We start from the raw sequence: 72,089 nt of genomic DNA, 5'->3' as shown, positions 1-72,089 counted from the left end.
ATTCAAATTTGGAGCCCAAATTTGAATCCTCTTGGGGCCTATAAATACCCCTCAATTCTCAGCAAAGAATACAACTTTTGAAAAGCAAGAGATTAAGATAAAAGCCTTAGCAAAGTCTTTAGCAAGTTATGTTTTCAATAGCTTGAGTGTTCACCTCCCTCTTTCTCTTTGAAAATTTGTAAGAGTGTGAACCACTTATAAAAGGTTGTAAGAGGGGTATTTGTCCTTCCCCTTCAAAGTGATTTGCTAGTGGAAGTTAGGAGTCTCATTGAAGAAGGCTTCGCAAGTGGATGTATGTCATTTTGACCGAACCACTTTAAATTAGTGTGTTCCTTGAATGTGTGAGTATTTACTTTTCTGAAACCGTTATTTACATAGCAGCAAGCTTTCGGTTTTCATCTTCTCACTTTACTCGAGCTACTTTCTCCAAGTCATCGACGAATTGAAATCTCTACACATTTACGAAATCGTTTTCAAATTTACAAGTTTTAATCTGCTGCACTAATTCACCCCCCCCCTCTTAGTGCCGCTCCGATCCTAACACATCATACTTCTCCCCCTTTGTCATCAACAAAAAGGAGAATGCATCTAGCTAGTTTTATAGATATGTAAGTTTTACAACATACAAGCTAGCAAATTTTTTCATTACTTTACAACATGCATAATCACCAAATCATCATTAATTTTAAAGATGTGCAATATTGTAAAGTTTACACTTTTGCTTCTTAAGATAGGCAAGCTAGCAATTTTTAGTGATAGCAAGTTCTTTCTTCTCTTTTGTGAAGTGCAAACTAACCATTTTGCTTCTACTTGAGATGTGCAAGCTAGTAATTCTTGCTTCTTTTTTTATTTGGGTAAGCTAGCAAGTTTTAGATATGCAAGCTAGTAAGATAGAAAGTTTTACATCAAGCAAGTTAACAAATTTTGCACCATGCAAGTTAGCAAATTTTACATCATTTTAGAACATGCAAGCTAGTTCTTTCTCCCCCTTTGTCATTGTCAAAAAGAAGGGAAGAAAATAATTTTGTAATTCTTTTTCCCTTTATAATAATTTTCAAATCATGACTAAGGTAAAGTATCAACATTATTTCAATATATTTGTGCATCATTATAGTTTCAAATTAAAATATGCATAGTTTCAAAATCTTACATTTCATCCTTACTTCATGCATGATACCAAAAATAAATTATCACTATGTGCATATCATACATGATACTCAAGCATTCATGATACATCATTTTAGCAACAATTCATAATATTGCATGCATCATTCCAAATCATAAATAATTCAAATCATGATGGTATCAAAATGTCAAATTATATTAAATCTTACCATGCATGATCATAACTTCTCATTTGTATGCATCAACATAAATTCATGAGTATTTCATGTATAATTTCATATCATCATATGAAGAATATCAAGAAAATTTTGGTAATGAGATATACTTCATGAATACAATAAATTATAAAAATCATATCATGAAAGAAGATCATGCGAATACCAAAAGACATGATTCATATATAAAATTTTCTCAAAATGTAAGAATCATATGAAAATAAAGAGTAAGAAATCTTGATTCATAAAAGAAAATCTCAAGTTAAGAAATCAAGAGAAGGATTATGATTCGATTGGAAAAATCTCATTTAGATTCAAATCATCAAATCATCACAATCATAAGAGATTCAAAATGACATTAATTGATTTATCAATCTCTTGAGATGCTAGCGATTTTCTTTCACCCTTTTGTCATTGTAAACAAGAACGAAGAAGGGAAGAAATGTATAACAAAACTCAAATCATAAATTTTCAAGATGTCAAGTAGCATATCATGGTTTGTTAGAATAAGTCTCCTTTTTCGGTGGATAGCAAAAAGAACAAGGAGAAAATGATCTTAATTCATAGAAATATTTCAAGTATCAAATATCGAGAAATCAAGATCATGAATTGGATTATTTTCCTTTTTAGTAAATCGCAAAGAGAAACATAAGAGATCAAATAAGAGATCTTGATTCATAAAAGATTTCATATTATAAATCTCGAGAAATTATGATCTCGATAAAAGTCATAGTTGAAGAGATTCACAAAAGCATAATATACATGGATTCATTAATCTTTTATCGAAAAATCAATAAGATAGAAATGATAAATGTATTCTTTTTTTATGTGTTTTATTTTAAGTTGTTTGTTTCATACAAGCATGCCATGCTTTATCTTTTTATGCCAAATAAAAAACACGCATTAACGTTTAGGATCAAAAGATAAATTTTGTCATAAAAACCATCAAGACCAAAAATGTATAACACATTAAATATAAGGCTTCTTCAAACAAGAGATTTGATTCATCATTTTAATTCCAATGATAATTCATTTTCCTTTTTGTGAGTTTCATTTTATGTGATTGATTTCATATAAATATACTCAAATTTTTTATATAAAAACTATCCATCTTGTTTAAAACCGAAAAAGCAACTTTCATTGCGACAAAGATCAATAAGCTATGAATCACAAAAATCATCAACCATAACTTCAAAATCTCATTCATAGTATAAAATCATCAAGCATGGTATCAAAACTTTAATATTTTCATTACATCTTACATCATTATGTCATTAAAACATCAAGCATGATTTAATTGAGCATTTTCAATCAAAGTCGGAAATCATTAATTTAGAAACATATTATTTTTTCTTAAAAACATACATAGGATTAATCGTTAGATTTAAATCTAACATTTTATTCCTTTATCATAAAATATATAATTTTCATGATCATTTTTTAAAATAAAAAGAAGCATGATATACTTTTTTATAATTTTTATTTTTATTTTTTACTAACTAATTTAAAAACAACTCATAAAAAATCATCAAGTAATTTCAAAATAATGTCTCCTAGTAGCAGTGGTGGCTCGGGTGGGAGGCGACGGGCAACGGTGGACTCCGGCCAGGAAGCGGGGCAATGTCGGTCACTAGCCGGAGAGCAACAACGGCGGGTGGGCTGGCCGGAAGCATGGGACGCAAGGGTGCGTGGCTGCAGCTTCTTCTTCCTCTCTTTGTGTTTTTTTTTTTTTTTTGATAACTACGGCAACACTATAGGATCACCACTCTGATACCAAATGATAAGACCTTAAGGTCTTATCATAAAAGAAAGAAGATAAAATCGATGATCACTTCGAGGGGATCAACCTCCTTGATCACTTCGAGGGGATCGACCTCCTAGGGTTTATCTACAAACTTGAATAATATTTCATTGTTTGTCCAATAGAAACGATTATATCACTATTTATAGAGTTCTACCTAGAGTCCACCAGGACTTAGACTCTAATAATAAATAAATATTAAATAAACCTCTACCCGACTCTAACTGAACTAAAAAGACTCAATAAACATTATTCAAAAGCTTAGAAATTAAAATGGTCATAATAGTATGACTCATAGTTAGCTCAATATTGTTAGGATCGGAGCAGCACTAAGAGGGGGGGGGGGGGGGGTGAATTAGTGCAGCGGATTAAAACTTCGATTTTGATAAATCTTTCATACGATGAAAAGCAATATCAATGGAAACCGATTTTAGAAGCTTGATAACTTAGAAACGTATGAAAGCATAGTAACTAAGTAGAGAAGTTTGCAGTTGTAAATGGCAAGAGTAGGATGCAAACCAGATAACGCAGCAGTTTTTAAAGTGATTCGGTCAAAATGACCTACATCCACTTACGAAGCCTTCTTCGAAGAGGCTTCCAACTTCCACTAGCAAATTTCTTGTAGGGGAAGGACTAATACCCCTCTTATAACCTTTACAAGTGGTTCACACTCTTACAATTCTTTTCAACAAGATGGGAGGAGGTGAACACTTAAGCAATATGAAAAACAAGGCTTGCAAAGACTATTCTAAGGCTCTTAACTCAAACTATTGCTTTTCAAAAGATTATTCTCTCAGCTGAGATTTGAGAGGTATTTATAGGCCTCAAGAGGATTTAAATTTGGGCTCCAAATTTGAATTCCCTTTGATTCCCGATGCTGGCGGTGTCACCGCTTGTCAGTTTCTAACACTAACAGTGGACTAGCGGTGCCACCGCCCAGCTCTCAGGTGCTGGGCGGTGCCACCGCCTGACTCTCGGGTGCTAGGCGGTGCAACCGCCCAGTCTGGCGGTGCCACCGCCAGACTCTCCGGTTCACTAGTTGGGCTTTAAATTTAGCCCAAACCAAGTCTAATTTTGGGCCTAGTTGGCCCCTACTTGGGTTATAGGATTAACACCTAATCCTAACCTTAATTAACGTGCTAACTATGAACTTAAAGACATTTCCTAAGCTATTACAAAGTCCATAAGTCAAGACTTCTTCCGGCGAGCTTCTGACGAACTTCCGATGGTCTTCCGATAAACTCTCGGAAACCATTCTGCGGACTCCCAACAAGCTCCTTGACTTCACAATTTGATCTTGGCGAGTTCCAACGAGCTTCTTCGGCAAGCTCCGATCTTTCTCGGTGAGCTCCGCAAACTGTTAGGATCGAGAGCACTAAGAGGGGGGGGGGTGAATTAGTGCAGCGAAAATCTTTCAGCGATTAAAAACGAAAGCTGCGTTTGTTTGATAGAAACTATTTTAATGCAAAAGCCGATTCTAAGATTACTTATGATTGAGTACAGTTTACATCTAAACACAGTTTGCGTCTAAGCGCAGTTTACGCAGTTTGCATCTAAATTGAGCATCCACTATCAAGGTACCATCTCTTGCTTCTAGCTTGCGATGGTATAGGTTTCTACAAGAAAGGATGATCTTTAGGTACCCATTTGCTTTTGGGTGCCTCAAAAATAGATCTATATTTTTTTATCATGTTGCATAGAATTTATTATGGTTCCTTTAGGAACCCAAATTAATCTGTTCGGACTAATTTTCTTAAATGGACAATAATGCGTTTTGTGTCCAAGTTTGCAACAAATGTTGCATTTGCTTTGGTGTCGAACATGTAAGATGGGGCCTTTTATGAAGGTGGTTGGATTTTGGTGAGGACTTCTCGCAAATCCGATTCCACTTCTTTTGGGAACGTGACCCTTATTTGCAAGGATCATGTTCAAAGACTTGCTACCAACCTCGAATTTCTTCAAGGTGTCTTTAAGTAGCAAGTTTTCCTTTTGGAGAGTTTCTAGATCATGGCATTTTATGCATAAACCTACACTATCATGATATTTAGTTTTTAACTTATCGAAATTACAAGTAAGACTATCATGCTCCTTTTTTAGCAATTTGTATTTTCTACTAATAATCTTACATTCATCAAATAAGTCATGGAATGCATTTAATAATTCATCAAATGATAAATCTACATCCATTAAATTCATTACCTCCTCTCCGATGGCCATTAAGGCGTAATGAGCAACTTGCTCGGTGTTGGACTCCTCTTTTTCGGACGCACTCGAGTCATCCCACGTTGCTTTGAGCGCCTTCTTCTTTGATGTTCTCTTTTTGACTTGGGGACAATCACTTTTGTAGTGTCCCGGCTTTTTGCACTCGTAGCAAATAACTTGGTCCTTCTTGGGTTCAAGTTTATTTTTTGTGTCATTCTTAAACTTGTTTCTTTTAATGAATTTTTTAAATTTTCTTGTTAGAAGTGTCAAGTCATCGTCACAGTCCTCATCACTTGAGTTTTCTCTCAAGTAGTCTTCTAAAGTTCTGAGTGTCATATCCTTCCTGTTCTTTGGAAGGATGTCTTCTTGCTCTTCATGAGCTTTGCAAGTTATCTCGTAGGTCATTAATGACCCGATTAGTTCTTCAAGAGGGAAGTTGTTTAGATCTTTCGCCTCTTGAATAGCAATGACTTTAGGATCCCAACTTTTAGGAAGGGATCTTAGAATCTTATTTACGAGCTCAAAATTCGAAAAACTTTTTCCGAGTCCTTCTAGACCGTTGACGACATCCGTGAAACGGGTAAACATGTCGCCAATAGTCTTACTCGGTTTCATCCGGAAAAGTTCGAAAGAATGTATCAAAAGATTGATTTTTGACTCTTTCACTCTACTTGTGCCTTCATGAGTCACTTCGAGTGTGTGCCAAATATCAAATGCGGTTTCACAAACCGAAACACGGTTGAACTCGTTTTTATCAAGTGCACAAAATAAGGCATTCATAGCCTTTGCATTAAGAGCGAAAGCCTTCTTCTCCAATTCATTTCAATCGATCATTGGAAGAAAAGACTTCGAAAATCCATTTTCGACAAGATTCCAAAGTTCAAAATCCATAGAAATAAGAAAGATCCTCATTCGGGTCTTCCAATAGGTATAGTCTGGCCCATTGAACATGGGTGGACGTGCAATAGAATGGCCCTCTTGGTTTCCGACGTATGCCATCTCTCTTGGGTTTTAATCCGTTTAAGAGTTAACCCCACTCTGATACCAATTGTTAGGATCAAGAGCACTAAGAGGGGAGGGGTGAATTAGTGCAGCGGAAAACCTTTTACGATTACAAAAAAAAATGTGTTTGTTCGATAAAAGTGATTTCAGTAAGAAAGTCGATTCGTAAATCACTTTAACTTTTGATTAAGCGAGATGCAGCAAAGATATAAATGCAGTTTGCGGTTATGGTTCAAATCAGATAGTAGGCGCAAACTGAAATATGATATTCATACGAAAAAATAGATTTACGTCTAAATGCTAATTCGTAAATCATTTGATTAAGCGAGATGCAGTTAAAGCAAAGATATAAAGGCAGTTTGCAATTATGATAGAAATCAAAACGTAAACACAAACTGAAATATGATGATCGTACGATAAAACTGATTTACGTCTAAATGCCGATTCGGAAAGTACAAAGCTTGAAACCCAATCGTATATGCACAGAAAGCAGTAAGCTTTTGAGGAGGTTTGCATTAAAGATAAGATGCTCAAAGTAAATGCAAACCGAGATTTAGAGTGGTTCAGTTAATCTTGACCTACTCCACTTTTGGCTTCCTCCACCGACGAGGTCACCGACGTCAACTAGAGGCCTTCCTTCAATAGGCGAAGGCCAACCACCCTTTTACAGTTTCACTTCTTTTGATGGGCTTTGGAGACAATCCTTACAGAATTTCCTTTCCTCTCTTAACAGATTAGGACTTGGAAGAAAAGAGGAAGAAGAACTTTCAACTCATACAACACTTTTGAGCTCACAAAATCACAATGTAAAATCAGAATTTCGGTGGTTTCTAGGTGCACTATCAGGACTGAAAGGGTGGGGTATTTATAGGCCCCAACCCAGTTTCAATTTGGAGCTCAAAACTATCAATTCCCGGAATTCTGGGATCTGGCGGTTGCACCGCCTGGCAGAGCTCGAAGACTGAGCCTCTGGGCAGTGCCACCTCCTATCAGGGGCGGTTGCACCTCCTACCAGAGCTCGAAGACCAAGCTCAGGTGGTGCCACCTCCTGTCAGGGGCGGTTGCACCGCCCAGTCTCGCTCGAAGACTGAGCCCAGGTAGTGTCATTGCCTGGCTGGGGCGGTTGAACCGCCTGGCAGAAATCAGGGTCCGAATGGGTTGATCCATTCTGCCCAATTTGAGTTTTTCAAGGGTCCAATTGCCCCAAGATTAAGTTAATGGGATCACCTCCCATTTTCAACTTAATCATTGTGCTAACTACGATATTTCCTAAGACATTTACTGTAACTTGCTCCCGTGCGTCAATCGCTTCTTTCGGTGAACTTCCGTCGATCATCCGATGAACCCTCGGTGATGCTCCTACGGACTTCCGGCAAACTCCTGGACTTGCGACGATCCACTTGGCGAGTTCCGACGAGCTTCTTTGGCAAGCTCATGGACTTCTCGGATTTGTTCCCGTAGAACTTCCGACGACTGTCCGAACTTCCGTCGAACTCTCGAACTCCCAACGTGATCATTGTCTTGACTCCGGCGCAACTCCTGCTGCATATCTTACTTTCATCGTAGTTAATCCTGCACACTTATCTCAACATATAGATTAGATAACAAATGACAATTGACTTCATCATCAAAATTTGAGATTCAACAGTTATCTCCTAAACCCGTAAAAAGGATAAAGCACTGTAAATAGATGGTTGGTCTTCTCCTATTGAAGGAAGATCATTAGTGGATGTCGATGACCTCGACGGAGGAGGAATTAGAAGTGGATGTAGGTCACAATGACCAAACCACTCTAAATTCTGGTTTGCTTTTCAATTTATGTAATTTACATTACTATAAACTTCCTTAACCTTCTCTTTACACTTTTATGAAAGCTTTCAAGTTCTATTTCTTTTCGAAACTTACTGATTTACTTATTAATTATTTTTATACATGTTGCAAGTTAAACATCTTTTCGATACAGGGTTGATCATACAAGATTTTTTTAAATCAACGTAATTTTACGAAAGCACTAATTCACCCCCCACCCCACCCCCCCCCCCCCCTCTCTTAGTTCTGAAACGGTCCTAATAAAATGTTTCACCCGAAGATAATATCGCATATCCACTAACAAAGTGGTTATCTCAAATTGTCTTTGAGCATCACAAGGTTCTAATAGGGATCAGACACATAAGTGATTAGTTTAGGTCAAGTGGGAGATTGCTAGTCATAGGTGTCCTACAAGCCAATCACGCGAGTGTTGGCACGTGTGACATGATACACATTCTTTTTGCTTATTTGATATTTTATTACATTATATTGCTTGTTGGATATATATTGTGATGTCCTTATATCTGTACAATAAGAATCAGATCATCATGAGATCATGATAATGAGATCGATTCACCTTTAAACACAGACGATAAATAATCTTGATTATAGGTTACTCGAGAGAGACATCGAGATAACCGTATTAGGACCGAATCGGCACTAAGAAGAGGGGGGGGGTGAATTAGTACTTTCGATAAAAACATCGATTTGAAGATTTTCATTTGATAAAGCTCGTATTGGAAAGATGTTTAACTTGAAAACGTTCGTAAGAGTACAAGAAAAAGTAATAGACAGTTAAATAAGAAAGCAATGAAGGTAAACACTAAGAGAAAAGGGCACATCGGATTTATAGTGGTTCGGTCTTCATGACCTATGTCCACTACCGATTCCTCCTCCATAGAGGCCATTGGCTTCTGTATCGATTTTCTTTCAATGAGCAAAGATCAACTATCCTCTTACAACCCTTTTCTTCTTTTTTAGGTTTAGGAGATAACCTTTACAAGCCACTCACCCCTCTCTTAAACAAAAATCGAAACTTAGAACTAGAGGGGAATTCTCAAGGAATTATAGTAGAGTTTTCACACTATTTTTGTTCAAGATCTTGTGTTAATCGAGTAGGGATGAGTGAAATATTTAAAGGTCCTAAATGGATTCAAATTTAGAGCCAAAATAGTCTCATCCTAGGTTTTCAGGGTACTGACGACACCACCGTCATTACTAGGAGGTACGACCACTTGTAGACTAACACTAGGTAGTACCATCACCCAGTCTGACAGTACCACCGCTTGACACTAGGATATTGGGCTCTTAGAGACTGAACCTCTAGTAGTTCCACCGCTTGACCCAACTTTTGGGTCGCTGAATGGGACTCCCAATGGGCCCAAATCAGCCCTAGATTAGGCTCAATGGCCCCTTAATAGAGTTAGCCTAATTACATTCAAAACCAACTCAATTACAACCTAGACTACTTCAATCATGACATAATTAATTATAAGCATGAATCACATGTTATCTGATATGTCATTGGTTCATCTGATCCTTCGTCCGACCCTTCGGTGCTTCATCTGACATTTCGACGCATCATCCTCTCCTTCAACATATTGTTCAATCGGCATATTAACCTTTGCAACATCCGATCTCCTTGGCATAATTTTTGATCCTTTTGACCCGATGCACGAACTCATGGCACGAAACCTTCTGCCAACACGTCGACCAATCCTCCGGCCTGATGTTCAATCTTCTGATATGTTCCATTCCTGCCCAACCTCTAATTCTACTACGTTAATCGATTCGTCTTTCCTTGATTGATGCTAGTCCTGCGTTACTCAAATGCATATTGGATCATAATTTTATCAATTGGTTTCATCATCAAAATTTGAGATTCAACAATCTCCCCCTTTTTTATGATGACAACCAATTGATGATGGAATTTATCTAAACTACCCTTATCAATATGTCATATTGACAGAACCTTTGAATTCATGAGTATCATGAGTGTTTAATCATTGCATGCATTATAAATATTAAAATAACTAATTGATCACATTATTGCATGCATAATAAAATCATGCATAATAATTTTAAAATATAAAATTTTATTATACAATGCATGATCATCATCATAACTAGTCCTCCTTTGTTATCAACAAAAAAGAGAAAAGTACAATTAGTAATATTTTGAAACATGCAAGCTAGCAATAATTTTGAGTTGTGCAAGTTAACAATTTTTGCTATTCTTGAGATATGCGAGCTAGCAAATTCTTTCTTCTCTTTTAAGAAGTACAAGCTAGTAAGTTTTACCTTTCTTTGTAAGCTAGTAATTTTATCTTTCTTGAAATATGCAAGTTTAGTAATTTTTGCTATTCTTTATATATGCAAGCTAACAAATACTTTCTTCTCTTTTTAGAAGTGCAAGCTAGCAAGTTTTTCCTTTCTTTGCAAGCTAGCAATTTTGCCTTTCTTGAGATATACAAGTTTAGCAATTTTTGGTTCCTCTTAAAATGTGAAAGCTAGCAATTATTTCTCCTTGAAATATGCAAGCTAGCAATTGTGTTTTTCTTTGTAATGCGCAAGCTAGCAAAAGTTTCTCCTCCTTTATCATTGTCAAAAAGAAGGGAAGAATATAATAATGTAAAATCTTTTTTTTTGTACATCGATGATTCAATCAGATAAATCATAAATACAAAGTAATTATATTTAATAAAATTCTAGTCATAAACATTAAGAAGTCTAGTGATATATCATGGTTTATCTCTTCTTTAGCAAATACTAAGAAGAACCGTAGGAGAATAATTAATGAAAATCTTGATTCATATAAAATTTTAAGTTATAATTCCAAGAAATCAAAAGAAACATAGTAGAAATTGATTCATGCATAGGAATTCTAAAGTCATAAAGATCATGATTCATAAAAAATAAACCTCAATTCATAAATATCAAGGTAATAATTTGTTTGTATAAGTCTCTTCTTTAGTAAATGGAAAGAAGAAATCATCAAAGATAGAAAAGATATTGATTCTCATAAAAGATGCCATAAGTAAAGAAATCAAAAGAAAGTTCATGATTCGGTTGGAAAAATCTCATTCAAATTCAATTTGTCAACTCCAAACTTATTATCAAAATCACTTTTCTTACATTTGAAAAATTCATTGGAAACAATGTACGTTGATTCTTATGAGATTAAATATAGCTAAAATTGTTTAGATTCAATTTGTGTGATTGATTTTATACTAGTATTCCCTAGTCTTCCATACAAAAGCATTGCATTATCATTTAAAACCAAAAAACAATACAAAAATCATCAAGATCAATAGATTATTGTTTGTGTAACCACAAACCATCTTCAATCAAAAGATTTATTATAACAAAAATAATCAGGTTTCAATCATGATCTTTCCTTTATTGTTGTTTGTTACAGTAATATATTTTTCTTTTTTAAGTGTTTGTTGCAGTAATATATTTTTCTTTTTTAAGTGAATCTAACTCTTCATACTTAGTGTAAGGAGTTAACACACAATTATCATGCTCAATTTTTTTTTTTTTTTTTCAAACCCCACTAGAAAGAGAAGCATGATTCTCTTTTTTTTCTTTTATATTTCTTATTAATTTAAAAATAACTCATGAAATGTATCAAGTAATTTTATTGTTAAGTAAAGGGGTTTTGGTTGAGTCACTTACCTCGTTGTTGAAAGCCATCAAAGTGTAGTTCGCCACCTTGTCTTTGTTGATTTGTTCCTTGTCTTTAGATATACTTGTTTCGTCCCATGTCATCTTGAGTGCTTTCTTCTTCTTTGACTGCTTCTTCGACGATTCATAGCAAGTTCTTGTGTCATTTTTAAGTTCGTTTTTTGAATTAATTTTTTTTATGTACTTTTTTATATTTTATTGTCATAAATTCTAGGTCATCAAGCTTTCGTTTGAGTGGTATTCTTTTATTCATAGTGTCAAATCCTTCCTGTTCTTTGGAAGGTTGTTCTCATGTTCATCATATGCAATACATGTCATTTCATAGGTCGTTAAAGACCCGATGAGTTCTTCCATTTGAAAATTGTTCAAGTCCTTTGTCCCTTGTATTGCCATCTCTTTCAGATCTCAACTTTTTGGAAAGGATCTTAGTATTTTGTTAATAAGTTCAAAATTAGAAAAACTTTACCAAGTGCTTTCAAACAATTGACGATATCCGTAAAATAGATGTACATGTCTTCAATTGTTTCGCTTGGTTCCATTCGAAACAATTCAAAACTATGCATCAAAAGATTAATTTTTGATTCTTTAACTCTAGTTGTACCTTTATGTGTAATTTGAATAGTGTGTCAAATGTCATGTGCAGTTGCATAAGTCGAAATACGATTAAACTCATTTTTATCCAAAGCACAAAACAAAGCATTCATAGTTTTTACATTTAATGAAAATATTTTTTTTTAATTATTTTATTTATTCATCAGTTTAGAGGGTAGTTGAAAACCATATTCGATAATATTCCATAAATCAAAGTTCAAAGAAAGCAATTGTTAGGACCGAATCGACACTAAGAGGGGGGGGGGGTTGAATTAGTACTTTCGATAAAAATATTGGTTTGAAGATTTTCGTTCAATAAAGACCGTAGCGGAAAGATGTTTAACTTGAAAATGTTTGTAAGAGTGCAAGCAAAAGTAGTAGACAATTAAATAAGAAAGCAATGAAGGTAAATACCAAGAGAAAAGGGCATACCGGATTTATAGTGGTTCAATCGTCGTAACCTACATCCACTCCCGATTCCTCCTCCGTCGAGGCCACCGGCTTCCACTATCAATCATCTTTCAACGGGCAAAGATCAATTACTCTCTTACAACTCTTTTCTCCTTTTCATAGGTTTAGGAGATAATCTTTACAAGCCACTCACCCCTCTCTTATCCTAAAACCAAAACTCAGAACTAGAGGGGAATTCTCAAGGAATTACAATAGAGTTTTCACACTATTTTGTTCAAGTTCTTATATTAACCGAGTAGAGATGAGTGGGGTATATATATGCCCCAAATGGATTCAAATTTAGAGCCAAATGGTCTCATCCCGAGTTTCTAAGGTATTGGTAGTACCACCACTTGACACAAGGAGATTGGACTCTTGGAGATTGAGCCTCTAGCAATTCCACCACGGTAGTGCCACAACGTAACCCAACTTTTGAGTCATTGAATGGGCCTCCCAATGGGCCCAAATCAGCCCCAGATCAATCCCAATAGGCCCCTAATTGAGTTGGCCTAATTACCTTCAAAACCAATTCAATTATAACCTAGACTACTCTAATCAAGACACAATTAATTACAAACATGAATTATATATTGTCCGGCATGTCATTGGTTTATCCGGTACTTCATCCGACCCTTCGGCGCTTCGTCCAATCTTTTGGCACATCATCCTCTCCTTCAGCATATTGTCCAATCGGCATATTAACCTCTGCAACATCCAATCTCCTTAGTGTAATTTTTTATCCTTTTGGCCTGATGCTCAAACTCATGGCACGAAGCCTTTTGCCGACACATCGACTAGTCCTCTAGTCCGACGTTTAATCTTCTGACATATTCCATTCTGGCCCAACCTCTAATTTCACTACTTTAATCGATTTATCTTTCCCTGATTGAAGCTAGTCCTATGTCACTCAAATGCACATTAGATCATAACTCTATCAATTGATTTCGTCATCAAAATCTGAGATTCTATAATCTCCCTCTTTTTTATGATGACAACCAATTGATGATGGAGTTTGATTAAACTCCCCCTATCAATATGTCATATTGATATAACCTTTGAATTCATGAGTATCATGAGTGTTTCATCATGCATGCATCATGAATATTAAAAGAATCAATTGATCACATTATTACATGTATCATAAAATCATACATAATAATTTTAAAATATAAAATTTCGAAAAGGAGAAAAGTGCAACTAGCAATATTTTGAAACATGCAAGCTAGTAACAATTTTTGAGTTGTGCAAGTTAACAATTTTTTCTATTCTTGAGGTATACAAGCTAGCATATTCTTTCTTTTCTTTTGAGAAGTGCAAGCTAGCAAGTTTGGCCTTTCTTTGCAAGCTAGTAATTTTGTCTTTCTTGATATGTGCAAGTTTAGCAATTTTTACTATTCTTGATATGTGCGCTAGCAAATTCTTTTTCTCTTTTGAGAAGTGCAAGCTAGTAAGTTTTTCCTTTCTTTGCAAGCTAGCAATTTTGCCTTTCTTGAGATGTGCAAGTTTAGGAATTTTTGCTTCTTCTTGAAGTGTGCAAGTTAGCAATTCTTTCTCCTTGATATGTGTAAGCTAGCAATTTTGTTTTTCTTTGCGATGCGCAAGGAAATCTTTTTTTTACAATAGCTTATGATGTGCAAGTTAGAAATTCTTTTTTCTTACTTTCTCCTCTTTTGTCATTGTCAAAAAGAAGGGAAGAACACAATAGTACAAAATCTTTTTTTTTAATCAATGATTCAATCATACAAATCATAAATACAAGGCAATTATATTTAATAAAATTTAAGTCATAAACATCAAGAAGTCTAGTGATATATCATGGTATATCTCTTCTTTAGCAAATACCAAGAAGAATCGTAGGAGAACAATTAAAGAAAAATCTTGATTTATATAAAATTTTAAGTTATAATTCCAAAAAATCAAAAGAAACATAGGAGAACTTAATTCATGCACAAGAAATCTCGAGTCATCAAGATTATGATTCATAAAAAATAAATCTCAATTCATAAATATCAAAGTCATAGTTTGTCTGCATAAGTCTCTTTTTTAGTAAATGATAAGAAGAAACCATCAAAGATAGAAAAGATTTTAATTCTCATAAAGATACCTTAAGTAAAGAAATCGAAAGAAAGTTCATGATTCGGTTGAAAAAATCTCATTCAAATTCAATTTGTCAACTTCAAACTTATCATCAAAATCACTTTTCTTACATTCAGAAAATTCATTGAAAACAATATACAATGATTCCTATGATATTAAAAATAGCTAAAATTCTTTAGTTTCAATTTGTGTGATTGATTTTATACTAGCATGCCCTAGTCTTCCATACAATAGCATTGCATCATCATTTAAAACTAAAAAGCAATATGAAAATCATCAAGATCAATAGATTATTGTTTATGTAACCATAAACCATCTTTAATCAAAAGATTTATTATAACAAAAATCAAGTTTCAATCATGATCTTTCCTTTATTATTGTTTATTACAGTAATATATTTTTCTTATTTAAGTGAATTTAACTCTTCATACTTAGTGCAAAGAGTTAACATGCAATTGTTATGGTCAATTTTTTAATTTTTTAAAATCACTAGAAAGATAAGCATGATCATCTTTTTTTTTGTATTTTATATTTCTAACTAATTTAAAAACAACTCATGAAATGTATCAAGTAATTTCGTAGTAAAGTAAAAGGGTTTCGTTTGAGTCACTTACCTTGTTGTCGAAAGTTATCAAAGCGTAGTTCGCCGGATTTGCTCCTTGTCTTTGCTGATTTGTTCCTTGTCTTCGGATGTACTCGTTTCATCCCATATCGCCTTGAGTGCTTTCTTTTTCTTTGACAGCTTCTTCGACAATTCATAGCAAGTTCTTGTGCCATTTTAAGTTCATTTTTAGAATTAGTCTTTTTCATAATTCTTTTAAAAAAAATTTATCAAAAGTTTTATGTCATCATCACTTGAGCTTTCATTCGAGTTGTCTTCTTTTGTTCTTAGTGTCAAATTCTTCTTGTTCTTTGAAAGGTTGTTCTCATGTTCATCATGTGTAATACATGTCATTTCATAGGTCATTAAAGACTCAATGAGTTCTTCCACTAGAAAATTGTTCAAGTCTTTTATCTCTTGTATTGTTATCACTTTCGAATCTCAACTTTTTGGAAGAGATCATAGTATTTTATTAATAATTTTAAAATTATAAAAATTTTTACCAAATGCTTTCAAACTATTGATGACATCTGTAAAACAAGTGTATATGTCTATAATGGTTTCTCTTAGTTCCATTCGAAACAATTCAAAACTATGCATCAAAAGATTAATTTTTTATTCTTTAACTCTACATGTGCCTTTATGTGTAATTTTAAGAGTGTGCCAAATGTCATATGTAGTTTCACAAGTCGAAATACAATTAAACTCATTTTTATCCAAAGTACAAAACTAAGCATTTATAACTTTTGCATTTAACAAAAATAATTTTTTTCAAAATCATTCCATTTATTTATACGTTTAGAGGGTTGTTGAAAATCATATTTGATAATATTCCATAAATCAACATTCAAATAAAATAAGAAACTCTCATTCGTGTTTTCTAACATGTGCAGTCCGTCCCATTAAACATAAGAGGACGAATAAAAGAGTAACCCTCTTAAAAGTCGATAAAAGCTATCTCTCTTGGATGTTAAACCAAATAGAGAGAAACTTGGCTCTAATACCAATTATTATAACAGAATTGACACTAAGATGGGGCGTGAATTAATGCTTTCGATAAAAACGTCGGTTTGAATATTTTCGTTCGATAAAGCCTGTATTGGAAAGATGTTTAACTCGAAAACATTTGTAAGAGTACAAGCAAAAGTAGTAGATAATTAAATAAGAAAGCAATGAAGGTAAAACTCTAAGAGAAAAGGGCACACCAGATTTATAGTGGTTCAATCGTCGTGAGATATGTCTACTCACGATTCCTCCTCCATCGAGGCCACTGACTTCCACTATCGATCTTTTTTCAATAGACAAAGATCAACTACCCTCTTACAACTCTTTTCTCCTTTTCACAAGTTTAGGAGATAACCTTTATAAGCTACTCACTCCTCTCTTAAACTAAAACCAAAACTTAGAGCTAAAGGAGAATTCACAAGGAATGACTATAGAGTTTTCACACTATTTTTGTTCACGTTCTTGTGTTAACCGAGTAGGGATAAGTGGGGTATTTATAAGCCCCAAATGGATTCAAATTTGGAGCCAAAATAGTCTCATCCTGGGTTTTCAAGGTACTAGCGATACCACCGCCAGTACTGGGCAATACCACCACCTGCAGACTGATATTGGGTGGTACCACTGCCTAGTCTAGCGGTACCACCACCTGATATTGGGAGATTAGGCTCTTGGAGACTAAGCCTCTAGCGGTTCCACCGTCTAGTCTAGCGGTGCCACTACCTGACCTAACTTTTGGGTCACTAAATGAGCATCATAATGGGCCCAAGTCAGCCCTATATTAGGCCCAATGGGCCCCTAATTGAGTTGAACTAATTACATTCAAAACCTACTCAATTATAACCTAGAATACTTCAATCAAAACATAATTGATTAGAAGCATGAATCACATGTCCGGCATATCATTGGTTTATCCGGCACTTCGTCCAACCCTTCGGCGCATCGTCCTCTCCTTCGGCGTATTGCCAAATCGACATGTTGAACTTTGCAACATCTGATCTCCTTGGCATAATTTTTTATCCTTCTAGCCCGATGCCCGAACTCATGGCACGAAGCCTTCTGTTGACACGTCGACTAGTCCTCCAGCCCGACGTCCAATCTTCTGACATGTTTCATTCCGTCCCAACCTTTGATTCCACTACTTTAATCGATTTGTCTTTCACTGATTAAAACTAGTCCTACATCGCTCAAACGTACATTAGATCATAACTTTATTAATTGGTTTCATCATCAAAATCTAAGATTCAACCAACCGGACAAACTGGTGTACTATATATCCGTCCATATGATGGAAGTGATTGATCTCATAACTGCTCGTATAGGGACACTAGGGATACAATGCAGGTGCTTATTGGTAAATGAGTTCACTGATTGATTCACTTATGGAATGCTGGATAGTTGATGATACCTCATTGTTAGATAACGATTCCGTCATCCCAATGGTGTATCTGGTCCTTATACTTGAGACACCAAGGATATCATATATGAGTATCCACTCTTTGATATCAGACTTATAGGTCTGGAAGTTCCAGATCTAGTACAGTTGGTTATTAGGAGTGGCAGTTAAACTTACGAGAGTTATTAAGTGTCGATAGAGGATCATCCGTTCTCGAAATTATGAGAGGAATAACTCATGTGTTCTTAATCAAACAAATCCCTGGCCAAGGTCATTTGGATTGAGAAAAAAAGAGTTCTCCGGGAGAATCCGATTAGAGCGAGACTTGAGTAGAAACCATATGGACCTCACAGCACCATGCCCGGTATATGGTCTTTAAGATATTAGATAGATGAGGGATTAAAGATATATGGTAACTGAGGACAAACAGATTTAATGGATTAGATTCTTCTATATCGTCTAGGAACTACAATGTAGTGGCCTAGTACGTTTGTAGTCGATGAGTCGAGTGAATTATTATGGGAATAATAATTCATTGAGCCAGAATGAGTTCTGACAGGTATGGCTCATGGCCAACTCAATATTGGGCCTAGAGGGTCACATATATATTATAAGTGTTGTGACAAGTAGAGGTTCAGATATGAGATATCCATTAGAGCTCCTATCTTATTGGATATCTAATAAGCCCTTGAATTATTGGATCTTATCGACGAGAAAGGAAGGAGACTAAACAAGAACAAGATGCATCCATCGAAAAAGACCCTTCCCTTTATTCGGAAGAAAAGGAGGATCCGGACAAAATAGATGAAACAAAAGAGATTCGATAAGAGCTAATGAGAGATTATTAGATAGAGACCCTCTAATCTAAAAGGCTTGGATAGTTGGATGAAGATCTAGAACCCAATAGGGTAGGATCCATTAGGGTTAAGTTGACGATGGGCCTTTATAAATAGGAGGGAACCAAAGAGCCATAGGCTAGGCTTTCTTGGCTACCACCTCCTAATCTCCTCTCCCATTCTCCTCCTTAGCCAACAGGGGCATATGGAGATTTGGGCAACGATTCGAGGAGTGTCTTCATAGCCCATACCATATGGATCACTACTAGAGAGGAGGATAGTTGATCCTCTTCATCATTTTCACAAATCTGTAGGATTTCAAGAATATATAATCTCCCTAGGTAACAAACTATCTCACACGTGGTTTTTAGTTTCACGAGTATTTGTGCACAGATCTTCGTACAACAATAAACACCTTTTGGGAAATCTGAAATTTTTGTTTTCTATTATTCCACTATGCATGTGATGTCACCCTAGATTTTCTTATAATATTGATGTCCCTCTTGATTAATCTATACTAGAATTCTTTAGGGTCTGTATTTAAAGGCGAATCGATCTCATTTTTGTGATCTCATAATCTGATTCTCATTGCATAAATCTATGGACATCACAATATATATATGCAATAAGAAATATAAAGTGAGAAAATACCATAATAATAATAATAAGCAAAATGAATATGTGTCATGTCACATGTGTCATTGCTGATTGGCTTGTAGGACACCTATGACTAGCATGAGCAACCTATCCCTCGTTGCATGGTCTCATTCTTTGTCAAGCGCCTTACTTGCCTTAAACACCATCAAGTTTGATTCTTAATGTCGAGTCATAGCTTAAACTCAGCCATCCAAATCTTTATGTGCTACGCGTTCTTCATAGCTCGCTTGTCCTCATGGTGCCTCTCATATGAAGGATTGGTCATTCCTCTAAATATCAATTTCATATGCCCGCTTTTTTAAGCAACTCCTTTTCTTATATTTATACGCCCATTTCCCTCAACATAGTTCCGCTAGGTCCCCCATGCTTGTATACCGAGTATTTTTAAATACATTTATCCCGCTCAGATACTATCTATCATAAACTTAGCTAGCTTTGCCTAAGTTATGCAGTACCCTTGTATCTCCGTTCACAAAAGGTCAACCTCCTCGAAACCTCTTATGGTCTCTTAAGGACATACAAAAGATAAAACAAGTTAAAGGAAGCGTTTAACTCGAGATCCCACAAGTAGTAATTTCAGCAAACATTCAATAGGTGTTGTAAATTATAAACATAGATTTCAATGGCTTTAAACGGTCATGCGACAAAGGATCAAAGGTGGTTTGTTACAGCCAAAAGTCCCAATAAGTTCTCACATGACACTACGATGGAACAAGACAACGAATCAACTCTTGACACTACCCAAAGGCCCATCCAACCATGTGCCACCCATGAAACTCTTGGGTGTTATGCAACTAACCACTGCACCACTTTGCGGAGCTAGAAAACCCCTAAAATACTTGCTTGAATAGTTTGTTTCTATGTAGTTTTGCTTCTACGCGATAACTGCACACAACCTGCATTTACAAAGCTAAAATAATTACAAAAGCCAACCAAAATGAGGTTATTAAGCTTACAAACCCTCTATGTGCAAAGCATTAACAAAATTGAAAGACAACCTATTCACGTATTTCTCCGTGACACCTTAGTAAAAATTAAATATAAGAGCATCATCTCGTAAAAGCCTATTACCATATACTTTTTTCAATAATTACCTTTTTTTTTTAAGATTACATACATTCATTTATTTACATATTTATTAAAGTAAAAAAAAATATACTTATTTTTTAATAAATATTAAAAAAAAGATTAATTTATTACAAAAAAAAATATTTAATATTTTTGAAATATAATTTTATCAAATAACACTTACATTGACGTATATTTAAAATATAATTTTTATTTATTATTTATCAAAATCTCAAGACATCCTATAATTACATATTCACTTAAATCTTTTTCTTCAAATACATATTAAAAATATAGACACATTTTAATATGTACATATTAAAAATTTTATCAAATATTTTTCTTCAAATACATATAAAAAATATAAATACAAACTCTCAAGACAGCCTCACCGTAGTAATTACAATTATTTCTTTAGAACCAATTCGATCATATACGTGGAGAGTCATGGAACGAGTATAACCTTCAACATTTTCTCTATTATATTATGATAAGAAAATTAATTGTGTTTTTGTTGCATGTACGAGATTCTACTAGCTAAATAACCATGAAATGTTTTATCGGAAGACCATGCAGTTTGTAGGACAAGAGAATGTCAAGGAAGAAACCATTCATTTTTCAAATATCCTAGCAATCGAGAAATATTGAGCAGAAGTTGGATTTAGCAGCAGAAAAGCCACATGCTTGACAATAAATTCAGATTTGGATCGCCAATAATAGGACTTTGGAGTCTGAAATTTTATGCATAACATTGAATTGCAAGAAAACAATTCTTGGAAGAACTATGGAGATCTATAGAACAAATTAAAAAGTCAAGAGGAAGGCGAAAATAAATTAGATGGATTTTAACAAGGAATCAAAGAACACAGACTGGCACAAAAGACTAAGCAATGTACTACTGCTAGGGTTTCAAATAATTTTCTTCAGACAAACACACCAGAGCCAGATGGAAATGGATTGACAGAGCAAGACAAAAGGAAATGCTTGAAAAAGAAAAAATTCCTTAGAAGGATAACACGTTTTCTTGCTCAGAGTTACGGAAGTTGCAGCATTGATGAAGTCGTTAAAAGAACAAAAAGAAGAGCCTCACCATTTTAGCACAAGCCAAACACATAGGTAATTCATGTGGAAGTACATGCGAGAACAGCAACAATGGACATAAATTTGATTTCTTTAAGCATCCATAATTACAGCATGTGTTTGGTGCCCCTTCTAAGTTTCTTGCTCGCTCCGCCACAACTCTGCTCCATCAAGATAAAATGTATATGCAAGCCCAAAACAAGTATCAACAGGCGAAAAGAAAGAATATATATATCATTGTTAATAAATTGAAGACCATATATCTACTTAATGGCACAGTTCTGATACAAGTTAATGATAACAAACCGGGAAACAATGCACAGGACAAGAACTTGTCCACAAGCCAATAGACCACAAATTAGTTTTTCAGGTCTGTAGAAAAACTTCGTGAAGAGGGAAGATTTACACCTCTGACTTCATCACACGTAAATGATTTCCAAGAAAGAGATTTACACCTCTGACTTCATCACACGTAAATGATTTCCAAGAAAATGAACTTTTATTTCAAATTTCTTTTAAAGTCCAAGTGTATGTAGATCAAATTTCTTAGTGCAAAACTGGAACAATGAAAAAGAAGACAAATTAACTGAACTCCAGAATTTTCATAGAGAAACCCCAGGACTACTGAACATGTAAAGCTACCCATAACTATTCTACCACGACTCATCAAACATCAACTGCTTGCCCACAATAGTTCATATCCGTTGCAACCTTGGATCACAAGCTTGTATGTAAATATTCCCTAACCAAAATTTATCCTGAAACATCACAATAGACAAAAAAAACCTATAACCAATTAAAACTCAAACAATGTGATAAAAGAAACACAACTTGGTATTCCAGATATAATAAAGGAAAACGTTGCTTCCTTAAATACTAGAAAGCCCAAGGACCCATAATTTCACATAAAAGAAATTTCCATATCTTGTTAAATTGCTTAAAATTTTTGAACATTTTTTGTGAGGTATTATCACCTTCATCACCAATGACAGGAATATGTCAGGTAAGATGCATTACGCTCTTTCTTGTGCTGTATTGAATGATGACTCCCATGAACTGCTATTAGATGCTCCATTTCAAGTTGTTTTGTAGATATCTAGTTGCAGAATAAATAAATATGCAAATAAGATATTTTCATTGCTGGAACACATCAGTGAATAGGATGATGTAATTTAAATTTTAGATTGGGAGATTTTATAGATGAAGTGTTTGAGAATGAAAATAGTCCAGGATGGACATCTTTTCCGGAAGATGCTACTTAGACACTTGTTGGAAAAATCTTCTTATGTCATCTCATGAAATTAAAACAAGTTTTAAAGTTTCAAGGGTTAAAATTACTCAAAATTACAAATGCTAATGACAAACTTGCAACAGAGTCATAAGATATAACTCTCTTTCATTCTGTTTTCTTACAACAGTTTTTCTTAGTCATTCAAGTATGAGAATTCCACATGCAATGTTTTTATCTTCGTACTGAACTGAACAACTGAAGACATGTCACATCTACTCTGCAAGTTTATTATGTGCAACAATGTTAGCATTGTTGCAAGCAAAGATATAAGTTCTACATTGTAGAAGTTTAGAATATTTATCTTGGTTGAATAGGAATCCCACTTTGAGTAAAACAGAATCAGTTAAAGCACTGAATATAGCACAAGTAAACAGTGGTTGCTTCCACCATATAAATGTAAAGTTAGAGAACTATTTTTTGTTTCAAAAAGATGGATAGTCAAAAAGCTTATGAATTAACCAAATACTGGATGAATTTTGAATAGAAATGTTTTCTTCTGAGGTAATTACTTCATGCAACTTCACTGGTTGTTGGTGAGATTTATAAGTTTCTGTATCTAAAAAAATATTCCCAACAGGTACTTCCTTATTTATATTGCTTTTGTCATTATTAGAAGCTTTCAACTTATTCTGCATTGATGTTTAAAAAAGAACAGGTACTTTCTATGTTTAATTTGAAATTCATTAGTATTTGGAGTTGGTTATATCGAGCTTTTCCTGCCATTGACCTCCTTATATGGCACCATCCTAAGTCAAACTAAGATCCATCAAAACCTATTGTTTCCTAATTGACTTACTATGTCTCCTATGGACATGCTTACGCCACAAATATTTTTACCTTATTGTAATCTCAGCAAGAACTAGTCCTAATTATTCACATATGTATTTATATCATATTCTATCATTTCTAGTATTCCTACTCCACATCCACCTCAGTGTCCCCATCCACCAAATATAAATAAACACCTTTACCTCAATAATAATCTAACATGTCCATTAGTGACTATCATAATTTGTATCCAACCCATGTTTGTACATAATTTACAAGTAACAAAAGTCAAAACATGTGGCACATTCCATAAATAGAAAAGCATCCATCTTAATTACCATCTCTTTGTTGATACACAAATATCTTTATCAATTGATCATGAATGTTAATTCATTGAAGTTCTGGTCAACTTTTAAGACTAAAAGGAGACTAGTCAATCAACTAATATCCGCCAAATATAAGATTTGTAGGTGAGTGTCTATCTTTTGCAATGAAAACTGTAGTTTGAAAGTTTTAACGATAAAAGCAAAAGTTTGGCACTTTGAATGATGATTTATAAAAGAAGTGACATAAGTTGACACTTAAGATAGAAGCAGTGATTTAATGTAAAATTGTAAGGCCACGACAACAATGCAGCAAACCTGGATGACATCCTAGTGTCGGCAGTCAACAAGTACATACACCGGTTTTCCATTTAGCCAGCAACCACCCTAAAAGTAAAAAAGTCAATAAAACTATCCAAACACTTAATAAGAAACTAGAAGAATTCTTAAAATGATTTCCTCCAGTATAAGTACTATGAAGAGGCAATGCCTCATTTGAATTATAAAAGAAAAGAGTGGGAATGTTTGAAGCGGATAAACGAACCAACATTCTCCAGCAGGTAGTGTTCATTGCCTAATCTCCCCTGACTAAGATGATTCAATGTTAGAAGCACAATGCCAAAGGTTATGGAACCATATGAGAAGATCGCTGAACTTTATAGCAGAACGTGCCAATTCTCCTTGTTTTAGAAATTTGTCTAAGTCTTGAAAATTAATAGAAGGTTCTCCATGTTTGCATGCATTAATCTGGAAAGAGTCGAGTAAATCTTTACCAATTGATCTGTTAATTTGAACCAACTTTAACTGGTTAATGCCTAGTGGAGGTTTGGACGCAAAACTATGTTAAAATCATCCATGAAATCTACTCAATCTGTTTCTGCTTCATAGCAACCGATATGATCAGAATGGCATGGATGATGGAAAAAAAAATAACTGCACAAAATTTTCCTAGGAGTTCAAAAGTTCCAAACATTGTGCAGTATCTTTGCCTGCTATCTCTTAAGGGAATCTAATCTTCGCCACCTCTTTAATTCTGTTGTTCAAAATTTCATTAGAAGAAATGATCTTAAAAAATTCTACTTTTCCTCTAGAAACATAGAATATACTGTCACAGAAAGCAAGCAATTTCTGCGAATACTCATCAATCAATTGTCATGGCAATCAAAGGACCATTTCCATTCCTCCACTAGTGGGTGTACTTACCTTCCTAATGTTCTTAATTTTGGTCATGTAAGGATGTAACTAACCAAATTAGTTGTCCTATGTGGCATGGTTAATACTTAAAAAATCATCTAGGCTAGCTCGTGAGTGGCAAGAAGTCAGAAAGTTGATCAGGGTTAGTTATATAAATGGTTGATCAGGTGGCATGGATTTAGCATTAGACTATAACAGAGATGTGGACCCGCTCGTGAGTGGCAAGAAGTCAGAAAGTTGACCAGGGCTAGTTATATAAACGGTTGATCAGGTGGCATGGATTTAGCATTAGACTATAACAGAGATGTGGACCCACTCGTGAGTGGCAAGAAGTCAGAAAGTTGACCAGGGTTAGTTATATAAACGGTTGATCAGGTGGCATGGATTTATCATTAGACTATAAACAGAGATGTGGACCAAAGGCAAGTATTCAATCCAACTATGATAGGTACCAGAGCATATAGCTTCATATTGGTAGCTCACTAGTGGAAAGAAGGCAACAAGTTGGTCAGGGTTAGTTATATAAACTGTTGATCGGGTGGCATGGATTTACTATTAGACTATAAATAGGGATGTGGGCTTAAGGCAAGTCTATAAATACTAATTGGACTGAATCAGTGATACCAAGGATAAGTACCCAAACATACTGATCGATATTGATCATACTGATACATACTGATCAATATTGATCATTCCAACCAAGGATAAGTACCCAAACATATAGGTTACACAGGTATTTAGTTTTATTTTTCAATGATACCAAGCAATACAGTCAGTATACTACCCAGGATATTGGATTGTGATTCAAATCCTTCATCTAAGTTATTGTCTAAATAGATAACTTATATTGCATGGATGTGGATCATATTCTTATTAGTGTCAGTTATAATTTGAGTTTTTATATTATGCTTTTATCTACTATAGTATAAGTTCCCATCATGGATATGCGAGAAATATGGATATAACGTGCTTAAGCAGTCAGCACTTTCAAGTGCTCAGTGAGGTGCTTTAATGTCTCATTCCATCTCAAACCATGCATGACAACACACTTTAAACTGTCAATTATATAAAGTCAAAATCAATTTATATTTTAGAAGGCTTTAAATAAAAACTATCAAGTCAAGAATGAATAAAATCAAAGATGAAGTAACAATAAAGTCATTTGGAGAGTACCTTAAATTTAGGTAAACCAATCAGACATGCACATTCAACCACATCAGCTCCAACACGCTCTGACAGTACAAATTGTTACAAGCAAATGGAATTAGTATATACCGGTAAGTAGTGTAAAGAAAGACAATGACAGCAACATTTATAAAAATAAAACAATAAAACTAAGAAAAGTTCCAAAAGAAAAGAACCCTTTGGAGCCAACATCCAAAATCTACAATAACATTTTTTATTTTATAAAAACAATGAAAGCCTTTTTCCTTTACATTAATAATTAACTCCATCAGCTTCTTTTCCTAGCGGTCCAGTGAACCTAAATTTGCCACTAGCAAGCAACTTCATGGCGTCCACAACTCTGACAGGAGTGTCAAACTCATCACAACCAACCAAAAAGCAATCATTTAAAGAACAAACTGATGGAGAACGATCCAGCTTTACAAAGGATTTCAGAAAAGTTTGTTCTAAACAAAGAAATCAATAAAAAGTCATCAATTAATTAGCCTAAAAATTCTAAGAGTTGTGTTGAAAACTAAAAAAAAAGTCTTTTGATCTTTCTAGGGATTCCTTTTATATTAAGTGCACTCATTTACTATTTAGGTATCCTATAAGCCACATTTTGAATTTCTAAAAAGCATACTAATTCCCTAGGAGATTAATCTTGGGAATCATTGTCTTCATTAATTGTACCAAGGCTCCTAAACCCCTAGGAATAGTGGAGCTGGTCAATAGATTAAGCAATTTTCAGATTTGAATGAAAAGAATTGTATCTCCTCTAGTCTCTTACTCTCCTCTCTTATCTCACACTTCTCTTTCCCTCTCTTTCTCTCTACTTTTCTACTCTGTTCTACATTAGTTTGGTATCATAGCACATCAAGAAACCTGCCCTGTACCCCATTGGGTTCCAACCAGCAACAAAAGCTTCGATCAATACTCAAGGATCCTTGCACCTCCAACATCAACCCCCTTACGTGTTGAGTTAGACTTTGAGAAGATTATCCCTACAGAATTGGTGGACCACATAGCTCTTAATACCGAGTAAATTTTTTAATACTTTACTAATACTTTTTGTCAAAAGAAAAATTGTATATTTCATTAGATCATGATTTTTATTGTTTCTCCCATCGTTTTCTCCTTGTTTTTTTTTATTTAACACCATATCTCTCCTCTTTAGCTACAACTGCAATACCACTAAAATTTGAATACTTGAAAATTGTCCCAAAAATAAAAAATAAAAAACAAAACAAAAAGTAAAAAAAAAGTAAGCCATTTGAAACATTACATTTCTACCTTGTCAATTGTGCATTGCAACAATTAACAACCTCATTACCAAAGGGTAATTTGTCGATGGTATTAGAATCATGACTCGGCGAGGTGAAAACCAAATCAGTTCTGATGAATCCCCAAACCAACAGAGTGAGGTAGACACCCTTAGGACCAAGCTAGCAAATCAAAACACAATGTTGAACCAGTTATGTAACCAAATGACCCAAGTCCTAAGAGCTCTCCAACATCGTGAAAAATGACCCATAAATGAGGAGGTTGATGAGTCGATTAGGCAACATGTCTATTCTCCACAATCCATAGCTTCAATAAATCCTAGGTCCACCTATAGGGCACCTGTTGACAATCATGCACCAACAATTATTGATGACCAAGCCTTTGACCTTAACAAAGAATTCCTAGAACCTACTAGAAATTCGCAAACTCGAGTAATGGGTGAACGAGTTCAATTTGCTAACAATTTGGGGGGAATGGCTAAAAGAGTCAAAGTGGATGTGCTAGATTTTGATGGTAGGTTTGACCCAAATATGTTTGTTGACTGGTTCAATAGCATAGAAGACTACTTTGAGTGGTATGGAATGATTGATATTGAACATGTACAATTTGCAAAATTGAAACTATTAGGGTTACGTTAGGAAATTAGCAACATGTCCAACGTAGTCTCGAACACCATCGAGAGACTTCCATCACTTAATGGAAAGTCATGACTCATGAAACAAAAAGTTCAGAAAAAATATTCACCAACCTAATTTCAAAGCCAATGGTTGAACAATTGTTAAACCTTAAACGGTTGAATTCTAGTGTGGTAGAGTATTTGGTCCAATTTAAGTACCTTTTACCTAAGTGTGAAATAGAAGAGGACTAAATCATCACTGTTCGAAGATTTGTTAATGGGTTGAGGTTTGACATCCAATGGGAAGTCTCCCTTAGTTTCTCCAACACTAAGAAAAAAGCTTCCCAACGAACCATTGATATTAAGAAGAATATCAAACTTTATCCAATTTGTCAAGTATCTTCTTAGTCTTTTGACAATAAACTATTACTCAATCTACCCCAAGTAGTGACTCTATCAAGTCAAAAATTCCCACTATTAGCAACAATCATGGCCCAACTATGAATCATCCAACTATTGATTCTCAAACTAGTTCATCTTCAATCTAGTATCATTATTACCATAATAGAGGTCACATTGTCTCTCGTTATCCTCAATGTATCCTTACCTTAAAACAAGAACCAGAGAATCAAATCGAGAAAGTAGACCAAGTAGTTGAACCCGAAGACTAATCAACTAACAAAAATGAACTAAAAATTAAAGATGCCTATTATAATGTTGTCCGTACTATTCTCTCTACTACTAGTTATTCCAATGAATGGAAGAGGACAAGTATCTTTCATACTTTTATCGAAAGCAGGGAAAGAACTTACAAATTAGTTATTGATGGGAATAGCACTATGAATGTAGTCTCAAAATCTGCTATCAAAAGACTAAACCTTAAAGTAGTCATATCCGACCTCATTCAAAGTAGACTAGGTTGACAAAATCACTCTACCTATGATAGAGAGACGTCTAGTACCAATCAAAATGGGCAATTACCAAGATGAGTCCTTTGTTATGTCATACCAATGGACGTTGCCTATATTCTTTTTGGTTGACCTTGGTTATATGACCTTAATGTTACTAATCATGAAAGAGAAAACACTTGTCTTTTCATACAAAGGCAAAAATATCATCCTGCGATTCGCAAAACCGACAAAAAAGGATAAATCAGAAACTCCCAAGTCTCCTTCATAAGGCCCAACTACCGAGAGACTCCACTTACTGGATCCTAAATCTTTTATAATTAAGCATTGTTCTAGCACTCAAAACAAAGTTATTGATGCCCTTAGTAGAATTTCTCCAATCCTATCTACCATGAGTGTTAAGGTTATAGGATTTGAGTAATTAAAAGAAGAGTATACCCAAAGTCCAAACTTTAGTCACATATATTGAAAAGTCCAAGATGAAAACCGTCATGAACATACAGACTTCATTCTTTGAGATGATTACCCTTTTTAATCTACTAGATTATGTGTTCCCAGATCCTCCCTTCGAGACTTCCTTGTTTAGGAAATGCATATGGGTGGATTAGCAGGTCACCTAAGCTGAAACAAAACCATTGCATTAGTCAAGGATAGATTTTATTGGCCTTCCTTAAAGCAAGACGTTGCTCAAGCGAGAAGTGATTAAAGTACATGACTTGTCCTTAACCATGGTGTCCGATAGAGATTTGAAATTTGTTAGCTATTTTTAAAAACCTTTATGGAAACTGTTTAGCACAACATTGAAGTTCTCTTTAACCTTTCACCTTCAAACTAATGGTCAAACTGAGGTTGTTAACCATTCCTCGGGAAATCTTCTTAGATGTTTAGTTGAGAAAAAACCCAGAAAATAATACTTAACCTTATTGATTGCAAAATTTACATACAATAACTCAGTTAACCACTCCATCGAAAAAAAACCATTTCAAACTGTCCTTGGCTATACTCCTCGCACTACCATTGACCTTGCACCCCTTCCACATGACTATCATGCCTCAAAACCAACCCACTCCTTCGCTCAACATATTGATGATTGGTATGCTGAGATTCGACATAAAATTATCCAAAGTAATGAAAGTTACAAACTTAATGTAATTGCATATCGTAGAAGTCAAGAGTTTCAAATTGGTGATTATATCTTGGTTCGCGTTCGCCCTCATTTAATAAGTTGCATGCTCGATCCATTGGTCCTTTCCCCATTATCGAAAAACTCTATATCATGGTACTTTTCAATATGAAGAATTGAACTCTATATCATGGTACTTTTGAGCCTCCTCTGTCTACCGATGTTCTTGCAAGTGACAATCCTCTCAAAGCATCGATTCTCCCTCAACACAAGGATGACATCGAGGCAATTCTTGATGACTGCCTTATTACATCTGCTACTAGCATTACTCAACACTTTCTTGTCAAGTGGCATGATAGTCCATCTTCTGATGTCACTTGGATTACTTTGTATAAACTTTGTGACTTTACACCAAACTTATTGGACTAGTACCTTGCAAATCACTCTCCGAGGTCAAGTTCTTTTTTATCGAGGGAGAATGATGGAGAACCATCTAGCTTTACAAAGGATTTCAGAAAAGTTTATTCTAGGCAAAGAAATCACTAAAAAGTCATCAATTAGTTCGCTTAGAGATTCTAACAATTATGTTGAAAATTTAAGAAAAAATGTCTTTTGATCTTTCTAGAGACTTCTTTTGTATCAAGTGCACTCATTTACTATTTTGATATCCTATAAGTCATAGTTTGGATTTCTAAAAAACATACTAATTTCCTAGGAGATTACTCTTAGGAATCATTGTCTTTATTAATTGTACCAAAGCTCCTAAACTCCTATGAATAGTGGAGCTTGTCAATAAATCAAGAAATTTTCAGATTTGAATGAAAAAAATTGCATCTTCTCTAGTCTGTTACTCCCTCCTCTCTTATCTCACATTTCTCTTTCTTTCCCTTCCCCTCACTTTCTCTCTACTTCCCTATTTTATTCTGCTAGTCATTGGTGCCCTGTAAGCCAATCACGTGAGTAATGACACGTGTGATATTATACGCACTCATTTTGCTTATTATTTATTTGACATTTTATCACTTTATCTTGCATGATTGCATATATTGTGATGTTCATTGATCTGTGCAATGGAAATCAGATCGTAATGAGATCACAATAATGAGACCAATGAGCCTTTAAAAACAGACTCTAAATAATTACGGTCATAGGTTACTCGAAAGGGATATCGAGATAATCGGATAGACTTGTGTGTTGTATACCCGTTCATGTGATGGAGGCGGCTGGTCTCATAGTTGCTCGTATGGAAACACTAGGAATACAGTGCAGGTGCTTATTGGAGAATGAGTTCACTGATTGATTCGTTCAGTACATGTTGGATGGTTGATGATATCTCATTGTCAGACAGTGATTCCGTCATCCCAATGGTGTATATTATCCTTAGACTTAAGACACCAAGGATGTCATGTATGAGTACTTCACTCTTTGATACCGGACTTATAGGCCTAGAAGTTTTAGATCTAACACAACCGATCATCAGGAATGACAGCCAACCTTACGAGAGCTATTGAGTATCGATAGAGAATCATCCTCTCTCGATGTCAGGAGAGGAACATCTCATATGTTCTTGTTCAAACAAATCCCTTGCTAGAGTCATTCGGATTTAGAGAAAAAAAATTCTCCGGGAGAATACGATTAGAGCGAGACTCGAGTAAAAACTATACGGGCCTGACAGCATTATGCCCGGTATATGATATATGAGATATTAGATGGATGAGGGACTATAGATACATGGTAACTAAGAACAAACATGTCCAATGGATTGGATTCCCCTGTATTATCATAGGACTGTGGCATAGTGGCCTAGTACATCAGCAGTCGATGAGTCGAGTGAATTATTATGAAAATAATAATTTACTGAGTCAAAAGGAGTTCTAACAGGTATGACTTACGGCCAGCTCGATATTTGGTCCTAAAGGGTCACATACATATGGTAAGTGTTGCGACGAGTAAAGGCTCGAATATGAGATATCCGTTGAAGCCCTTATCTTATTGGATATCCAATATGCCCCTGAATTATTGGATCCTATAGATAAGATCCAACAAGAGCTAATAAGAGATTATTGGATAAAGATCCACTGATCTAAAAAGTTTAGATAGTTGGATGGAGATCCAGTACCCACCTCTATAAATAAGAGAGAATCAAAGAGCCATAGGCCAAACCCCTTTTGGCTGCCACCTCCTATTATCCTCTCCCCCTCTCCTCTTAAGACAGCAGCCCTTATTTAGGGCGTGTGGACAACAAGGGTCGGCCCTTTCTTGATTACGTGGTGCATGTAGCGAGAAGATTTATGCAGTGATTTAAGGAGCGTCTTTGTAGTCCCTACCATGTGGATCACCACTAGAGAGAAGGATAGATGACCTCCTTCATCCTCTGATATGGATCTGTGGGTTTTCAGGGATATATGATCTCCTTAGGTAATACATATCCCTTCACGCGCGTAGTTTTTTTGTTTCACAGGTTTTCGCGCACTAATCTTCGCACGATGACAGGAGACTATTTTTTTATAGAAATCTAGGATTTTTGTTTCTGTTCTTCCGCTCCGCATGTGATGTTGCCCCAGATTTCCCTATAGTGGTATCAGAGCCAGGTTGTTCATGCGAAAGATTGACTTTTAAACTGTGTATGTAGTGTTCAATGGCATATAATTGTTTTTACGCGATTGCTGTAATTTTTGTCGTAGTTTTAAGATCTGGATTGCATATATGCTCCCTGCTAAAAGGTGCTTTAGATCAATATTTTGTAACCAAAATTACTATCGCAGAACAAAGGAAAAGGGGCAGCAATTATTGTTGCCCTGTAATTTGGCCGAAGGCTACTTGTAGCCTTGGCCGTGAGCACAGCTTGCTCCTCTCGGCCTGGCCAAAAGCAGCAAGGTTAAGAGCAACACGGGTGCTCTCGACCTGTAGTTTGGCAGCCCCTGCAACCAAGTTTCCTAGCTGCAAGGGGCATCCCTGACGGTAAGGGTTTCCTGGTCGCAGGGCTTACCTTGGTGGCCAGGACTCCTGGCCGCCCAAGGCTGCCCTACAGCAAGGGTTTCCTGGCTATAAAGGACTCCTTGGTGGCTAGGGTTTCCTAGCTACATAAGGCAGCCCTGTGGCCTAGGATTCTTGGCCGCAAGGTAGTCCCTAGTGGCTAAGATTTCCTAATCACATAAGGGACTACCTACCATATGGGGGCACCCTATGGTAAGGTTCCCAAAATACTGCAAAATAATTAATTAATAGTTTAATTAATTTTTATTTTCTAGTATTCTTACGTAGTGATGTGTACATGTGATGTGTGATGTAGACGAATAATCATAGACCGTGTGATGTGATTATTATTATTTTTAGGGCCTACGAGCCTTCATTTTTTTCTCGTTTATTGTCAGGCCTGCGTGTTTATAATTATGTTGTAATTACACGAAGAGGCGCGACGGGAGCATGGAGGTAACAACAGGACTCACGAGGCCGATACGGATGATCGCAACGCATGGAGATGCATCGAGATGCCGACGGAACCGATGAAGACGAGATGGACGATCACAGGGTATGGAGATGCACTATTGCACACATAGATCGTGATGTGAGTGATTGGGCCCATTGGCTCAAGCTTGATCACATTGCTGTAGTCCATGATCATCTGGTGTGATTGCTCATGTGATGTGTGATTGCTTATACACCTACTAGATATGTATATATATTTACATACAATATAGATATATATTAAATATGTATATGTGCGACACGTAATAGGAGACCGAATCAAATCTCCTCTCTCGAGAATATTAAGTCGGTAAACGTGAGGCAATTAGATTGACCCACGTGGTCTTCCATCGTTATAAGGAGAAATCGATTCCCGACGATGGTTAAGTTGATCGAGTCTCTCGAGGCACACCTATATTATGATTTGATATCTTGCCTACAACATAGAAATGTCACCGGTGACCTAAGGACGAGGTATGCTTGGTCGAGTCCCTCGATGGTATATTATCGAATCATACTCTTCTTATAATGATGGTGATGACTTAACCGAACATCAAGGTTGGTCAAGTCTCTTGAGGCCATAGTGGTTCGGAGGCCGACAAGGATGGGAATTACAAAGAGTTGTGATCGACAAGAGTTGCATACCTTTTCCTTTTCTTGCTTAATGTGATTGGTCTAGTCCCTTGAGATTACGTTAAAACGTCGATTGGATCCTGATCCCCACTAAAGATCTGTCGAGGGTCTCTGATTCACATACCGAAGGGAGTTGTATGTTTCGCGAGAAAATAATGGGAGTAAATTAAGATAGAAGTCCTTATCTTGATTGTTTACGTTTTGTAAAATTTACATGTTATTTATTTCTGCTACATATATATTTTCACAAAGAACAAAGGTCAGTGCTTCCACTGTGACAAAGACGGGCATTGAAAGAGAAATTGCATAGAGTACCTTGCAGAGAAGGTGAAACAGAAGCTTGGAGAAGTTTCAGGTACATTCATGATCAGTTTTCATTTGTTAGAATCTTATGATAACACATGGATATTGGATATCAGCAGTGTTTATCACATTTGCAATTCGTTGCAGGTTTTGACAAGACTTAAGAAATTGGCAAGAGGTGAGATGGACCTCAAGATGGGCAATGGAGCAAAAATTGCTATAGTGGCTGTTGATAAGGTCACTCTGTATCTGCCTGGTGGAGCTATTTTTGCATTGGATGCATATTATTTTGTTCATTCTATTATCAAAAACATTACTTTCATTTCATGTTTGACAATTAATGGATATAAATTAGTTTTTGAGAATAATGGTTGTTCAATATTATTAGATGATAAGATCATTATGAGAGGAACATTGCATATTGATTTATTTATGTTAGACACTACACTACATATCATGAATGTAAGTATGTCAAAGAAGAAACAAGAAGAAATAAACAATGAATTCATGTGGCATTGTTGGTTAGGTCATATCTATAAGGGAAGGATTTAAAAGTTGATGAATGATGGATACTTAAATCCATTCGACTATGAGTTATATGCAACTTGTGAACCTTGACTTCGTGAAAAACTGACCAACTCTTCATTTAGTGAAATTGGAGAGAGAGTTACTAAGTTACTGAAACTCATATATAACGATGTATATAGTCATATGTCAACCCAAGTTATAGGTGGTTACTCTTACTTCATTACTTTCTCTAGGTATAGACATATATATTTGATGAAATACAAGTCCGAGGCATTCGAGAAATTCAGGGAATATAAGAATGAGGTAGAGAACTAGACTGGAAAGAGTATCAAGACTCTTCAATCAGATTGAGGATGTGAGTACTTGAGTACAGAGTTCACTCAGTTCCTCAAGGACCATGAGATTCTATCCCAATAAAGACCTCCTTATACACCTCAACTCAATGGTGTATCCGAAAAGAGAAATCGCATACTGTTAGACATTATGCGGTCCATAATGAATTTCGCCAACCTACCCATCTCATTCTGGGGATACGCCCTAGAGTCCGTAGCTTACATTCTAAATAGAGTTTTAACTAAGTCGGTAGTGTCTACACTATATAAGATATGGAAAGGGAAGAAGTCTGATCTTAATGTTGTTAAAATTTGGGGCTACCCTGCCCATGTTAAAAGACGCAACCCCGATAAGTTGGAATCCAGGACGAAGCGGTGCAAGTTCGTGTGATACCCTAAGAGATATATGAGATATATTAGATAACAGAATATTGAGGATGAGATATAGCAGCACACTATGATTATGAGATCTGACAGATGGATGTAAAAAACTGCATTCCTTAACGACAACTTCAAGGAGGTATATATGATACAGCCTAAGAGATTCGAGCTATTTGGGGCATGTGGATAGCAAGCAGCCCCTATTTGGGGTGTGTTGTCACGGACAAAATTGTAAACGGGGTGTTCGATGTAATGCTTCTGTATGTCCATGTCTTTTGGTTTTGTTTATACTTTGCACAGCATATAAAGGGCTGGTAGTAGGCTTAGCAACCCTATTTTCTTTCGTTTTGGTGGTCATCCTAGGATTTCAAACAAAGGTTATGACATGTGGGCACTTGTGGGGATTTCGATTTATAATGGATCATTTTGGACCTTTTGTTGTGCGACCGTTCAGAGTTTGTAAAGTCTGTTTGTAATTTGCATTGGCTATGAAGTGTTTACTGAAATGATTGCTTATAGATCCCGAGTGAGATGCTTTCTCTAACTCGTTTTCTCTTTTGTACGTTCTAACAGACCATAGAAGGTTTTGGGTAGGTTGACCTTTGCGGACAGACACACAAGGGTGCCACACGACTTAGGCAAAACCAGCTAAGTCTATAGTAGTGTGGATAGCAAGAAGGGTCGACCTCTTCTTAATTATGTGGTGCGTACAGTAAGGAGATTTGTATACCAATTTGAGGAGCATTTTCACAACCCCTACCGTGTGGCTCACCGTTAGAAAGGAAGACAGTTGATATCCTTCATCCTCTCCCATAAATCTACAAGTTTTCAAGGATATACAATCTCCCTATGTACCACACATCCCTTAACACGCGTGGTTTTTTAATTTCGCAGATTTTTGTGCACCAATTTTCGCACGATAACAAGAGACTATTTTTTCTATAAAAATCTGGATTTTTTGTTTACGTTCTTCAACTGTACATGTGATGTCACCCTAGATTTCTCTACATGTTCTACATCACAAATGACCTTCGTGAGTTAAACAATAAAGTTTTCAACAACCAAACATATTGATTTTGAAGTTATCATTGTAAAGAAGCAACAAAAATTAAATAAAACTAGGATTTTAATTTCATATGGTATCGCCCAATACATGCGGTACTTATCGGTCCGCCAACAAACCGACACGCGAATTGCCTGCTACCAGGCGGTATCAGTTTTTGGCCTCATATCAGGCGACACGGGGTTGTACTAGCAGTAGCGGTAGAAATTTTAATCGTTACCGACCTGTACCAAGCAGTACCGATCGATTTTGACCGTTACCAATTGATAACGATTTTTCAAACGGGTAATTTGATCGTTGGAGGCATCCTAAATGGTTTTTAAACCCTTTCCTCCCCCCTTTTTCAATTCATTTCACTCTCACTCTCACTCTCTTAAACTCTTTCAAACTCAATTTTAGTCACAATCTCTCTCTTATTCTCATATTTTTACTCTCCTAAACTTAACAAAACAATGATTTATAGATTGAATCAAATTTAATAGGCTAATCTGAGAGGATTAAGAGAAAGAACTTTTTAATCAAGAGGTATATATTCTCTTTCTAGATTTTTATTGATTTATATGTTGAATCTCGTATTTTGATGATGAAACCACTTGATATATGTTTATAATTTAATCTGCGTTTTGAGTGACGCAGGATGCTTTGATCAGGATGAGACAATTAAATCAGGAAAAAACATGTTGTGCCGGAGGAACATGTCAAAAAATTGGACGTCGGGCCGGTGGATCGGTCGACGTATCGACAGAAGGCTTTGGGTCGTGGACTCGAGCATCGGGCCAAGAAGAGCGGGTATTGCGCCAAGGATATCGGAGTTGCACAGTCAACTAGCCGATTGGGCAATAGGCTGTAGGAGAGGACGGTGCGCCGAAAAATTGGACGAAGCGTCGAGGGACCAATGACATGTCAGACAACTTGGTTAATTGCTTAGGATTAATTGTCTCAATCGAAGTTTTGTTTTACATGTGCAGGATTAACTTCGATGAAAGTAAGACATGTAGCAGGAGTTGCGCCGGAGTCAAGACTATGATCACGTTGGGAGTTCGAGAGTTCGACGGAAGTCCGGACGGTCGTCGGAGGTTCTGCGGGAACAAATCCGAGAAGTCCAGGAGCTTGCCAAAAGAAGCTCGTCGGAACTCGCGAAGTGGATCGTCGCAAGTCCAGGAGTTTGTCGGAAGTCCGCAGGAGCATCACCGAGGGTTCATCGGATGATCGACGGAAGTTCGCCGGAAGCTCGCCGAAAGAAGCGATTGACGCACCAGAGCAAGTTGTGGTAAATGTCTTAAGAAATATCGTAGTTAGCATGTAGATTAAAGTTAGGAATAGGAGGTGATCCTATTAACTTAATCTGGGGGCAATTGGGCCCTTGATAGACCTAAATTAGGCCGAATAGATCAACCCATTCGGACCAGAATTCCTGCCAGGTAGTGGCACCGCTCAGAAGATGGTCTCCCAGGAAAGCTGGGCGGTGCAACCACCCCAGTCAGGCGATGGCACCGCCTGGGCTCAGTCTCCGAGCGAGACTGGGTGGTGCAACCGCCCTTGACAAGCGATGGAACCGTCTGAGCTCGGTCTCCGAGCTCTGCCAAGCGGTGCAACCGCCCCAGTCAAGCGGTGGCACCGCTTGAGCTCAATCTCCGAGCGAGACTAGGCAATGCAACCACCCTTGACAAGCAATGGAACCGCCTGAGCTCGGTCTCCGAGCTCTGCCAAACGGTGCAACCGCCCCAGTCAGGCGGTGGCACCGCCCAAAGGCTCAGTCTCCGAGCTCTGCCAGGCGGTGCAACCGCCAGACCCCGGAATTCCGGGAGATGACAGTTTTGAGCTCCAAATTCAAACTGGTTTGGGGCCTATAAATACCCCTCTCATCCCTGGTTAATTCACACAAGCACAGAGAGATTAAAAGAGAGAAAACGTTGTTGTAATCTCTATAATTTCCCTCCTGTAAATTCTAAGTGTTAGAATTCTTTTTAGAGAGGAGAGTGAGTGCTTGTAAGGGTTGTCTCCTAAACCTGGTAAAAGGAGAAGAGGGGTGTAAGAAGGAGGTTGATCTTCGCCTAGTAAAGGAAGATCGTTAATGGATGCCGATGGCCTCGACGGAAGAGGAATCGGAGGAGTGGATGTAGGTCACGATTGACCGAACCACTATAAACTCCCGTCTTCTCTGGTTTGCATTTTGTTTCCTGCTATTACCTTACTGCAAACCCCTTCAATAGCTTACTGCCTTCAATACATTTACGTATGCTTTCAAGCTAAGTTTCCAAAATCGGTTTTACATCGGAAATGGTTTTTATCGTACGAGAGATTTGACGAAGTTGACGTTTTTATCCGCTGCACTAATTCAACCCCCCCCCCCCCCCCCCCCCTCTTAGTGCTCTTGATCCTAACATTATAAGATGATTAAGTCTATTCTATGTGGTGTATGACTTAATGTCTAATATGCTGTTTGATATGCTTTCGATCGTAGAATAGTATTAATTAGGGAGTAATTAAGGTCTTTAATGTTGTGACTAGTGTGTTTAATATTAACTTATTCGAAATTAGACACCATTCCTCAAAGCCTAAAAAAGATATACGGCATTATTCTTACCTAATTTATACTAGTTTTGTTAAAATTATATTAAATATATATTTATTTCTAACTTAAAAATCCTATCCTAATTTTTTTTTCTATTTTTTAGTTTTTTTGGAGGGTTTTATGCCTATTTTAGGTGTATCGCTCGATATGCCCTGACATACCGTTCAATAGCCGGTATTGTACAAGATTAAAAACCTTGTATAAAACTACATGAACATATAACCTGTGTCATATACGACTGTTGCTAAAATTGTAAATATCTAATAATAAAATATGGCATTGAATGTCGAGGCAGAAAAACACATCTCAATTTAGTGAGTACTAAAACTTACCCAATAGTCTTATAAAAAATGGTTCAAATACAATAAATATTCTTATTTGGCATGTTTTTCTTCCTTGGAAGCTCTAATATTCTTTTAACGACTATTAAAATTGCCTTTAACAGTAAACCAAAGTCTATCACATTTATACAAAAAGAATACTACAGTTTTAAGTACTATATTATGTTGAAAACAAACAAAGAATTTAAATTTTGTAAGTCATTCTTTTCACACTATGGTTTTTGCCACAAGCTTGGTGGTTATGGTTTCACTTGTTAAATAAGCTAATTTACCAACATAATAAATAGAATTTACGAAGATTTCCACTATTAGAAGCTAACTTATGTTGTTTAAAATAAAATATCAAACATAAAGATATAACCGATGAGGGCATCTCAAACTTAAAAAGAAGAAATGAAGAGCTTCCTCATAACTATAAATAAAGATTATTAGCTTAACCAAACATATGACTCCTTACATATCTTAATGGTGGCAAAAGATCCATCTAATATGTCAAGACTTTACAGCTTTGTTGTTATTATTATTACTAGTGCATAATTGATTACAATTAATTTCTTCTGAATATCCAAAACTACATGTAAAAAGTCTAGCCATGTGGGGTGGTCTACTACAAATCAAGTTTTTGAGTATTGGTTTGGCAACCGAATCTAAGTCCACTGACTAGAAATAGAGATAACAAAATGTTTCTTATTTTGAATGATATTAACATACTTCAATATAAAATATGATTGAAAAACATACAAATGGATGTTCAACCAAGACATACAAATGGACGTTAAAATTTCATGTTAGAAAGGGGATCATCATGACAACGTTCAACCAAGAAAAGTTTGTAGCAATCACAATGCTAAACAACTATATAAGAACTGATATATAAATCACCTAAGTAACCCACATTGAAGTTAATACCTAAGGAATATCACTAGAAAAAATGGCTGTATATTGACTATTATATGATTATGTGGTTACACGAAGGAAATCATCATTCAAAAAATTAATCTATAAAAAATAAAATATGCTATTGCAAATTTTACCACTCACTCAAGTGATAAACAACAAATATTTAGCACATACAAGGTTCCAATGAACAATACCTAGAAGGTTTATTGCAGCACATAGTGTCCCACCAGTAGCAACCAAATCATCAATGATAATTACACGCTCCCCTGGCTGAACAGCTCCGACATGCATTTCCAAGGAGTCAGTGCCATACTCCAGAACATAAGATTCTGAAATAACCTCACCTGCCCAGTCTCAAGAAAAATAAATTAGAGATGGTCTGTGATTTGTGGCAGTAAACATGCACATGATACGCATATAGGCAAATAAACAACAAGAAATCTTTTAATGCCTAGCTCTTTAATATAAGGTCTTGCTACTTTTATAGATTACAGATAAGATAATAATCTACAAAGAGTAAATAAAAATGAATATGATACAATAGTTAAGAAATTATCAAAACAATATCATTAATCTCAAAGGAATAATGAAGCAGCTATTTACAATGAAAACAATTATAATTGCGTAGAGGCTCCTTGACGACCTGAGGTTTCTAAGACTAAAAATATTATATATATATATATATATATATATATATATATATATATAGGGATTCAATTTATTAATTTAATAATCCTAGACTACAGTTGTGTTACATTTGCATTAAATGCTTGATATGATCTCTCGAATTTTTAACAGATGTTCATGCTATTCAAAGTTTCAAACCATCACAAATTTCTTTCATAATACTTTATAAGTTGGTAAAATGTAAATTTATTTGCACCCATGTCGACATTACAACTTTGAGGTAAAATATATGTCAAAGCAATATTCAAGCAAGCACGAAGTTAATAAAATGCATACTGTTGTGCAGGTTCTGCACTTACGAATTAATGGCTGATACCATACATGTACCGTGAGTGAAATTTTTTCCTACTCCAACTTTCTTTTGCAATGAATCAAATATGCAAGATTACACTTATTAATAATGTGTATCTAAAACCCTCATCACTAGTAGGTACATTTTTCGTTCTTTTTCCTTACCATTTATTGTTTTCTAGGTGCCATGCAGAATTATATCTACTTTTGATAGTTGCTCTGGAAAGCACATCTCTTTAGGATTATGTAATTTTATGATTGAATGGCAGTTTAGCAATATGTCCAAAAATCTTCTTATATATTTCTTTTTGGTATTTATGATATGTGACAATGAACACATAAAAAATTGTTGAAATGTCAAAAAAGGATTGGGAATTCCTATTATCATATGTATACACTATGGAGGTAGTGTAAGAGACCATTTTGTCTGAATTATTTTCTTAAAACCTTTGATAGACAATTTGATGTTGTTAAAGACTCACTTGAGGACTATATATAGGTACATGTGCAACAACTACTTCTGAAAGCAGTCTAGCAAATAACCACTTGTACCAGTTTGATTTTCTAACTGGTGATCCACAGTTATTAGCATACTTGACAAGTTAAACTGTTCTGATTACAGAGTTATACTAAAGACTCATTGATTTTCATGTCTGATCAAAACTGTGATATGATGTTGTCTTGTCAATCAAAAGAGTTCAAATGTAACAACATTCCATCAGTTCAATTGCCATGCCAAACCACAATGTTCTATTTAACTCAAAATTTCAAGTCGTAAGGGGTGTTGTTTATCTACCAGTTTAATACCTGTTTGGACAACTTGTCAAATTAAGATATAGTACCATTCTGCTGAGTGATATACCAACTTGTACTGCTCAATATTACCAAAAAATAAAAAAAGAACAAACCAACTAACACATAACTATATGATCTGGTACATGTCCTTTATTGGAATGCATCAGCGCATATGAGTCAATCAATGCTTGAAACCAATTTACAAGCATAAAATGTGTTCTTACTCGCAAAAACATTAAAGAACTCAAATGATATGATCATCCATATTATTAATTATGAGAATTTGGTACATCTGAGATACTTCATCTGCATGTGACCATGTTTTGCAAGATCAGGCAATTTTGATGTTGATACACACTTTGATTACGAATTATCCAAGGATGATCCAATTTTGGCTGATTTCTAAGCCTTCTAGGTAGAAAGTAGTTGAAACCGGTTAGAATCAGCCAAACTAAATAGAAGTTGGTCAATTTAGCCAATTTTATAGCATCAAAAGAAGAAAATATAAGTGACAATAAGAGGAGTGAGAGATGTTACAGAAAAGAGAAAAATCAAGATGGACAGAAGGCAATAAAGAGAGTTGCAACTAAAAATATGAAAAAAAAAAAAAAAAAAAAAAGGGAGACATCACTATTACTGTGTTTGCCCCCACCTACTAAAGAAAGAAATGTAAAGTGGAAGAGACAAGGGCAGGATTGAGAGCACTCCTTAACCATTTAAGGAAATAGAGATGTCATCATAGAGAACAAAAATCTGTGGAGTTTGGGGTTCATCCTCAACTCCTTAGGCACTTTATTCAAATACACTTTGTATAAATATTTCTGCTGAAAGCAGTTAAGTAGAGATAGCTAAGTCAGATCATGGAGGGAACAAGAGAAGAAAGAAACAAAAGTATTTGGGAAAGAAAGTAAAGAGAAACGAAACTTACCTGGCAACTTCTTAGGCTTACGCAATGGTATGAACTTTGCACCAAGTGCTAAAGCAATTGGCGGGCCAAATATGAATCCTCTAGCTTCAACTCCTATTAAAAACATTTACCTTATTAAATTTGTTCAAAACAATTATTATGCATTATGCAACAAAGGAATATTTTTGAGACTCCCAAATCTCAGTCAGATGCACATGAATGTAACATTCAGCTTAAAAAATCAAAAAAGAATGTACTGAATTACCATTTAACAATTATATCTTGGATTAGGAATATTATCTGAAATCCCATAACCTAGTAGTCATCCATTACATTTGCTAGAAATCATTTTATAAAAAAATTATAGTTTTATTTTAAATTTTAAGATAAATTACACATAGTTCCAACTTACCCACCTATGGTTTAAAAGGTCTGACATAACACCCTATTCTTTACCACATAGATCTTGTAGTTCCCTACCTCAATGTGATGACATGGCATTTACATGTTGCAAAAGTGGCATAAAAATGGGGCACATTGGAGACTGAGGAAAGCAATTGCAGCACATTAACAGTACCAAGTGGTAGATATCAATCAACTATTAGCAAGCACCAGACAGCCCAGTCCTAGGTGATACTTTGTTGTGACATATTTACTGCTTTGCTTATGTTCATTTTTTATCAAAACAATTCAAAACATTCCACTTCAACCAGGTATCTCCAGATCAATTTTCGCATTTATGGGGACCAAAACCCTAAAGCTGTGACTCTTTGAGCTATCACAGTGAAGCAGTGAACCCAAGTTGCACGCAAGGAAATGCAGAAAAAGAATATATCCATTCCTTTTCCTTTTTACCATTTCTCATTCTTTTTGTTTCTTTCTCCACAGAGGTACCAACTGAGACCTGTCTTATACCCTGGTTATGTCGGTTCCAAGAATGCAATCCTTGCAGTGGATTCCAATATCATTGTGCTAACTGCACACTAGCATGGTGCATGTGGCATCCATGTTGGACACATCGGACCCTTACATCTATTATATTGACATGGCACCACACATAGAACATGTGGGTCATCAAATGAGCACATGTTGTAATAATGGCATCAATAATGCATATTGTGACACCTATTTGAACAATGTGGGACCCCTATGCATCACATTTCAAACATTCCAAATACAATGTCAGCAGCATATCTGTGTCATATAGCACTGTGGCATCAAGTAAATTTGGTTTCATTTATTTGTGTGGTTATTATTAGTGATACCAACAGCACAACATAACGCTCCAACAATTTGTGGTTGCAAAGCCAGTATTTGTAATATTATAATGAAAAACCTAAGATATCTCTCTTCTAATAGAACCACAAACTTAAACACTGAGGGCATTTCTATCACAAATTTGTTTCTCAATGCAAGATGGACAGAAGGGTTAAATAGCAAATATAGATAGTTAAGCCATAAAGTCCCCTTGCTTCATAACTTATTATGATACAATGGACAAAGAATAAATACATCAAGCATTTACAATAACGCTTGCCATACTTATTGCCTCATAGGCAATTAGATAATTGGCAACAGATCTCAGAGTAATTCCTTACGATCCAGTTAATCTGATTATTTATATTAGTGTTAAGAAATCGCATAAGTTGCTCTTACATTCATGAAAGTCATGATTTGATGACATTAACTGGAATCATTAAGAATAAAATATAGTAACCTAGCTTCACAACTGTTGGGATCATATCCCCCTACATGAAATTCATGATTTATATTGGTGTTAAGAAATCCATTTACTCTCATTATTTATATCAGTGTTAAGCAATTATATAAGTTGCTCTTACATTCATGAAAGTCATGTTTGATGACATCAACTGGAATCATAAGAATAAAATATAGTAACCTAGCTTCACAACTGTTGGGAATCAATATCCCCTCGCATGCACGGATTATAATTTCTGCACATTAAATCCAATTTGACATGGACCTATTCCAAATGTAATAAAAGATATGCTCATTTGGTACCTTCATCCAGACGTTCGTCCCAATTGGTAATCAAGCTCTGTCTCTCTCAAGACCTTAAAGCTTAATGAATCTAAAAAGAAGTCAATCCAAGCACTGGACAGAGTGCATGGATCGACTTCAGTCTGCAAATATGCACAGCAAGCTAGGCTTTACTACTAACCCAGGAATGCAGAACACGACCTCCATTAATTTATCCGTAAATGAAGCAAGAATTTTAAAGAACACACAAAACGCATGTATTTGGAAGGTCATCATTTTGTCAACTGTCTATCCAGTCCCAAGCCCAGAAAGCAGAACTTAAGCAGAACGATCTACGAAAGCAAACAGAGCACACGACTATATATACCAGCAACTGCGGAGATGCTCAGGTCCCTGTAGCGATCGACGAAGATCTCCACGGCATCCTTGAACACCTTGGGCCGCAGCAGCATGGTCGTAATATCATTGAACATGATCCCTGCTTCGATCGACCAAGATCAACACACCACGATGGGAGAAAAAAAAAAAGGCAAACGACACCGTGAAAAATAAAGAAGAAGGAGAACCTGGCTTGGGGAAGTGGGGAACCACACGGATGGCAGCCTTGATGGCCTGCAGCCGAGGGTCTACCACTCCTCCGTTCTCCTCCTCCAACATGACGACCTCCTTCATCGACTCCTCTGTGTATTCCGCGCACCCTCCGAGTGAAGCTGTTGGGGTTGTTGGGGATGGAGGTTGTCTTCTGGGAGGGGTGACGGAATAAGTAGGAACGGAGAGCGTGGAGGTGTTACTGCTGTCGTCGTCACAGCTTCGAGGTTGTTTTCGGTAATAATGAAGAGTGGGGGAGGGGAGTTACTACGGTCCACTGACCGCTGTCGCACCTAACTTTTTCGTCGCGCTCGTTATCTTGCTTTACCTTTGTGCAGTTCCCAACCCCTCTCTCTTTCTCTCTCTCTCTCCTTCTTTGTCTTCGGGACTTGGGAGCGGTCGCAGAGGAAAGGATAAAAAAGAGGAGGGGCGCGACGAGATGCGAATCGGCTTTTGGGGATTCAGAGGATTTGGCCCAACGCGGCCTGAGAGGGAGAAAGGGAGATGCGGGATGCGGGATGCGGGATGCGGGGCGGGGCCCGCTGTAATTTTCGTGCTGCTCTCCGGGGTGGCTGCAGTGGATACCAGAGCGGGAATGCCGCAGCACATGGTAATGGCGAGAACCCACCACCCGTTACCCGGTCAACATCACGAAGGACGTGGCATGCAGATTGGTTCAATAGATTTCTGGTGCTAATTCCTCGACAAGGGATGGTTCGGATGTTCTAATTAGCATCAGATCATCACTTGTTTTAAGGAGCGATCCTATACTATGTTTTTTTTCTTATTTATTCTCGCATCGAGCGAATTCCTACAAAATCCCTTCTTCTTCTTCTTCTTCTTCTTCTTCTTTTAATTATCCTCAACCACTTTTTTATTTTTTATTTTACTTTTTTTTCTCTCATTTAGAACCCATTCAATTGAGTCGATGCATCCTAATGAAATGATTTAACCGATCCAAAACTCATACCGGTCCAAAATAAATAATAACTAAAAAAATCAGATATATTGTGAGGTTTAAAAATAAATAATAGCTAAAATATATTGAATTTGTGAACATACCTATTTTAAAGGCTTGAAATTTTGAACAGTAGACATTTAGGCTTTCTTAAATTATTTCCAAGGTTTTTTTTTAAATAATTTTAACAACTTCTAGAAAAAGTGCAACCTAAATCATACTGTTTTTAAACTAGTAAAATTATTTTGGAATAGGACTGAAAAATAAAAATATAACTCACATCTCTAAAAATTTTGTATTCTCAAAACTTCAGAAACCTTCTTATAAATTCATCTTAAATTGATCCAAATAAGATAAATGACACAAATTCAACCTTTTAAAATTGAAACAAGTGGAAATACCAATTTTGAAGGCTTAAAAATAGAAAAACTTGTCAATTAGTCTTCATAAATCATTTCCAAGATTTTTATAAAAATTTGGTGACTTTTGAAAAAAATAGTGCAGCTTTGTTTAAAATAGTGCAGCTTTGTTTAAAAATAATTATATGGAGTTACATTATTTTTTAATAAAAATAGTGCAGCTTTGTTTAAAAATAATGTAACTCGGCTCCTCAAAAAAAAAAATTTAGAAGATTTTCTCTAATAATATTCAATTTTTTTTACCCAAATTAGTTTTTAAATCACCTTTAATTTGACAAAATTAAAAAAATTACATAATTCCAACCTTTTAAAAATCTAAAATAGTAAAAATATCCATTTCAAAGGGTTAAAATAGAAAAAAAAAAGTAATTTAAGCTTTTATAAGTGATTTCTAATGTTCCTTAAAATTTTAATTTTTTTAATAAAAAGTGGAACCAAAGCTAATACATTGTTTTTTAATATTTTAATCTTGTTCGAAAAAGTGTAACTCTAGTATAAAAAAAATCAAATTTCAAAATTCTTTCTCTGATAATATTTAAATATTTTCCACCCAAAGTGGTTGTAAATTCATCTTAAAATTTTCAAAATTAAAAAAAATCACAATTTAGTCTTTAAGTGTTGAAACCTTGTCTGAAAATATTCAATTGACTTTGGCCCAAAGTGGTTATAAATACACCTCAAATTGATCAAAATTTAAAAAGTGACATAAATTGAGTCTCTTAGTGACTAAAATCAATGGAAATATATATTACAAAGGCTTAAAATATAAAAATGATTGTTTATATATTTATAAATTATTTTTAAGATATATAAAAAATTAATGACTTTTGAAATTAGTGAGATCTGAGTTACATCAATTTATTTTTTTAATAGAGTTACATTAACCGACCCAAAAAATAATATCATCATGTTCAAAAACATTGTAACTTGGTTTTTTTTTTTTTTTTTTTTTTTGCCAAAACTTCACAAAACCTTCTATGATTTTTTTGGCCCAAGTTGGTTGCAAATTCACCTTTATTTTATTAAATAAAAAATATAAATTCAACCTTTTAAGGGTTGACTTATTGAAAATGACTATTTTAAAGGCTTAAAAATATAGAAAATGATTATTATGCCTTCAAAAATTAATTCAAAGATTTTGAATCTTTGATTTTAATGATAAATCAATTGATGAAATTATGATCTAATATGTATTTGAGTGACATAGGACTAACCTCGATCAAAGAAAAATAATTTAATTAAGACATGAAAAATCAAACATTGGGTCGGAGTAGAACATATCAGAAGATTAGACGTCGAGCCGGAGGAATGGTTGACGTGCCGGAAGGACTTTGTACCATGAGTTTGAGCATCGGGCCAAAGGATTGAACATTGCACCAAGGAGATCGGAAGTTGCGAGATGTCAATATGTCGATTGGGCAATACGCTGAAGGATCGGACAAAGCGTTGGATGAACCAATCACTATTAGGATCGGAGCGGCACTAAGAGGGGGGGGTGAATTAGTGCAGCGGTGAAGTGCGATAAACTTTTCACGATTTAAACACTTTTCGAAAACTTCGTACAATAAAAGCAATGTTTTCATTTAAAACCGTTTCAATTGCGTTTTAACTTGAAGAGATAAGTAAGACAGAGACAAAGCAGTATAGTATTAAAGTGCAAATGGTTTGCAGTAATATAAATGACAATAAGTAAATGCAAACCAGAGATTATGCTGATTTTACAATGGTTCGGTCAAATGACCTACATCCACTTGCGAGGCCCCTCTTTGATGAGGCTCCCACCTTCCACTAGCAAATCTCTTGAAAGGGAAGGGTAAATACTCCTCTTACAACTTTTATAAGCGGTTCACTCTCTTACAGATTTTCAGCAAGAAATAAGGAGGTGAACACTAGCAAATTGAAAACAAGACTAGCAAAGACTCTTCTAAGACTTTTCTCTCAATCACTTGCTGCTCAAAAAGTTGTAATCTCAGTTGAGATTTGAGGGGTATTTATAGGCCTCAAGAGGATTCAAATTTGGGCTCTAAAATTTGAATTCTCTTTGGGTTCCTGATGCTGGCGGTGCCACCGCCTGTCACTGTCAGACATTGACAGTGCTGGGCGGTGCCACCGCCTAGGCCAAATCAGCTCACTGGTTGGGCTCCAAACTTGGCCCAAACCAGTCCGAACTCGGGCCCAATTGGCCACTACTTGGGTTATAGGATTAACACCTAATCCTAACCCTAATTAACGTACTAACTACGAATTTAAAGACATTTTCTAAGCTATTACAAAGTCCGTAAGTCAAGACTTCTTCCGGCGAGCTTCCGGCGAACTTCCGACGGTCTTCCGATAAACTCTTGGAAACCATTCTGCGGACTCCCGACAAGCTTCTAGACTTCACGATTTGATCTTGGCGAGTTCCAACGAGCTTCTTCGGCAAGCTCCGATCTTTCTCAACGAGCTCTGCGAACTTCCAACAAACCTTCCGGCGAGCTTCCGAAAAACCCTTCGGCAAGCTCCCTACTCATTCTCGGCTAGTTCCGGCAGCATTCCCGACGAACCTTCGGACTTCCGTCGAACTCTCGAACTCCTAACGAATCCTTCGCGCTTGACTCTGGCACTTTGTTTCGCTTTATGTCTTCATCGTTATCGTAGTTAATCCTGCACACACAAACCAAAACTCAACTCTGATCTAGATAATTATTACAACGCGAATTGACATTCTGTTGCCCGGCACGTCATTGGTTGGCGCTTCGTCCGATTCTTCGGTGCATCGTCCTCTCTTGCGGCTTGTTACCCAATCGGCGGTTGACCTTCGCAACCCCGATATCCTTGGCACAATTTCGCTCTCCTTGGCTCGATGCCCGACGTCCGAAGCATTCAGCCATCCAATATCCTGACGTGATCTCTTCCGGCGCAATGTCAATTCCTCCTACGTCAACTGTCTAAACCTGATCGAGTAGACCTGCATCACTCAAAGTGCAGTTAAACATCTAAACACAATCAATTAGTTTCATCATCAAAATCTGAGATTTAACAATCTCCCCCTTTTTTATGATGACAACTAATTGATGACTAACGGAGTTAACCTTAACTCCCGGAGTTTAAACAAACTCCCCCTATCAATATGCCATATTGATAGAACCTTGAATTCAAACAGAATTCAAGTCATTGCAATATTCATCATGAATACTTGCAACACATCATCATGAACTCATGCATAGACTTATGCATATCATGTCATCAACATACTTCTCCCCCTTTGTCATCAACAAAAAGGAGAAGTACAACTATTCTTTGTGTTTGTAATATAAGTTCAACTCATTGCATGAAAAACATAATATTAAGTTTTATCATCATGCAGTTTTGAAGCTAGAAAATTTAGCAAGTAATGCATCATGCTTAGGACATTCAAGCTATCAAGTTTTAGATATGCAAGTTTTACAGCATACAAGATAGCACTTTTGGTAATGTTCAAGATAGTAAGTTCTACATCATGCAAGCTAGCAATATTGAGATGTTCAAGAAAGCAACTCTTGCTTTTTGAGATAGGCAAGATAGCACTTTTGCAATTTTTGTTTCTTAAGATAGGCAAGCTTGTGATGTTCAAAATAACAAGCTCTTTCTTCTAGAAGTGTCATTTTTGCTTTCTTTGCAAAGTGTAAGCTAGCAAAATGTTTGAAAAAGTGATCAAGTTTTACAACATACAAGCTAGCAAAAATGCCAAACTAGCAAGAGATAATGTTTTACATGACAAGCAAACAATTTGGCAAATGTTACATTTGCATCTTCTCTTTTGAGAAGTGCAATTTTTGCTTTCATCTTGAATTGTGCAAGCTAGTTAGTTTGCCTCTTTTCATGATGTCCACGCTAGAAATTCTTGCTCCCCCTTTGTCATTGTCAAAAAGAAGGGAAGACCCTGTTGAATCTCGGATTTTGATGATGAAGTAAATTGTTATTTGTTGTCTAATCTAGGTGTTGAGATAAGTGTGCAGGATTAACTACGATGAAAGTAAGACATGCAGCAGGAGTTGTGCCGGAGTCATGACAATGATCACGTTGGGAGTTCGAGAGCTCGACGGAAGTTCGGACAGTCGTCGGAGGTTCTACGGGAACAAATCCGAGAAGTCCAGAAGCTTGCCAAAGAAGCTCGTCGGATCTTGCCAAGTGGATCGTCGCAAGTCCAGGAGTTTGCCGGAAGTCCGCAGGAGCATCACCGAGGGTTCATCGGATGATCGACGGAAGTTCGCCGGAAACTCGCCGGAAGAAGCAATTGACGCACCGGAGCAAGCTGCAGAAATTGTCTTAGGATTTATCATAGTTAGCACGAATGATTAAGTTGAAAATGGGAGGTGATCCCATTAGCTTAATCTTGGGGCAATTGAGCCCCTGAAAAACCCAAATTGGGCCGAATGGATCAACCCATTCGGACCCTGGTTGTTGTGGGAGGTGCAACCGCCCAAGCCAGGAGGTAGCACCGCCTGGGCTAAGTCTCCCAGGGAGACTGGGCGGTGCAACCGCCCCAGCCAGGAGGTGCAACCGCCTGGGCTCAGTCTCCGAGCGAGACTGGGCGGTGCAACCTCTCTTGACAAGAGGTGGCACCGCCTGAGCTCAAGTTTCGAGCTCTGCCAAGCGGTGCAACCGCCCTAGTCAGGAGGTGCAACCGCTTGAGCTCGGTCTTCGAGCTCTGGCAGAGAGGTGCAACCGCCCCTAACAGAGGTGGCACCGCCCAGAGGCTCAGTCTTCGAGCTCTGCCAGGCGGTGCAACCACTCCAGTCAAGAGGTGCAACCGCCTGATCCCGGAATTCCGGGAATTGACAGTTTTGAGCTCCAAATTTGAATTGGGTTGGGGCCTATAAATACCCCACCCATTCAGCACTAAAAGGAAGAACTTACACTCGAAATCTTGATATCTTTCTGTGATTCTTGAGCTCAAAACTGTTGTAAAGACCAAAAGTTCTCCTCCTTCTGTTCTTCAAAGTTTGAGTTGTAAAGAGAGGAGAGAAAACTTCTGTAAGGGTTGTCTCCTAAGCCCGTCAAAAGGAGTGAATCTGTAAAAGGGTGGTTGGCCTTCGCCTATTGAAGGAAGGCCTCTAGTTGACATCGGTGACCTCGTCGGTGGAGGAAGCCAAAAGTGGAGTAGGTCAAGATTGACCGAACCACTCTAAATCTCAGTTTGCATTTCCTTTGAGCATTTTACCTTCACTGCAAACTTCTCAATAGCTTACTGCCTTCTGCGATTTTACGAACGAGTTTCTAAGTTCAAAATTTTCCGAATCTGCGTTTAGACGTAAATCGGCTTTTCTCGTACGATCATCATATTTCAGTTTACGTTTACGTTTTGATTTCAATCATAACTGTTTACTGCCTTCTGCGATCTTATGAATAAGTTTCTAAGTTCAGAACTTTCTAAATCTGCGTTTAGACGTAAATCGACTTTTATCGTACGAACATCGCATTTTAGTTTACGCTTATATTCTGCTTTCCATCATAAACTGTAAACTACCTTTGTAGATCTACTTTAACGTCATCTCACTTAATCTTAAGTTAAAGTAATCTTAGAATCGGCTTTCACATCGAAATCGTTTTTATCGAACGAATGCAACTTTCGTTTTAATCGCTGAAAAATTTCCGCTGCACTAATTCACCCCCCCCTCTTAGTGCTCTTGATCCTAACAATTGGTATCAGAGCTCGGTTAACTCTCAAACGGATTAAAACCCAAGAGAGATGGCTTACACCGGAAACCAAGAGGGTCATTCTATTACACGTCCACCCATGTTTAATGGGATGGACTACACCTATTGGAAGACCCGAATGAGGATCTTTCTTATTTCTATAGACTTTGAACTTTGGAATCTTGTCGAGAATGGTTTTTCGAAGTCTTCTCTTCCAATGATCGATTGGAATGATTTGGAGAAGAAGGCTTTCGCTCTTAATGCAAAGGCTATGAATGCCTTATTTTGTGCACTTGATAAAAACGAGTTTAATCGTGTTTCGATTTGTGAAACCACATTTGATATTTGGCACACACTCGAAGTGACTCATGAAGGCACAAGTAGAGTGAAAGAGTCAAAATCAATCTTTTGTTACACTCTTTCAAACTTTTCCGGATGAAACCGAGTGAGACTATTGGCGACATGTTTACCCATTTCACGGATGTCGTCAACGGTCTAAAAGGACTCGGAAAAAGTTTTTCGGATTTTGAGCTCGTAAATAAGATTCTAAGATCCCTTCCTAAGAGTTGGGATCCTAAAGTCACTGCTATTCAAGAGGCGAAAGAACTAAACAACTTCCCTCTTGAAGAACTAATTGGGTCATTAATGACCTACGAGATGACTTGCAAAGCTCATGAAGAGCAAGAAGACATCCTTCCAAAGAACAGGAAGGATATGACACTTAGAACTTTGGAAGACTACTTGAAAGAAAACTCAAGTGATGAGGACTATGACGATGACTTGGCACTTCTAACAAGAAAATTTAAAAAATTTATTAAAAGAAACAAGATTAAGAATGACACTAAAAATAAACTTGAACCCAAGAAGGACCAAGTTATTTGCTATGAGTGCAAAAAGCCGGGACACTACAAGAGTGATTGTCCCCAAGATAAAAAGAGAACAACAAAGAAGAAGGCGCTCAAAGCAACATGAGATTACTCGAGCGCGTCCGAAGAAGAGGAGTCCAACACCGAGCAAGTTGCTCATTATGCCTTAATGGCCATCGGAGAGGAGGTAATAAATTTATTAGATGCAGATTTATCTTTCGATGAATTATTAAATGCCTTCTATGACTTATTTGATGAATGCAAGATTATCAATAGAAAATATAAATTGCTAAAAAAGGAGCATAATAGTCTTACTTGTGATTTTGATAAGTTAAAAATTGAATATCATGATAGTTTAGATCCATGCATCAAATGCCATGATCTAAAAACTCTCCAAAAAGAAAACTTGCTACTTAAAGACACCTTGAAGAAATTCGAGGTTGGTAGCAAGTCATTAAACATGATCCTTGCAAACAAGGGTCACGTTCCAAAAAGGAGTGGAATTGGATTTGTGAGAAGTTCTCACCAAAATCTAACCACCTTTATAAAAGGCCCCATCTTACATGTTCAACACCAAACCAAATGCAACTTTTGTTGCAAACTTGGACACAATACGCACTATTATCCATTCAAGAAAATTAGTCCAAACAAATTGATTTGGGTTCCTAAAGGAACCATGATAAATTCTATGCAACATGATAGACAATGTAGATCTATCTTTGAGGCGCCCAAAAGCAAATGGGTACCTAAAAATCATCCTTTCTTGTAGAAACCCACACCATCACAAGCTAGGAGCAAGAGATGGTACCTTGATAGTGGATGCTCAAGGCATATGACCGGAGATCCATCTCAATTCTCTAAGCTCACTAGCATAGACGAAGGCTATGTCACCTTCGGAGACAACAACAAGGGTAAAATCATTGACAAAGGAACCATATGTAATAAATCCAACTTCTTTATTGAAGATGTTTTGTTAGTTGATGGTTTAAAACATAACCTCTTGAGCATTAGTCAATTATGTGATAAAGGATACACTGTCAAATTCGAATCTAATGCTTGTATCATTGAAAAACCACATAAAAACATGTCTATGATTGCATTAAAACAAAATAACGTATACACTATTGACATCAATGATTTGTGTAATGAAATGTATTTTTCGATTTTGAATGAGGATGCTTGGCTATGGCATAAAAGATTAGGTCATGCTAGCATGAAACTAATTACTCAAATATCATCTAAAGAACTTGTAAGAGGAATTCCTCATATCAAGTTCATCAAAGATAATGTATGTGATGCTTGCCAATTAGGTAAACAAATTAAGGGTAGTTTCAAAACTAAGAATCAAATAAGCACTTCTAGGCCCTTACAATCGATCCATATAGACTTATTCGGACCAATCTCTACATCGAGTCTAGGAGGTAGCAAATATGCCTTTGTCATTGTTGATGACTATAGCAGATATACATGGACCTACTTCTTAAAATAGAAAAATGAATGCTTTAGATATTTTACCAAGTTTTGTAAACTTGTTCAAAATGAGAAGGGTTCTATGATTTCGTCAATTAGAAGTGATCATGGTGGAGAATTTCAAAACCATGATTTCCAAGAATTCTATGAACTTAATGGATACAACCATAATTTCTCTACTCCAAGAAATCCTCAACAAAATAGGGTAGTAGAAAGAAAAAATCAAAATTTACAAGAAATGGCAAGAACCATGTTGAATGAACATAGCCTACCCAAATACTTTTGGGCCGAAGCCGTAAACACTGTATGCTATATTTTGAATAGAGTTCTAGTAAGATCCTTACTCACCAAAACTCCTTATGAGTTATGGAATAACAAAAAACCCAATGTTTCATATTTTAAAGTCTTTGGATGTAAGTGTTTTATCTTGAATGAAAAGGGTAACTTAGGAAAATTTGATGCTAAATCCGATGAAGGAATCTTTCTTGGTTATTCTTCGGTTTCTAAAGCTTTTCGTATCTTCAATAAAAGAACTTTAATTATTGAAGAATCCATTGATGTTGTTTTCAATGAGATTTCCGAAATTAGGAAAAATGATCTTGATAATGATGTTAATTTTGATTCTTTGAACTTAAATGAAACCCCGTCTCCAACTAGCAACTTGGATGCATCCACTTCCCAGATTTCCTTACCCAAGGATTGGAAGTATGTAGATGCTCATCCTAAGGAGCTAATCTTAGGAGACACATCAAAGGGGGTTCAAACACGATCTTCTCTTAAAAATTTTTGTGCCAACGCCGCTTTTCTCTCCCAAATTGAACCCAAATGTGTTGATGAAGCCATGAAAGATGATTCATGGATTATCGCAATGCAAGATGAATTGAATCAATTTGAGAGAAATGAGGTGTGGACGCTTGTTCCTAGGCCAAATGGCCATTTAGTTATTGGTACTAAATGGGTCTTTAAAAACAAGCAAGATGAAAATGGTATCGTGGTTAGAAACAAGGCTAGATTATTGGCCAAAGGTTTCAACCAAGAAGAAGGTATCGATTACGAAGAAACCTTCGCTCCTGTGGCTCGATTAGAAGCCATAAGGATGCTCCTTGCCTACGCTAGTAGTAATAATTTTAAGTTGTTTCAAATGGATGTTAAAAGCGCTTTTCTTAATGGCTTTATTTCCGAAGAAGTCTATGTTGAACAACCTCCTGGATTTGAAAATAATAGTCTCCCTAATCATGTGTTTAGATTAACTAAAGCTCTCTATGGTTTAAAACAAGCTCCAAGAGCTTGGTATGAGAGACTTAGTTCTTTTCTTATTGAAAATAATTTCATAAAAGGCAAGGTTGATACTACATTATTCATCAAGAACTTTGAAAATAATTTTCTCATTGTTCAAATTTATGTTGATGATATTATCTTTGGTTCTACGAATGAATCTCTCTGTGAATCTTTTGCTAAAACTATGAGTCTTGAATTCGAAATGAGTTTAATGGGAGAGTTAACATTCTTCTTAGGTTTACAAATCAAACAACTAAGCAATGACATCTTTATTAGTCAAACTAAATATGCTATGAATTTACTAAAGAAGTTTAATATGAATAACTCAAAAGCTATTAACACTCCTATGAGCACCTCCACTAAGTTAGAAATTGATGAAAGTGGAGAAAGCTTCGATCAAAAAACTTATAGGGGTATGATAGGAAGTTTACTTTACCTCACCGCAACTAGACCAGACATCATGTTCAGTGTAGGACTTTGTGCTAGATTTCAATCGAACCCTAAGATATCTCATCTCAAAGCAGTTAAAAGAATACTCAGATATCTTAATGGTACCACAAATCTAAGATTATGGTACCCAAAATCAGAGAATCTTGAGTTAATTGCTTATGCTGATGCGGACTTTGCTGGCTGTAGATTAGATAGAAAAATCACATCAGGAACATGTCAATTCTTAGGATATGCCCTTGTTTCCTGGTCATCTAAGAAACAAAACTCGGTCGGTTGCACTATCGACAACCGAAGCTGAATATATTGCAGCAAGTGCATGCTGTGCACAAGTTGTATGGATGAAAAATACCTTAGAAGATTATAAAGTTCATCTTAAAAATATTCCCATTAAATGTGATAACGCAAGTGCAATATGCTTAACAAAGAATCCTATACAACACTCAAGAACAAAACATATTGATATTAGACATCATTTTATACGAGATCATGTTGCTAATCATGATGTAATTATAGAGTTCATTGATACTAAACATCAACTAGCCGATATTTTTACAAAACCTCTAAGTGAAGAACAATTTGATTTTATAAGAAGAGAATTAGGAATGTTGATGTGTCCAAATACTTAAAATTACTTTTCAGACTTTATTGAATGATCAAATCACTTGATTGCCATGTGTTGAAATGTTTTGGTTTTTGTAGCATAATCTTGTCCGAATGCATGAAAGAATTCATCTCATTTTCGGACTCGCTTAACAGCTGGAATGACAAAAATCAAACACACTCTTATGAAAAATATTTTTTTTCGAAATGGATTTGATAAAATGACTTTCCTCCTTCATGCACAAAGAATTATAACATACAAAATTATAACATACAAAGAGAAGAAGTATTCAAAGCATTATACTTATCATGTCTTCCTTTATATGCTTAATAACTTGCTTATATTGTTCTCCTGGTATCACATCTACCATGCTTTTTGTTGATGACAAAGGGGGAGAAATATATGAATTGATTTGATGTTATAAACACTGATGCTATGATTATGCCATGCCTGCATCATCAAGAGATATATGAAAAGATGCCATACATAGAAATGCAACACTTGCTAAAATATAAGAAATGTGTGCATCATGTAATGATATCAAAATCTTACTTCACAGCTTTATATGTTGATATCTTACAATGTGATGAATTGCTACTATTGCCATCATTCAAACTTGTAATGTAAAATTTGAAAATGAATGTCAAGCCCTGACATCATCTTCAAAGAGATACATAATGATAGGAATCATGATGGGAATATGTCTCTTGAATTTATAAGGTTTTAAATTCAAGAATGACTTATCTCAAGTATGGCATATAGATAGGGGGAGTTAAGGTTAACTCCATTATCAATTGATTATCATCATCAAAAAGGGGGAGATTGTTGAATCTCGGATTTTGATGATGAAGTCAATTGTCATTTGTTGTCTAATCTATGTGTTGAGATAAGTGTGCAGGATTAACTATGAAGAAAGTAAGACATGCAGCAGGAGTTGCGCCGGAGTCATGACAATGATCACGTTGGGAGTTCGAGAGCTCGACGGAAGTTCGGACAGTCGTCGGAGGTTCTGCGGGAACAAATCTGAGAAGTCCAGAAGCTTGCCAAAGAAGCTCGTCAGATCTTGCCAAGTGGATCATCGCAAGTCCAAGAGTTTGCCGGAAGTCCGCAGGAGCATCACCGAGGGTTCATCGGATGATCGACGGAAGTTCGCCGGAAACTCGCCGGAAGAAGCGATTGACGCACCGGAGCAAGCTGCAGAAATTGTCTTAGGATTTATCGTAGTTAGCATGAATGATTAAGTTGAAAATGGGAGGTGATCCCATTAGCTTAATCTTGGGGCAATTGGGCCCCTGAAAAACCCAAATTGGGCCGAATAGATCAACCCATTCGGACCCTGGTTGCTGTGGGAGGTGCAACCGCACAAGCCAAGAGGTAGCACCGCCTGGGCTAAGTCTCCCAGGGAGACTGGGCGGTGCAACCGCCCCAGCCAAGAGGTGCAACCGCCTGGGCTCAGTCTCCGAGCGAGACTGGGCGGTGCAACCTCTCTTGACAAGAGGTGGCACCGCCTGAGCTCAAGTTTTGAGCTCTGCCAGGCGGTGCAACCGCCCCAGTCAGGAGGTGCAACCGCCTGAGCTCGGTCTTCGAGCTCTGGCAGAGAGGTGCAACCGCCCCTGACAGAGGTGGCACCGCCCAGAGGCTCAGTCTTCGAGCTCTGCCAGGCGGTGCAACCGCCCTAGTCAGGAGGTGCAACCGCCTAATCTCGGAATTCCGGGAATTGATAGTTTTGAGCTCCAAATTTGAACTGGGTTGGGGCCTATAAATACCTCACCCATTCAGCACTGAAAGGAAGAACTTACACTCGAAATCTTGATATCTTTCTGTGATTCTTGAGCTCAAAACTGTTGTAAAGACCAAAAGTTCTCCTCCTTCTATTCTTCAAAGTTTGAGTTGTAAAGAGAGGAGAGAAAACTTCTGTAAGAGTTGTCTCCTAAGCCCGTCAAAAGGAGTGAATCTGTAAAAGGGTGGTTGGCCTTCGCCTATTGAAGGAAGGCCTCTAGTTGACGTCCGTGACCTCGTCGGTGGAGGAAGCCAAAAGTGGAGTAGGTCAAGATTGACCGAACCACTCTAAATCTCGGTTTGCATTTCTTTTGAGCATTTTACCTTCACTGCAAACTTCTCAATAGCTTACTGCCTTCTGCGATTTTACGAACGAGTTTCTAAGTTCAGAATTTTCTGAATCTGCGTTTAGACGTAAATCGGCTTTTCTCATATGATCATCATATTTCAGTTTACGTCTACGTTTTGATTTCAATCATAACTGTTTACTGCCTTCTGCGATCTTACGAATAAGTTTCTAAGTTCAGAACTTTCTAAATCTGCGTTTAGACGTAAATCGGCTTTTATTGTACGAACGTCGCATTTTAGTTTACGCTTGTATTCTGCTTTCCATCATAAACTGCAAACTGCCTTCGTAGATCTACTTTAACGTCATCTCGCTTAATCTTAAGTTAAAGTAATCTTAGAATCGACTTTCACATCGAAATCATTTTTATCGAACGAACGCAGCTTTCGTTTTAATTGCTGAAAAATTTCCGCTGCACTAATTCACCCCCCCTCTTAGTGCTCTTGATCCTAACAGACCCTTATATAAATTTTCATATTATGACAAAGGTAAGTATCATTCTTATTTGTGCATCATTATATATTTAAATTAAAACATACACAATTTCAATAACCTTATTTTTTATGCACGATACCGAAAAATAAATCAATCATCATTAATAAGCATATCATACATGATACTCAAATATTAAAATTTTCAAGCATTTATCAACATGTTGATCATGATACCAAACATTCATCATTTAAAGCATTCATGATACACATCATATGCAATAAATACATCATGTACATCATTATCATAAGTATTGCATACATCATTTTAATTTTATGAATATTTCATCATTGCATGCATCATACCAAAACATTTCAAGCCATGCAAGCCATAAATACAAAGAAATCATGTCATGAAGGATAAAATCATTTGAATACCAAAAGACATGATTCATATAGTAAATATCTTCTTTAAATAAAATATCAAGAAAAATCATAGGAGTACAAAGAAGAGATCTTGTTTTAAAAGAAAAATCAAGTAATAACTCCAAGAACTCACAAGGAAAAATCATGATTCATTTAGAAAATCTCCTCTCAAGAGAATATCAAGTAAAATCGTAGAAGATAGATTAATGAGAAATTTTGATTTATAATAAAATCTCATGTATCGAATGTCGAGAAATCAAAATGATGATTTATATAAAAAATATCACAAGTTATATTCAAGAGAAAAATCATCATTCATTTTAAACTTATTCAATTTTTCACATCAATATTTCTTAGATATGCATGATACCAAAACATGGTTTTAAATCTTTAACATATAACATGCATAAATTGAAAAGAGAAGGGAAGAATTCAAACGTACAAAGATTTCAACCATCTCATAAACAAATGTAAGACCAAGTCATGAATCCAAAATTCCATGAATCAAAATGATCATCAAAGGTAATCTCATGTTATTCCAAGAAATCAATATCATGATTTTGATAAAACTCATTTCAAATTTAAATCATCAAAATCATCAAAATATCAACATTACTTTCAAGAGATTCAAAATGGTATACATAGATTTATCATAATAAACATCAAGATCAATAGGATAGAGAAAAATAATTTTTCAAGGAAAAAATATTTTCCTCTTTTTAGTTGTTTCAATTCATATGATTTTATTTCACTTATACCAAATAAAAACATGTATAATGTTTAAAACCAAAAGTGTAAGATTTATTACAACAAAGATTAATAAGGCACTTTCAAAATCAATAATCCATAAATCACAAGATTCATATGCATAATATTGAAATTTATTAAGCATGATCATTATGCATGACACTAAAACATGGTTTCAAAATGTTTAATATTTTCATTACATCATTATGCAATGGTTTCATTGAACATAATTTTGAATGATTCTTATAGATAACTAAAACTTCTTTAGTTTTAATTTATATGATTGACTTTATATTAGCATGCTCAAGTTTTGTTCTTATGTCAAAAACATATATCATGTTTGAAAACCAAAGACAAGGTTTAAAAAAAATATCATCAAGCCTTCCGTATAAAAACCATGCATCATCATTGAAAGTTAATATGAAAATCATCAAAATACACATTCTTGCTTCTCAAGCACATATATATGATTATTTAAATCTAACATTTTATTCTATTAACATAAAACATACAATTTTCAAGAAAAATAATTATTCAAAAGAAAAGAGAAAATGCATCATGGAAAACATCAAGTAATTTCAAAATAATTCAAGAGAGTTGAGTTACTTACCTTGTAGTCGAAGCCCGTCAAAGCCCAGTTCGCCGTTTCACCTTTGGAAGTTCTTGATTCATCCTTGGTTGCCTTCCTCTTCTTTGGCCTCTTCCTCCGTTCAAGTTCATTGTTTATTTTAGATTTTTGTTTAATAAACTTATTAAGATTTAGTATTCGAAATTCAAGTTCATCATTGTCCTCATCACTTGAGTCATTGCTCAAGTGGTATCCATTTGTCCGGAGTTCCAAATCCTTCCTGTTCTTTGGAAGGTGATTTTGTTTATCATGTGCATTGTGCATCATTTCATATGTCATCAACAAACCAATTAGTTCTTCAAGTGGAAAAATATTTAAATCTTTTATTTTTTGTATTGCGGTTATTTTAGAATCCCACCTTTTTGGAAGGGATCTTAAGATCTTACTTACGAGATCAAAATTCGAAAAAGATTTACCAAGAACTCTTAGATTATTGACGATATCCGTGAAACGGGTGTACATGTCGCCTATAGTCTCGCTTGGTTGCATTTGAAAAAGCTCAAAATCATGCAATAAAATGTTAACTTTCGAGTCTTTGACTCTACTATTCTCTCGTGCGTGATTTCAAGTGTTCGCCAAATATCGAAAGCCGTTTCGCACGTAGAAATCCGATTGAACTCATTTTTGTCCAAAGCGCAAAATAAGGCATTCATAGCCTTTGCGTTTTAAGAAAAATATTTCTTCTCCAAATCCGACCATTCGTTCATCGGTTTAGAGGGAAGTTGAAAACTGTTTTCAATGATATTCCATAAATCTAAATTCATAGAAATCAAGAAAACTCTCATTCGAGTTTTCCAATAAGTGTAGTCCAATCCGTTAAACAACGGTGGACGAAAAACCGATAAGCCCTCTTGAAGGCCACGAAGAGCCATTTCTCTCGGGTGTAAATCCGAAATGAGAAATACCGTGCTCAGATACCAATTGTTAGGATCGGAGTGGCACTAAGAGGGGGGGTGAATTAGTGCAGCGGTGAAGTGCGATAAACTTTTCACGATTTAAATACTTTTCGAAAACTTCGTACGATAAAAGCAACGTTTTCGTTTAAAACCGTTTCGATTGCGTTTTAACTTGAAGAGATAAGTAAGACAGAGACAAAGCAGTATAGCATTAAAGTGCAAATGGTTTGCAGTAATATAAATGACAATAAGTAAATGCAAACCAGAGATTACGCCGATTTTACAATGGTTCGGTCAAATGACCTACATCCACTTGCGAGGCCCCTCTTCAATGAGGTTCCCACCTTCCACTAGCAAATCTCTTAAAAGGGAAGGGTAAATACCCCTCTTACAACTTTTACAAGCGGTTCACTCTCTTATAGATTTTCAGCAAGAAAGAAGGAGGTGAACACTAGCAAATTGAAAACAAGACTAGCAAAGACTCTTCTAAGACTTTTCTCTCAATCACTTGCTGCTCAAAAAGTTGTAATTTCAGCTGAGATTTGAGGGGTATTTATAGGCCTCAAGAGGATTCAAATTTGGGCTCCAAAATTTGAATTCTCTTTGGGTTCCCGATGCTGGCGGTGCCACCGCCTGGCACTGTCAGACATTGACAGTGCTGGGCGGTGCCACCGCCTAGGCCAAATCAGCTCACTGGTTGGCTCCAAACTTGGCCCAAACCAGTCCGAACTCGGGCCCAATTGGCCCCTACTTGCGTTATAGGATTAACACCTAATCCTAACCCTAATTAACGTGCTAACTACGGATTTAAAGACATTTTCTAAGCTATTACAAAGTCCGTAAGTCAAGACTTCTTCCGGCGAGCTTCCGGCGAACTTCCGACGGTCTTCCGTTAAACTCTCGGAAACCATTCTGCAGACTCCCGACAAGCTCCTAGACTTCACGATTTGAACTTGGCGAGTTCCAACGAGCTTCTTCGGCAAGCTCCGATCTTTCTCGGCGAGCTCCGCGAACTTCCAACGAACCTTCCGGCGAGCTTCCGAAAAACCCTTCGGCAAGCTCCCTACTCATTCTCGGCTAGTTCCGGCAGCATTCCCGATGAACCTTCGGACTTCCGTCGAACTCTCGAACTCCTAACGAATCCTTCGTGCTTGACTCTGTCACTTTGTTTCGCTTTATGTCTTCATCATTATCGTAGTTAATCCTGCACACACAAACCAAAACTCAACTCCGATCTAGACAATTATTACAACACGAATTGACATTCTGTTGCCAGGCACATCATTGGTTGGCGCTTCGTCCGATTCTTTGGTGCATCGTCCTCTCTTGCGGCTTGTTGCCCAATCGACGGTTGACCTTTGCAACCCCGATATCCTTGGCACAATTTTGCTCTCCTTGGCTCGATGCTTGACGTCCGAAGCGTTCAGCCATCCAATATCCTGACGTGATCTCTTCCGGCGCAACGTCAATTCCTCTTGCGTCAACTGTCTAAACCTGATCGAGTAGACCTGCATCACTCAAAATGTCGTTAAACATCTAAACACAATCAATTAGTTTTATCATCAAAATCTGAGATTCAACAATCACATGCTGAAAAATATAGGATTCATGCTTATAATCGATTATGTATAGATCGAGTTAGTTTAGGTCTAATTGAGTTAGTTTTGGGTGTAACTAAGATAACTCACTCAATTAGGAGCTAATTTAGCCTAAATTGAGACTGATTTGTATGATGATATTCAAGTAGAATTTTTTTTCTGATATGATGATCAAGTAGTTTTTAGTCCAAAGTGATTGTTAATTCACCTAAAATTGTTCAAAATTTAAAAATAACATAAATTCAATCTTTTAAGGACTGAAATTAACATAAAATATCTAAATTAAAGAATTAAAAATAGAAAAATGATCATTTAGGTCTTTGTATGTTATTTGTAATATATGTAGATAACTTGATGATTTAAAAAAAATGAGAATTGAGTTATACTTTATTCATGTTAAATCTCGGATTTTAATGATGAAATCAATTGATAAATTATTTGATCAAATCTATATGTTGAGAAAAGTGTATAGGATTAACTATGATAGCGATCAAGACATAAAGTAAAACAAAGTGCTGGAGTCAAGATTGAGATTTCATTGGGAGTTTGAGAGTTCATCGGAAGTCCGAAGGTTCATCGGAAATGCTATCGAAATTGATCGGGAAGAAGCTCATCGGAACTTGCCAAAAAGATCATCGTGAAATCCAGGAGCTTGCCGAAAGTCTGCTAGAAGATTGCCGAGAGATCATTGAAAGATCGTTAGGAGCTCGCCGAAAGAAACCTAGACTTACCGAGCTTGTTTTATTTAGTGTATGCCTTAAAAATCATAGTTAGTACATAATTAGGGTTAGGTTTGGGAGATAATCTCATTAACCCTATCAAGGGCCAATTGGGCTCGTAATTAGACTGGTTTGAACCAAATTCAAGGCCCAACTAGGTTGTTGGACCCTGTTTGGAGGTGGAACCGCCTAGGGAGCAATCTTCCAAGTGGTCTGGATGGTGATACCGCCCAGTACTAGCAGTGGTAACGCCTAGTATTAGCGGTGGTACCGTCAATACCCAGAAAACTCGGGATGAGACACGTTTTTGCTCTAATTTTGAAGCTATTGGGGCCTATAAATACCCCACCCTTTTCTGCATGAAAGGATAACAAAGTGCAATCATAGTGTGAAAAAATCTAAGTATTAGGGTGTAAAAGTATTGTAAAAGTATAAAGAGTCCTCCTCCTTCCTCTCTTTAGCTTTGTAATCATCCAAAAAGAGGTGTGAGACTTATAAGGGTTATCTCCTAAACCCGTGAAAAAGAGAAAGCATTGTAAAGAGGTGGTTGGACTTCGCCTATTGAATGAATACCATTAGTGGATGTTGGTGACCTTGACGGAGAAGGAATCGGAAGTGGATTTAGGTCGGATAATCGAACCACTATAAAATTGGCGTGCTCTTGGTGCGTACTTTACTTTTGCTGCATTACTTCATTGCAAACTATCCAATCCCCTCTTCTCTACTTACTTACATGTTTATTCAAGTTAAACATATTCTCAAAATAGTTTTTCATAGAACTAAGAGTTTCATCGTATAAAGTTTTTCGAAATCGTTTAAATTGATCATTTTTATCCACTGCACTAATTCACCCCCCTCTCCCCCCCTCTTAGTATCATTCTTGATCTTAACAATTGGTATCAAAGCAAGGTCACTCTCATTTTGGTTTGAAACCTAAGAGAGATGACATTTGCTAACAACTAAGAGGGTCACTCAATCACACATCCACCCATGTTTAATGGGACGGATTACACCTATTGAAAAACTAGAATAAGGATTTTTCTAATTTCTATGAATTTTGAGTTATGGAATATTGTGGAAAATGGCTTTCAAAAGTCTTCTTTCCCAATGAATGATTGGAATGAGTTGGAGAGGTAGACTTCCGATTTAAATGCCAAGGCTATGAATGCCTTGTTTTACGCTTTAGATAAAAATGAATTCAATCAAGTGTCTATTTGTGAAACGGCTTTCGATATTTGTCATACACTCGAAATCACTCACGAGGGCACTAGTAGAGTAAAGGAGTCCAAAATTAATCTTTTGGTCCATACTTATGAATTGTTTCGGATGAAACCAAACAAGATCATTAGAGATATGTACACCCAGTTTACAGATATCATCAATGGTCTAAAAGGACTTGGTAAAAGTTTTTCTAATTTTAAACTTGTTAACAAAATATTAAAATCAATCCCAAAGAGTTAGGATCCTAAAGTAACAACAATTCAAGAAGCCAAGGACTTGAATAACTTTCTGCTCGAAGAACTTATTGGGTGACCTATGAGATTACTTTCAATGCTCATGAAGAGTTTGAGAATAACTTTCCAATGAATAGAAAGGATATGACACTAAGAACTCATGAAGACCACTTGAAAGAAAATTCAAGTGATGACCACTATGATGATGACTTGGCATTCTTGACAAGAAAATTTAAAAAAATTATAAAAATAAATAAATCAAAAAATGATACTAAAAATAAAATTGAACCCAAGAAAGAACAAGTTATATGCTACAAATGCAAAAAACAGGGACATTTAAAAGCAAATATCCCCAAATGAAGAAGAAAGAACTAAAGAAGAAGAAGCGCCTAAAGCAATATGGGATGACTCGAGCGATTCCAAAGATGAAGAACAAAGCAACAAGGAAATTGTCAACTACGCACTAATGACTATCGAAGATGAGGTAAGTGGTTCATTAGATGCAAATTTATCTTTCAATGAGCTTTTAAGTGCTTTTCATGATTTATTCGATGAATGTAGAATAATGAGCAAAAAAGTTTAATTGTTTGAAAAAGAAGCATGCTCTTTTAAATAATAAATTTAAAAAACTTATGCATGATAATCTTTTATTACCTCCATACACTAAATGTGAATACTTAGAGGCACTTGAGAAGGAAAACTTACTACTCAAAAAAACTCTAGAAAAGTTTAAGGTTGGTAGCAAGTTCTTGAACATGATCATTGCCAATAAGGGTCACGTTCATAAAAAAGACGGAATCAGATTTATGAGTAGCTCTCACCAAAATCTAACCACCTTTGTTAAAGGCCCTACTTTGCATGTATCACCCCCCACCAAATGTAACTTTTGTTGCAAACTCGGACATATTGCTTATAAATGTCAGTTTAAGAGATATAGTCCACACAAATTGATTTGGATTCCTAAAGGAACCATAAAAAACTTCATACAAAATGATAACTTGTGTAGATCAATTTTTGAGGCACCCAAGGTAAAATGAGTACCTAAAAGAAAACCCCCTTTCTTATAGATGTGTCTACAATCACAAGCTAGGAGCAAGAATGATACCTTGATAATGGATGCTCAAGGGATATGACCAGGTATCCAAAATACCTCATAAAGCTCTCTAGCCAAAACAATAAAAGAAATATCATTAGAATTAGAACTATCGGTTACAAAGTGATTTTGATTGAAAATGCTTTATGTTTAATGAAATCAATTTTGATAATTTAATGATGCATAATGATGTAATGATGTAATGAAAATATTAAAAGTTTTGGTACCATGATGATTTTATACTATGCATGAGATTTTGAAGTTACACATGATGATTTTTGTGATTTATGATTTATTGTTCTTGATAATTTTTATGATAAATCTTATTTTTTTAGTTTAAATGATGATGCATGTTTTGATTTGGCATAAAAAGACAAAGGCATGCTTGCAAATCAATCACAAAATTTGAAACTAAAAGGACATGAGTTGTTTTTAATCTTATAGGAATCTATCTATGTTGCTTTTATTGAATTTTTCAAAAAGTGATTTTGATGATGATTTTGGATTTCTTTTAATATGATTCATTTTAATAATGATATGATATATCCAATCGAATTATTTATCTATGTTTGCGACTTGAGATGTATTTTATATGAAATATTTTTCTTGATTCTCGTATGATTCACTCTCTTAAGAAAACATTCATTATTACAACTTGAAAGTTTTATTATGAATCAAGATTTTTCACAAATGATCTTTTTATGATTCTATTCGTTATTTAGGAGATTTGTCAAGATGAATCATTCACAAATTGATCTTTCATATTAATATCTTTCATGTCATGATTTTTATATGACTCCTTTGTAATTATGATTTGTATATCTCATGATATAATTGAATCATTGATAAAAAAAATAAAGGGAGAGATTAATGAATCTATCTTTTTTTTTTGTGAATCTCTTGAAAATGATTTTGATGATTTGACGATTTTAATTTGGATGAGTTTTATGTAATCATAATTTTTTATCTTAATTTCTTTATATTTATAATTTGAGATTTATTCTATATAAATCAAGATATTTTATCACCTATGTTTCTCTTTGCTATTCACTAAGGGGGAGATTTTTTTATCCAAATTAAGATCTTGATTTTTTTATAATTATAACTTGAAATTCCTATGAATCAAAGATTATTTAATATGTTTCTTCTTTTCGCTATTTGATTTATCCAAAAGAATAATAATTTGTCTCTTAATATTCACAACTTAAAATTTGTTTTCATGAATTGTATATCTCATTACCAAGTTGATTTTTCCTGATATATTTCATGTGATGATTTGAAAAATGATGTAATGAGAAAAGTTTTGCACTATTGTAACCATCCATTCTTTTTTATACTAACAAAGGGGGTGCAAAACTTGCTAGGTTGTTCATCTCAAAAGAAAAACAAGAAGTGCTATCTGGCAAATCTCAATATAAGCAAAGTTTGCTAACTTACACATTTCAAGAAGATGCAAAAACATGCTATCTTGTACATCTCAAAAAATTAAAAATATTTTTGCTAATTTTTATATCTCTAAAACTTGCTAAGTTTGCATGTTCTATAGTGAAGTAGAAATTGCATGTTTCAAAAATATACTAGTTGCACTTTTCTCCTTTTTTTTGTTGATGACAAAGGGGGAGAAAGGCATGTTGATGATTTAAATCATGTATGATATGATGCACTTTGATTATGTATGCAATACTCATGATAACGATGTACCTTTCAATGTTATGTGCTTTTCAATGATGCACTTCTTGATGATGATATAATGCATGCAACACTCTAAGAATTAGATATGATAAATCTTTTGAATGCATAAATTCCTTGATATATTTTTTGAACTTATCATAACTTGAGTTTTCTTTTTAAATCGAGATCACTTTTTCTTTCTAGTAATATTTACAAAAGAGAAGATTCAACTCATGGACTTTTGGTATTTACAACTTGACGTCTCATTCCTTCTATTTACAAGAAAAAGATTTGATTTATGAAGTTTTATTCATGGATTTTTTTATCATTCATATGATGCTCCTTTCCCATGAATTCTTCCTTACTCTTCTCATGAAAGAAGAATTTTTATGGACTTTTAGTATGCGATGATCACTTGCAAGAATGGGGATTTGATTTCGTATGGATATCTTGATCCTTTTCATGAATCCTTTCTCTTTGTTAAAATAGAAGCTTGATTTGATGAAACTCATTTATTGTTTTGGATTTGACTTGGTTCAAATTCTTTCATGAATTTGGTTCTTGATAAATTCCTCTCTTACTCTTCTTCCTCTTCTTCTTATTTTTTATTATAAAGGAAAAAAGAAACTTGCATATCTCAAGAAGAACCAAAAAGCTTTTGCATATCTAAAGTAAAAATGTTAGCTTATAAATTTTAAAAACCAAAAGTAGTTATCGTGCCAAGTTTTTTCTTACCTTCCTTTTTGGCTTAGATAAATTGGTGTGGAACTTGATTGAATTTTTTTGAACATACTTGGTTTTCCTTTTTGTTGATGACAAAGGGGGAGAAATGTGATAAATTGATGATAAATTGGCATTATGAATGTTTGAAATAATATGTTAAATGTATCTTATTGTAAATACTTGAATGCTTTGTGATTGCTTGAAATATGATTGGAATCGTCAAATACATTATAAATACTTGAAAAATATTAAAATATATTGCATATGCATCATATGTATCGTAGATACTTGAAATATATCACGAATGCTTGAAATGTATCGTAATGTGGCATGAATACTTGAAAATGTTTCATTCTTAAAATCATTCTTGATTTCGTATCAAAATGATAAATGTCTATCATTGTGATTATCATACTTAATTTCTAACTTATAATTGATATCATGCCTCGGATTGATGAATTGTCATCTTTAAAATTTGAATCTTGCTAAATTTTATATTTAAAATTCGTATCATACATGAAAATGATGATTGTCTATCATCATTGTATATTTGACTTAAAAATGGATATCATGTTAGGATCGAGAGCACTAAGAGGGGGGGGGTGAATTAGTGCAGCGGAAATCTTACAGCAATTTAAAAGCTAAAGCTGCGTTCGTCCGATAAAAAATGATTTCGATATAAAAGCAGAATCACAGTGCAGTTTGCGTCTAAGTGCAGTTTTGCGTCTAAGCGCAGTTTGCGTCTAAACACAGTTTGCGTCTAAGCGCAGTTTGCGTCTAAGCGCAGTTTGCGTCTAAACTCAGTTTTACGTTCAAACGCAGTTTTACGTCAAAACGCAGATTTACGTCTAAACGTAGTTTTACGTCTAAACGCAGATTTACGTCTAAACTCAGATTTACGTCTAAATGTAGTTTTGCGTTTAAAAGCAGTTTTGAACCTTGAAAAGCGTTTTACGTAGAAAGCAATTTGCAGTTATAAATGGAGTCCGAATGTAAGCGTAAACTGCAGTGTGAAGATCGTACGAAAACACGATTTACGTTTGAATGCAGATTCTGAAAGAACAGCACTTAGAACTTGTTCGTGAAAGCGCAGAGAGCAGTAGTAATGGAGGAGGTTTGCAGTAATGATAAAGTGCTCAAAAATAAACGCAAATCAGAGATTTAGAGTGGTTCGGTCAGCCTTGACCTACTCCACTTTTGGCTTCCTCCACCGACGAGGTTGCCGACGTCAACTAGCTGCCTTCCTTCAATGGGCGAAGGCTAACTGCCCTTTTACAGTTTCTCTCCTTTTGACAGGCTCAGGAGACAACCTTTACAGATCCTTTCTCTCCTCTCTTTACAACTCAAGACTTGAAGAACAGAAGGAGGAGAACTTTAGGACTTTACACAAATTTGAGCTCTTAGAATCACTGAAAAGATCAAGAACTCGGTGTGGATCTGTTTCTTTTCAGTGCTGAATGGGTGGGGTATTTATAGGCCCCAACCCAGTTCAAATTTGGAGCTCAAAACGATCAAATCGATCAAATCCCAGAATTCTGGGATCAGGCGGTTGCACCTCTTGACTGGAGAGGTGGCACCGCCTGGCAGAGCTCGAAGACTGAGCTCAGGCGATTGCTTCTCTCTGCCAGAGCTCGAAGACTGAGCTCGGTGATTGCATCACCTGGCAGAGCTCGAAGACTGAGCTTGGTGATTGCATCACCTGGCAGAGCTCTAAACTGAGCTCGGTGGTTGCATCACCTGGCAGAGCTCCAAACTGAGCTCAGGCTGATGCACCTCTCTGCCAGAGCTCGAAGAC

At 35.9% G+C, this 72,089-nt stretch overlaps 1 protein-coding gene across 4 annotated transcripts; it reads right to left on the bottom strand.

Annotated features, from left to right (window-relative positions):
* Positions 1 to 21,758: 21,758 nt before the first annotated feature.
* LOC135587736 (adenine phosphoribosyltransferase 4-like) lies at positions 21,759 to 46,461 on the bottom strand. 4 transcript variants are annotated; one of them, XR_010475965.1, is made up of 8 exons: positions 46,062 to 46,457; positions 45,863 to 45,973; positions 43,516 to 43,608; positions 41,009 to 41,158; positions 26,369 to 26,427; positions 24,320 to 24,388; positions 22,594 to 22,715; positions 22,100 to 22,377 (listed from the first exon to the last, which is right to left on the bottom strand). XR_010475965.1 is itself a non-coding variant. In XM_065079464.1 (7 exons), the coding sequence occupies exons 1-6, from the start codon at positions 46,165 to 46,167 to the stop codon at positions 24,332 to 24,334; spliced, it is 576 nt and encodes a 191-aa protein (XP_064935536.1). In that variant the 5' UTR covers positions 46,168 to 46,457; the 3' UTR covers positions 21,759 to 21,780; positions 24,320 to 24,331. The 4 variants fall into 4 exon arrangements, 3 of the variants coding, with proteins under 3 accessions (XP_064935536.1, XP_064935535.1, XP_064935534.1); XM_065079464.1 differs by lacking the exons at positions 22,100 to 22,377; positions 22,594 to 22,715 and adding an exon at positions 21,759 to 21,780; XM_065079463.1 differs by lacking the exon at positions 22,594 to 22,715 and having other exon boundaries at positions 46,062 to 46,455.
* Positions 46,462 to 72,089: the final 25,628 nt, after the last annotated feature.

Source organism: Musa acuminata, chromosome BXJ1-8 (genome assembly GCF_036884655.1).
Source record: "Musa acuminata AAA Group cultivar baxijiao chromosome BXJ1-8, Cavendish_Baxijiao_AAA, whole genome shotgun sequence".
NCBI lineage: Eukaryota > Viridiplantae > Streptophyta > Magnoliopsida > Zingiberales > Musaceae > Musa > Musa acuminata.
Note: the sequence above shows the minus strand (reverse complement) of the source record. Positions and strands in the feature narration are given on the sequence as shown.

Bases quoted from the DNA above. Each gene is read 5' to 3' on its own strand.
- LOC135587736 (XM_065079462.1), bottom strand. From the start codon at position 46,167: ATGAAGGAGGTCGTCATGTTGGAGGAGGAGAACGGAGGAGTGGTAGAC. The intron at 45,974-46,061 runs GTTCTCCTTCTT...CGATCGAAGCAG, and splicing joins TCCCCACTTCCCCAAGCCAG to GGATCATGTTCAATGATATT. The intron at 26,428-41,008 runs GTATTGTTCATT...TTGTACTGTCAG, and splicing joins TGCTGCAATAAACCTTCTAG to AGCGTGTTGGAGCTGATGTG.